The sequence below is a fragment of the Malania oleifera genome, chromosome 2 (assembly GCF_029873635.1).
Source record: "Malania oleifera isolate guangnan ecotype guangnan chromosome 2, ASM2987363v1, whole genome shotgun sequence".
Lineage (NCBI taxonomy): Eukaryota > Viridiplantae > Streptophyta > Magnoliopsida > Santalales > Ximeniaceae > Malania > Malania oleifera.
In genome coordinates this window covers 127019392-127091480 of record NC_080418.1, presented here as the reverse complement: position 1 = coordinate 127091480, position 72089 = coordinate 127019392, and the positions used below count along the sequence as shown (strand labels likewise).

General features: G+C 36.6%; 1 protein-coding gene across 1 annotated transcript; it reads left to right on the top strand.

The window, feature by feature from the left end:
* Positions 1-27600: 27600 nt before the first annotated feature.
* LOC131147883 (T-complex protein 1 subunit eta) lies at positions 27601-53189 on the top strand. Its single transcript, XM_058097521.1, has 14 exons — positions 27601-27818; positions 27915-28175; positions 31748-31873; positions 31985-32188; positions 33645-33814; positions 33902-34037; positions 36434-36550; positions 42666-42785; positions 42872-42970; positions 43063-43152; positions 50312-50399; positions 50828-50916; positions 51043-51117; positions 52659-53189. Exons 1-14 carry the CDS (start codon positions 27804-27806, stop codon positions 52758-52760), a joined length of 1692 nt encoding a protein of 563 aa, XP_057953504.1. The 5' UTR covers positions 27601-27803; the 3' UTR covers positions 52761-53189.
* The last annotated feature ends 18900 nt before the right edge of the window (positions 53190-72089 follow it).

The following is a 72089-nucleotide window of genomic DNA, read 5'->3' as shown; positions in this document are numbered from 1 at the left end:
TAAGAATGTGTTTGGTAATAGTTAACAAATTTTGAGGACGAAATTCTTTTAAGGGGAGAGGAATGTAGTAACCCACAGGAAAAAAAATAATTAAAAAAATAATAATAATAATTAAAATTAAAATAATTAAAATAATTAACTAAATTAACAAGTAAAATGAATAGTATGATGAAAAAAAACACATTGAAATAAGATACATATATATATACTTCAGGAAGCTTCTTTGACTATTTCAATCCAATCTGAATTGGATTTCCTCGCATCCAATATGAATTGGATTTCCGCTAGTGCTCTCAGTTTCTCTCTCAATCTCGTCCTCTTCTCGTCTCCTCTCTCCCACTCTCCTCAATCTCGTCTCTAATATTCAGCCAATCGGAAATTCGAAAATACCATTGGGCTCCGTTCGCTGCCACCGACACTTCTACTAAAGTGGATCTATCATGGGAGCGGTGTAGGCATATCTCCTTGGGTAAAGCCAATTTCAAACTTGCCTTAATTTCTCTTAAACTATAAGTTCAATTAATGAACAGAAATTGCCAGGAGATTCATGGGGAGATTCTCTACAATCTAACTGAAGCGGGTTTTCGAATTGGAGTTTCGGGGTACCAATCCTAAATTGGGGGTAAATTTAATAATTTATTCTTTATTAGGCTATTTAGGGTATTCAGAGTCTAGGGAAATTTTAAGGAAAAATTACTCTAGGGATTGTGATGAGTAATGTAGTGAAATTTTAATTTCGGGGTTTTAGGGATTTTGAACACTGTAGGGCGTAGGCCGGGGTGTTAGCGGGCTTTTCAGGAATCGGGTAAGGGGATTAAGTTAAGTCAGTAATTTTATGAAATTTGAATCAATTTAATTGTTATGTTTATATAAATATATTTGTTTATTTATTCATTTGGGAATTTAGAGGCTATTTTGAAAACCAAGCGTTCGAAATGGATTTAACAAACCTAGGATATATGGTATGGTATTTTTGAATAAAATGAACGGTGGAAAGCTTGTTTGTTTATATGGATATGTTAAAATGTGGAAAATCGTGTAGTAGATGATTTAATTGGTATGGATTATTGTATATTTGGATTTGAGATGTTGAAATACTTAATTGTTTGAGAAATACTGGAAATGCTTGAGAAAATACTAGAACTGTTTATGAAATGCAAGATTTTGAAATAACAGCCAGTGGTCGGGTATTGTTTGATTGGCCAAGGGTCAGGATTATTATTTGATGGCCGAGGGCTGGGGTTTTATTTAAACGACTGTGAGCTGGATTGTATTTGTGGCCGGGGGCCAGGTTTTTGGAATAACAGGAAATATATGTGAAATAATATTTTAAATGGTGATTTCTATTATCTAAATTGCATAATATGCTTTAGGAAACCTGAGAACCTGTGTATTGTGAGCACGGTACCGTTGTTAGGGATTTGTTATGTAGCTGTGTGCGCCTATACCTGTGTTGAGAGGTGTAGGGTGGCCTTGTCTGATTTGCCTACGTGAGGTGAATGCACCCCCTGGGTGAGGGCAATCGGACTAGCAGTTGGAGCTGCGTATACCCGCAGAGTATGTCAGCAGAGAGTATAGATGACTATTGTCTGGATGGATCCCCCAGGACATTAGTTCAGCCTTCGGCCCACACAACCCGTGCCACGAGGGAAGTAAATGGCGTGTTTGTCACAATGAGTGTCTTATATGCATATCTGTTAATTTATGTGAATACAAATACTTAATAAGATATTTTTGAGGGCTTGCTAAGAAAGACGAGTGCTCTAGTAGTAGTAACGGTATTAGAGCAAAGGGAAGTTACTTGTATGGGCGGGTAATCTTCCCTATCCTCGGCTAATTTTGTGTGTGAGTGTAAAATAAGAATGTTTTCATAAATGTATTTATCTACTTAGTGAACTGGTTATTTTCTGTACACTCAATGCATGATAACCACACACTGACATTAACTTAGTTTTTCCTTTACTGAGCTGTACCTCACTCCTACTTTAGAAACTATCTTTTCAGGAAATCCTAGAGATCAGGTCTAGCAGGCTAGAGGAGCGAGGCTAGAGGTGTAAATTTATGTAGGTAAAGTGTAGATAGAGATTTTATTTTTGTTTAGTTTTATGGGATGTAATTACGTGAAAATGGATATATTTGTGTATAAAAATAGTTAGAACTCTGGTAATGTAATTTAAGGATTTGGTATTTCATTTCCACTATATATATGTATTTTATATATGATGAACAAGGTATTAAGTACACAGATGTCACTAAAGTAGCACTCCAGGCCCACGTAGCAGGTCGAGGTCGTTACATGCTCGTTTAAGTGCTTCTCAGCTTCCATTTCTCATCTGTCATCCGTGCTTAGAAAAGTAAACTTGTTCATACATTTAGTACACAAATGAGATACTGTGGTTTGTCATAATCAAAAATAGGAGATGGACTCAAAAAGTCAACAATGTGTGTTCTCCATGCATGCATGCATGAATGTAAGTAGGTATTGCTTTCAAAGATCGAATGGTTTTCACGAATTGTTCCTTGATCACGACCACCTGAAAAGGAATAAATAAGAATAGTTTGGAGGACCCGGGGTGTACCCCGGGAGATCACTCCAATGCCTATGTTAGGAACTGTGGGAGGCTCTAGGTTGCAACAATAAATGTGAATGAGTGAGAATGAGCTTTACCTCTCCCTGTGACCCACCTTTTATAATAATGAAGGCAAACCCTCCTTCAGCTTGAAATTCATGAGGTACCTTTATATCTAATGGGTTACAAGCAACTCATGGGTTACAAGTAACTCATGGGCGGTTTATGCAAGCCATCAATTGCAGTCACCATAACCGCACTAAGGATTATTGATTATTTAGTGGGAGTAATGCAAGACATCAATCGTAGCTCTCTTGCAACCGTATTGTTAGCCTTGGTGGCTACACCATCATGTTTTATTGTGTTTTTATGATATTAATCTACTTGTTGTTCTTAGTGTTTTCCATCTTTGCAGATTATGTTGAGTATAGGTACAAGTGACACATTCACGAAGTACTAGATCGAAGGCAAAGATTGGACCGAGTTGTCAATCAAAGTAGGAAAGATCAAAAGGTCACGTACTCGGAAGAACCCAAGCACAAACAAAGGAAGCTTAATTGCAGCATTATTTGTAATAAGGGTTATGTATCTAGTAGGAACTTTTTGTAACTCTTGCGGGTGTGTTTCTTGCATGATTTCTGAGCAAGAGTTGAGCACTGCATATGCATAGTAGGACACTTGAGTTTATAGGATTGTAATAAAGTCACAAACTTACCTTCATGGTTTTCAAAGTTAAATTCAAAGAGTTTGTCAAAAACAATCCTAAACTCAGAATATATTTTCAAAGGGACAAGTTTTTAACATCCTAGTTTTAAGAACATTTTTATACTTGGTCTTAGTTTTTCCAAAGCATGGTTAATGTCCTTAAGCTTTAAGAAAGTTAAGTATATTTTTGTAAAATGACATTCTAAGTATATAAGATATCAAATGATCTTTTAATTGTGTTTTCATAAATCAAGATATCTTATATTTGAGGAAAAGCTCACTTGGACAAGTTTTAATCTTCATTACAATTTATATATTTTATAGAATTTTGTCCAAGAATGTTTTAAATCATTAAAAGGCTTTTTGTCAAAGAAAAAATAGAGTAATCGTCGACTAACGTAGTGCAGCCTTGAGTCTTGGACACCCTTCCGTATTTTAGACATAACTTTTTCTAGAAGAGTCTAAAAGGGACGATCTTGATGACTATGCAAAGCTAAGAAAAAATTCAACAACTTTTATGTGGGTGACTTTTTCTGATTTAGAGTTACAGTTGACCAAAATAAGGGAACGGTCGACCAGCGATTCCAGTAGCCATTTTTCCTCATAGACCAAGTGAATTGTCGATCAGTGCAAGGCAATGGTCAACCATTGGGGACTGGTTGACCATAGAAAGTGAGTGGTTGACTAGAGGCCTCGAGCCCAGAGTCCCAACGGGCAAAAATGGCTATTTTTGTTTGGGGAATTCTCCCAACGGCTTGTTAACGGCTAGTTGGGTTTTTGGGCTATTTATACAAGTTCCTAAACTTGTTTAACATGGTTTTTGATTATTGTTGATCATATTTGGGAAAAATATCCTCAAATCCAAAACCAAGCACTTTGCACTTGCATTCTAGTCATTCATTCACAAAGTGCTCAATCTCTCTTTGTAACGTTTTTCAAAATTTACATCATTTTTTTTCTTTTTTCTTTTTTATATATATAATCATACCTATGCAGCGGAAACATAAGTCATACAACCATATATACTATACAAAACCAGAACTCGGTACATTCAGACCATAGCCATATACAATAACTCCGTCAAGTATCATCTACCCCAAAAATACAAAACCTTGTCACAAACTTACCCTACCACCAGGGTAACCAAGTAAACTCTCTATCTGCGAGCCTGATCTACTCGCCTAACTGGCTCACCTGAAAAGTGGTAAAGTAAAGGGGTGAGACGACGCTTAGTAAGTGGAAATATGTTATTACTAGTGTGTGGCGACCGAGTCGTATAACTATAATAATGATATTTGAAACTGCATGACCTGGAAAACTTGTAAAACACATATATCACATATATAGTAGCTTAAAGTATTCATATTATCTGAACTTTCTATCATTCACACTGCTAATATCATACTACATACAACAAAAGCTGTAAAACTGTATACATATACATATACATATACATATACATAACTGTGTTCTTTCCTTAGGACTCTGTCTGTCATGATTTGACCCCTCATGACAGGGTTGTACGGCTCGTAGGCGGGACTTAACTCTGGTTGGCCCTCCAAATAAGTCATCATACTTTACACTACCTCAGTTCGGCCAAACTACATCCACTCCTAAGCTCGGGACTGGCTGCTACCTCGTCAAACTGGCCCCCTCAACCCAGTGAACTGGGGAACTGCATCCTCTCCGAGAACAGTTTGACAGTACCCACACACTATCTGAGATATGTGGTTGTACTCTATTCTATATATAGCAACAATATCGTGCTCTATAAACTGTATTTGTTTATAATCTTTCCACAGGGATCTGATACCATATATATATATATATATATATATATATTCTTTATACTGTTTTCATTATGTTTCCAAAATAACCATAACACTGTAATTTTGTACTGTAAATACTATAATATCTAAATAACTGTAACATCTTGATGCTAAACTGTATTATCTGTCTGTATACTCTGTCTGTATAATCTATCTGTATACTCTGAGTGTTATGGCATTTAGGAAAACATAGCCTTCTATATACACTGTATATACTGATCTGAATAAACCTCTGTATACTGTTATATATATCTGTCTGTGTAGTTGTCTGAATCAAAAACTGTATATGTATACATATTCTGTCTGTATAAAATCTGTAGATATCTAACTATATCTGCATAACTTGATATACTGAAAAACTGTATAAAACTCCATATTAGATAATATCTACTCAGGCCACACATACTTTAAAAATTCATATTCTGTATAATAACTGGTATACATGCATATATATATATATATATATATAAAATTTCTAATAACGTAAGTAAATCTCCTAGCATGGCATATTTCCCTTATCTAGTTTCTGAAAAGCCCTCACTGAACTCTAGCCCTACACCTGCAGGGTTCTCCACACAACACCCTGAAAATGACATCCCCCAAAACAAAACATCAGTATTTTCCTGCATACAACATTTCCTATAACTGTAGGGAAAACATATTCTAAATAAAACACCTTACCCTAAATTTGGGATGAATTTCAAATCACTTCCACCGACGATCCGCTCCGGTAGACTTGCAGAAAACTTTCTCAAAAGCGTCGTGGTGACTTCAGATCATCAATCTGGCAAGATACGGGACCAGAATCGAAGAGAGAAGGGGAGAGGGGCTTAGAGAGAGAAATATAGGGTTTCCTACGCAAAAATCGCGTAAAAATATGGGTTTAGAAGTACTTATAGGCCCGGATTCACCGACGAGTCGTGTAGAAAGTTCGTCGACGAACCTAGACCCTTCGTCAACAAGTTTCAAACCGCCCAAAACCCCTCTCAGTATCTTCTCGTCGACGAGACATGGTTTCGTCGACGAGGCCCTGTGCAAATCTTCTGGGTTATTACATCCAAAGTGCAACATAGTCGACGAACGCGAAGCGTTCATCGATGAAGCCTGTTGCCTCCTTCTATATCTATTTCCATTTCCCTTCCTCTTTATTATTTAAATACAATTATTCTTCAGGTCATTACATTCTCCCCTCCTTATAAAATTTCGTCCTCGAAATTTACTATTCATATAACTCATCATTCTTTAAAGGCAAAACGGTCTACTTATTTTATTACCTACCCTCACTTATGGAGAAGGGATACCGTGGTTACATTGGTAGTTCTGGGAGATTACAACTATAAAATAAAATTCCCCCAAAACTAAAATACTACCTATCCTATATATTACATTACAATTCCACTGTGTTAAACAAAATAAAATTGCTATTACCTATCCACTCATACTTTACCTGTTTACCACTAAACCTCTTGAAATAATCATGGATATTTCCATTTGATTTCATCCTCAAGTTCCCATGAAGGTTCTTCAACAACATGGTTCCTCCACAAAACTTTCACTAGCTGGATTTCTTTCGTGCGCAGTTCCTGTGTCTTTCTGTCTAAAATTTGTACTAGCGCTTCTTCATAAGCTAATGAATCTTTAATCTCTATCTCTGCATAATTGATTATGTTGGATGGGTTAGGAACGTATTTCCTTAACATAGCGACATGAAATATGTCATGTATTATAGACAGAGCTGGCGGCAAAGCTAGCCTATAGGCAACTAGTCCTACTTTCTATAGTATCTCAAAATGACCAATATACATAGGGCTCAACTTGCCATTCTTTTCAAATCTCATAACTCCTTTCAGAGGAGCTATCCTCAAGAATACCTGATTCCCCACATCAAATTTTAGTTTTCGGTGGTGAGTATCTGCGTAACTTTTATGCCAACTCTGCGCTATACTGATTCTTTCTTTAATTAGTCAGACCTTGTCGGATGCCTGCTGTATTATTTCTGGACCTAAAACTCGCCTTTCGCCTACTTCATTCCAAAAAAGAGGAGATCAACACCTCTTACCATACAGTGCTTCATAAGGTGTCATGTCAATACTAGCCTGATAGCTATTATTATAAGCAAATTCGACTAATAACATAAATTGAATCCAACTGCCTCCAAAATCAAGCACACAAGCACGAAGCATATCCTCTAGTGTCTGAATTGTCCTTTTGGTCTGTCCATCTGTCTAGGGATGGAAAGCAGTTCCGAATGCTAACTATGTACCCATAGCCTCCTAAAAACTCGTCCAAAATCGTGAAGTAAACCGAGGATCTCGGTCGGAGACTATGGATACCAGCACACCATGGATGTGAACTATCTCCTGAATATATATATTTCTGTCTATATGTCCATGGAATAACTGACTTTAATCGAAATAAAATGAGTGATTTTCATCAAACGATCAACAACCACCCAAATTGCATTCAATCCCTGTCGCGCTGGTGGTAATCCCGTAACAAAATCCATTGAAACGTGATCCCATTTCCACTCTGGAATAAACAATGGTTGCAACTGCCCTGCTGGTCTCTGATGCTCAGCTTTAACCTGCTGGCATGTCAAATACTGCTGTACAAATTCATCTATCTCTCTCTTTATTCCACTCCACCAGAAGTACTCCCGTAGATCCCAATACATTTTAGTGCTACCTGGATGTACGGTTTATAGGGATCTGTGAGCCTCCTCTAATATAGTTCTCTTGATCTCGGTATTTGCATAAACACAAAGCCTAGTACAGAACCGCAGGGCTCTGTTATCTGATATACTGGGTTCATCACCCAGACCATCTCGCACCCTAACCATTACCTCTGCCAACTCTGCATCATCACCCTGAGTTGCTTTAATCCTATCGTATAACGTAGGCTAAACCACTAGACTGGCAATGACTACCTGAGGACCCCCCTCTATCAATTATATGTTGAGCCTCTCCAAATCCATCAAAATTGAGTGCTGAATCTCCATAGCTGCCAGTACGGGTCCCCCTGATTTCCTACTCAAAGCATCTGCCACTACATTTGCCTTCCCTAGATGGTAACTAATCGTTCAATCATAGTTTTTAATAAGCTCTAACCACCTTCTTTGCCTTATATTCAGCTCTTTTCGGGTGAAGAAATATTTCAGCCTCTTGTGATCCGTAAAAATCTCGCACTTTCCACCATATAGGTAATGCTTCTAGATCTTGAGAGCGTACACCATTGCAACTAGTTCAAAATCATGAACAGGATAATTTTTCTCATACTCTTTAAACTGTCTAGACGCATATGCAATAACCCTGTCGTGTTGCATTACTACGCACCCAAGTCCCTTTAGGGACGCATCACTATATATCACAAATTCGTCCTCCCTTGATGGGATAGCTAATATCGAAGCTGAAACTAACCGCTGCTTTACATCTTGAAAACTCTGCTCGCAATCATCGGTCCAATCAAACTTTATATTTTTCCTCGTAAGTCGTGTTAATGGACCTGAAAACCTAGAGAAACCATCTACAAAGCGCCAGTAATAGCCGGCCAATCCCAAAAAACTCTTGACTTCCTAAACATTTCCTGGTCTTTCCCAATTCAGTACCGCTTCTATTTTACTTAGATCAACTGATATATTCGTCTCGGAGATCACAAGGCTAAGAAAAGTAATCTACCTTAACCAGAACTCACTTTCTTGAATTTTGCTTATAATTTTCTTTCTCTCAATATCTACAATACCAGTTTCAAATGATGTTCATGCTCCTCAAGACTCCTCGAGTAAACCAATATGTCATCAATAAATACAACTACAAATTGGTCCAAATACGGATGGAACACACGATTCATTAAATCCATGAATACTTCTAGTGTGTCATTCAACCCAAATGGCATCACCAAGAACTCGTAATGCCCATATCGGGTTCGAAATGCGGTCTTGGAAATATCCTTTGCTCTAACTTTCACCTGATGGTAATCCAACCGCAGGTCAATTTTAGAGTAAACCTGGGTCCCCTGAAGTTGATCAAATAAATCATCAATCCTAGGGAGAGGATATTTATTCTTAACTTTTAGTTTGTTTATCTCCCTATAATCAATGCACAATCTCATGGTTCCATCTTTCTTTTTCACGAACAAAAATGGCGCTCCCTAGGTCGACACACTGGGCCTGATAAACCTTTTGTCCAGCAATTCCTGTAACTGAACTTTTAATTCTTTCAACTCGACTGTAGCCATACGGTACGATGCTTTAGATATCGGTGCAGATCCCGGAAACAGATCTACGGTAAACTCAATTTCACGGTTAGGTGGCAAACTAGACAATTCTTATGGAAAGACATCTGGGAATTCCCTCACTACTAGTATGTCAGCTTGTCTCAATTCTTCGTTTAGCAATTATTTTATGTATGCAACATACCCCTGGCAGCCATCCTGTAGCAATCTCCTCACCCGAATAGCCGACAACAACTATGGTGAGGCACGTACACGTGAACCCACGAATCTGTATTCTTGCTCATTCGAGAGTCTGAAAATTACTTCTTTTTGGTGGCAATCTATGCTAGCATAATGAGTAGCTAGCTAGTACATTCCTAATATCACATCAAACCCCTGCATATCTAAGACCACAAGATTAGCTAATAGCACTCTCTCCTAAATACTTACTGAAAAATTTTGAAGCACTTTCCTGCATTTTACCACAGATTCCATCGGCGTACCCATAAATAATTCTACATCTAATAGCTGTGTTTCTACCCCAGTTATTCTGACATACCCCATCGATATAAAAGAGTGGGTGGCACATGTATCAAACAAAACAATAATTTTATATGGTAAAGCGGTAAGGGTACCTGTGACCACGTCTCCAGTTGTCTCAGCGCCTCCCGACATCAACGCATAAACCCTCGCCGACGCGGTAATTCTTTGCTGACCTCTGTGGGGCGCCTGGTATCCTCCTCGAAATGGCCTGGGAGTCAGTACATAATCTTGTGGCATCTGACAGGATCGACCCATAAGACCGGGCCTCCCACAGCGATAACAAACATTCTCCCCCAATCAGCACTCATCAGGGTGTCTCCGTCCATATCTAGGACAAATGGCCCTATCAACCAATTCTACGAAATTCTGGATCCTCAGTACCGCCACTTGCCTATAAATATCTCGCCTCAAGTTTCTCTCAAACATTTTGGCCTTCTTCACTTCATCGAGGACAATATATGGGTAGAAACGCAAGAGCTCAATAAATCTCACCGCATACTATTGGACTGTCATCGACCCCTAGGAAAGACTCAAAAACTCCTGTACCCGAGCCTCTCTAACTGAGGCAAGATAGTACCTATCGAAGAACATCTCCCTAAATCGAGCCTAGGTCATTGGCACTGGTATAGCCCTCTGCTCCTCCAATAGCCTGGTAGCTGTCCACCATCTCTCAACCTCCCCTTCCAGTTTATATGTAGCATATAAGACCCTCTGCTCATCGATGCAGTGAAGTACTATCAGGATCTTCCCTACCTCTTGCACCCAGTTCTCAGCAATTGCAGGGTCAGCCGCTCTAGAAAAGGCTGGCAGATTCATCTTCATAAATTTCTCTATGGTACATCCCTGAACTGGAGATGGACTTCCCTGCTCTCTAGAGCTCCGCGCTATCTCAGCCATAACTTGCGAAGCTACACTACGTAGCACATCATCTGAATCTCCACCTCCCGCGCCAGAAGGACCAGCTCCATCATCCCCACTGGCGTGAGTGCTACAGCCTCCTATGTCCATCCTGTAAATATGTAGAACACCGTTTCAGAATCCTATTTCCTATACAGACCTAACTTATTCAACAAAAACTTCAAATCTTTTATTAACCATCCCTCCTGGTCCTAATCCCAAAATCCAATCCTACAACCTAAACACACGACTCATTGATAGTTTACTATGGTTTTCCTGAAATCGTCACTCCAGGAAAAACACATAACCCACCACGAAATCCTGTATCTAGATCACAGAACAAAACTTCAAATTCTTTTTCTTATATTCGGATATTGTTTCCCGTTGCACTCTAGACTCTACAGAACCTAACAAACTAGGCTCTGATACCAAAATGTAACGCCCTCAAAATTTACATCATTTTTTTTCTTTTCTTTTTATATATATAATCATACCTATGCAACAGAAACATAAGTCATACAACCATATATACTATACAATACTAGAATTCATTACATTCAGACCATAGCCATATACAATAACTCCCTCTAGTATCATCTACCCCAAAAATACAAAACCCTGTCACAAACTTACCCTACCACCAAGGTAACCAAGTCAACTCTCTATCCGTGAGCCTGATCTGCTCACCTAGCTGGCTCACTTGAAAAGTGGTAAAGTAAAGGGGTGAGACGACACTCAGTAAGTGGAAATATGCTATTACTAGTGTGCGGGGACCAAGTCATATAACTATAATAATGATATTTGAAACTGCATGATTTGGAAAACCTGTAAAACACATATATCACATATATAGTAGCTTAAAATATTCGTATCATCTAAACTTTCTATCATTCATACTGTTAATATCATACTACATACAACAAAAGCTGTAAAATTGTATACATATACATATACATAACTGTGCTATTTCCCTAAGACTCTGTATGTCATTATTTGACCCCTCATGACAAGGTTATGCGGCCCGTAGGCGGGACTTAACTCTAGTCAGCCCTCCAGGTAAGTCATCATACTCTACACTACCTCAGCCCGGCCAAACTACATCCACTCCTAAGCTCGGGACTGGCTGCAACCTCGTCAAACTGGCCCCCTCAACCCAGTGAACTGGGGAGCTGCATCCTCTCCGAGCACAGTTTGACGGTACCCACACACTATCGGAGATATGTGATTGCACTCTATTTTGTATATAGCAATGGTACCGTGCTCTATAAATTGAATCTGTCTATAATCTCTCCACAGGGATCTGATACTATATATATATATATATATATATATATATATATTCTTTATATTATTTTCATTATGTTTCCAAAATAACCATAACACTGTAATTTTGTACTGTAAATACTATAATATATGAATAACTGTAGCATCTTGATGCTAAACTGTATTATTTGTTTGTATAATCTATCTGTATACTCTGAGTATTATGGCATTTAGGAAAACATAGCTTTCTATATACATTGTATATACTGATTTGAATAAACCTCTGTATACTGTTATATATATCTGTCTGTGTAATCGTCTGAATCAAAAACTGTATATGTATACATATTCTGTCTATATAAAATCTGTAGATATCTAACTATATATGCATAACTTGATATACTGAAAAACTATATAAAACTACATATCAGATAATATCTACTCAGGCCACACATACTTTAAAAATTCATATTTTGTATAATAACTACTATACATGCATATATATATATATATATATATATATATATATATAAAATTTCTGATAATGTAAGTAAATCTCCTAGCATAGCATATTTCCCTTACCTAGTTTCTGAAAAGCCCTCACTAAACTCTAGCCCTACACCTGCAGGGTTCTCTACTTAACACCCTGAAAACGACATCCCCCAGAACAAAACATCAGTATTTTTCTACATACAACATTTCCTATAACTACAAGGAAAGCATATTCTGAATAAAACACCTTACCCAGAATTTGAGATGAATTTCAAATCACTTCCACCGACGATCCGCTTCGGCAGACTTGCAGAGAACTTTCCCAGGAGCGTCATGGTGACTTTAGATTGTCGATCTGGCAAGAGACGGGGCCAAGATCGAAGAGAGAAGGGGAGAGGGGCCTAGAGAGAGAAATAGAGGGTTTCCTGTGCAAAATTTGCGTAAAAATCTGCGTTTAGAAGTACTTATAGGCCCGAATTCGTCGACGAGACACGTCATTTCATCGACGAGTCCTGTAAAAAGTTCGTCAACGAACCTACACCCTTCGTCGACGAGTTTCAGACCGCCCAAAACCCCTTTCGGTATCTTCTCATTGACGAGACATGGTTTCATCGACAAGGTCTCCGCATGCGCTCGTCGACGAACTCCTTGTGTTCGTCGACGAGGCTTTGTGTAAATCTTCTGGGTTATTACATCCAAAGTGCAACGTCGTTGACCAATGCGAAGCGTTCGTCGACAAAGCTTGCTGCCTCCTTCTGTTTCTATTTCCGTTTCCATTTCCCTCCCTCTTTATTATTTAAATACCATTATTCTTTGGGTAATTACACTCTTACTTATTCATCTTGGTTAAATCATTCCTTAAGAGAGTAGTGTGAGGTTTGAATTGTATTTCTTATTTTCTCATTTGAGGAGCATTGATTTGTAATCTTCCATCATTTGAGGAGCATTAATTTTTAATCCTCCATCTCTTTGTCAAGTTCTTTGTGAACCAGTTTGGTGAAGGTTCTTTGTGAACTGAAGTAAGGCTCTTTATGAGTGCGTAGGGATTTGTTCCCAAGTGTAAGGTTGTGTACCCGAGTTGTAAGGCTTGCTCCACTGGGGAAGGAGCGTCTATAGTAGATTGTGGAATCCCTGACAACCACTCAGAAGCAGTCTCCTCGCCTGAATAGCTGAAACTAACTGAGGCGGGGATTGCACTCACGACCCTATAAACCTAAATTCTGGTCTTCCTGGAGGTCTGAATATTACTTCTTTCAAACGACAGTCTATGCTGGCGTAATTGGTTGCCAACGAGTCTATACCAAAAATTACATCAAACCCGTGCATATCCAATACTATCAAATCAGTTAGCAAGACTTTCCCCTAAATATCAACTAGACAGCCTCAGAACACTCTGCTACACCTTACTACAGACCCTGTCGGTGCAGTGACTAACATTTCGGTATCTAACAATTGTGTTTCTTGCCCACATAATCTAATGCACTCTATAGACATGAACGAATGTGTGGCTCCTGAATCAAACAATACAATAACTTTAAATGAAAACATGTTAATCATACCTGTCACAGCATCGTTGGCTGTCTTTGCATCCCCAGGCATCAAAGCATAGATCCTTGCTGGAGCTACATTTCTCTGTTGGCCTCCACAGGGCGCCTGATAGCCTCCCCTGTACGGTCTGGGAGCAAGAGCGATATCTGGTGGTGTAGAGCAGTCTCGCACCAGATGTTCCTGTCTACTGTAGCGATAGCAGACAACTCTCCCCACTCAACACTCTCCCAGGTGTCTCTTTCCACAAGTCTGACAGACAAGAAAATTCTGCATCGCCTTAACCTCACGACTTCCAGTCTTCTGCCTCTGTCCTCTGCTATAGTTTTCTCTCCTCCACTGATCCTGCCTAAATCCCTGTTGGAAGCCTGAAGGCGCAAATCTCTTCTTATGTCCCTGCTCCTTTACATCCATGCACTCACTAGCCTCGGCCAAGGCTGCTCTGTCAACTAAGTCGGCAAAGTCCTGTATCTTCAACACTACCACCTGCTTGTATATGCCTCACCTCAATCCTCTTTCAAACAGTCTCGCCTTCTTTACTTCATCAGGAATAATATACGGAGCAAAGTAGGAAAGCTCTATAAACCGCACCGCATATTGCTGGACTGATTGCTGTCCCTGCTTCAGATTCAGGAACTCTTCCACTTTAACTTCCCTGACAGTGGCTGGGAAATATTTGTCAAAGAATAATTCTTTAAATCGGTCCCATGTCACAATTATCGGCGTTGTCCTCTACTGCTCCAAAAGTTTCATCGCAGCCCACCACCTCTCAGCCTCCTATATCAGTTTATAGGTGGCAAAGAGAACCCTTTGATCCTTCGAACATTGTAATACCGCCAAAACTTTCTCGATCTCCTGCCCCCAATTCTTGACAGCTGCAGGATTAACTCCTCCTGAAAATACCAGAGGATTCATCTTGGTAAATTTCTCTATCGTGCACCCATGACCTGCAGACGAGCCTCCCTGCTCTCTGAAGCTCCTAACAATCTCAGTCATAACATGTTGAGCCACACTACATAATACCACATCAGAATCAGCCCCGCCTGCACTCGAGCGCTTTGCTCCATTACTACCGCTCACATGGGCACTACCTCCTCCCGGGTCCATCCTGAAAAACAATAAACATGACTTAGAGACCCTATCCTTATAATTTATATGCCTAACATAGTTCCCTATCTTAACATGCTCATCTTATTTTTAGATCCAGTCCTACATTCTAGGAACACAACCCGGCAATAGTTTACTATGGTTTTCCTGAAATTGTCACCCTAGGAAAAACACAAAAACCACCACGAATGTCCTGCCTCTAGACTGTAGAACAAAATCTTAAATCTTTTTCCTATACTTTGGTATTGTTTCCGCTACACTCTAAAGTCTACAGAACCTAGCAACCTAGACTCTGATACCAAACTGTAACGACCTGCTTATTTTACCAAAAAAAAATTTCCATAATAATATCCCATATAATAATCCTCGCAAATCATAATCAACCTGGACCCATGGGTACCAGGGATATACCTCAAATACAACACATATACCTAAATAGCGGGAAATGTAAAATCATATACTTATCAAATTACTAGTTAACACAATACCAAAGTTTACTACAACCGTCATATGAATACATACAACCCAAAATATCCAAAAAAGTCCTGGGGTCGCCACCCAAAAATCTGTCTGACCTAGCAAAAAACTTACCCTTCATATAGGGTAGAACAATCGAACTCTAGCGCTGCGGAGCTTTATCCGCTCTCCTATCTGGGGCTCCTAAAATGTTTATATAACTGGGGTGAGACACCTCTCAATACGGGATATAAACTAATATCAGTGTGTGGCAACATGAATATTTTTGTGTTATACATATAATAGTACAAAAATTATACCTGATAAAACTATCTGTATCATATCTGGAAAAACATACTTATCATAACATGGTATAAAATACTGAATTTTTATACATGTAAATCATCTCATATAACTGTACATGGAAAACCCCCTAAATGGATAGTTGGTTGGTGTCATGCAATGGCTAGCCAACCATGCTAAATCAACACAAGTTTGTAAGTATGATGGGTCTGCCCCTCCTGGTTTGGACACCAGAGGGACGCCTGCGCTACAAAAAACCACATTGACTGCCAATCTCCCACTGCCCCTTACGTCAAGCAGTAGAACTAACATAAACACGATTGTGATCATATAGCTATGGTACCGTGCTTCGTGAAAGCTTAAACCCAACCAACCAGGTTTTGATAACATATAATATATTTTCAAGTAATGATACATAGTTATTTCATAATAATAATATCTATCATGTTAATATCTTCATACAACTTTGCATAACATATCATAAAAAATTTACTGCCCTTATGCCGACATTTTGTATTTTATAATCACGGCCCTTACGCCAGCATATCGTATAAAATTCTCGGCCCTTACACCGACATATCATATAAATTCCTTAGTTTGAAAAATCCCTGTATCATTTTAACATTTTCCTGAAAGCAGTAATAACATACTTATTTCGTAAACATAATATTTCATCATCATAATTTCCATGGTAAATATTACTTATGGCACACAAAAGAGATAATGATCTTATTTATGATATTATACATGAAATCCATATTTCAGATCAACATCATTATTTCCAATATAATTCTATAATATACATATTTATCTGAAATTAAATGCTGTAAAATAATAAATACATTTTCATGAAATCCTAACTTAGTTTATCTCCTTACCTGACTTCAAGAAAGCCCCTAAAATGACTAGTCCTACACCCGCAGGATTCCTCGTTCAACACCTTGAAAACAACATTGCCCCGAACGAAACTTTTGTATTTCTTCGAGTACTACATTTTCTACAATTGTAGGAAAGCCAAATACTAAATAAAAAGTCTTACCCTGAATTTGGGATGGAGTCTAAGTTAACCCCACCAACGATCCACTCCAACAGACTTGGAGAGAAACTTCCCAAGAGTGTTATGGCGGCCTCGGATCGTCGAACCGGCAAGAGACCGGCCCAAAATCTTAGAGAGAAGGGAGAAGGGACAAACATGAGAGAGAGAAAACCTGTTTTGGCTGAAAAATTTGCGCTAAATCCGAGTTTAAGGCTAGTTATACTTCTTCCTTTGTCGACGAGCCACGTCACTTCGTCGATGAGGCCACGAAGAGAGTTCGTCGACGAATGCTTCTTTTTCGTCAACGAAATTCAGAACTAAAAATTGCCTCTCGGTAACTCCTCGTGGACGAGACATATGTCCCTGTCGACGATCGCATCAAGTGTATTCGTCGACGAACGTGTTGAGTTTGTCGACGAGACCCTGTTTGAATTCTAAATTACAATTTACCTTTCCCTCTCCTTTCCCTTATTATTTAATTATTATAATTTCTTCGGGTCTCCACAGATGTCATGTATTACCTTCACATGATTGGGTTGTGCAACTCGTAAACGGGACATAGCAATGGCTGGCCTACCACGCTAAGTCAAAACTGACTCGTCTGTAAGCACACTTGGCCACCCCAACCTGATCCAGACTGCCAAAAGGGGTATACTACTCTTCAATGGCCTAATCGTCTACCATACACCAACACTCTATCTGAGATGTGTGGTGGCACTAATATGAAATAATAGCTACGGTACCATGCTCCAAATCTAAACTAATCCATCAGGGTTTTGCTACCATATAATACATAATATAACTGTAGCATATCTGGTTTTCATATTTCAGCTTAAAAACTATTATATCATAATTTCTGAATAAACTGTCATATTATAATTTTTGAATAAACTGTTATATCATATTTTCTGAATAAACTGTTATATCATAATTGATCACGACATAAAGCTGGTTGAATTGTCACGGCACTAGGTCGGCTGAGTTATCACGTCATTGGGTCGGCTAAACTGTCACAGCACTAGGCCAGCTGAACTATCACGGCACTGAGCCAGCTAAACTGTTATGGCACTGGGCCGGCTGAGCTATCACATTATACTGAACAATATCGTACTTTCTATAATGTTTAAAACATTTTCTAAAAAATCATTATCAAACCATACTTGTCCTATGTAATCATAAAATAATCTGGTCTGCTTATATATACTGTAAAATATTCATACTCATGCCACACAAGTGAGTATTACTCTATAATATACTATCTGCCTAGGAGAAACATATTTTGCTAAATAATAATATTAAATCAACTTCTAGGGTTTACTCAACTCAAACACCTGATTTCCAAAAAATACACATTAATTTATAAACACCATTTCCATATACCCGATTATTCAGAAAATCATACATATAATTTCTATAATCAAATACTGCATTTTAACTGGTAAATTTTCTAAAAATACCGGACATAATCTATCCCTTTACCTATTTACCGAAGATATATCTGCAGGGATCCCGAAACGATGTCTGCAGCGTTCTGAGCACAAAACTCTGTATTCATATACTTTAGTTTAATTGATTCAATTTTGGAATAACAGCTATTATAACATTCCTAGGCTCACATATTCCCGTTAATCAGTTTGATTTTGGAATAACCACCAACCTGATATCCATATACTTATATTTTTCAAGTTAATCGGTTAATCTTTAAAAACAACTAACATAGTTTATCTCTCTTACCTTATCCCAGGAGTGGTGCCTACGATGCCCAAACCACAAAATCTCCTCAATTAAAATGTCAGTGGCTGAAATTGGAACCCAGAGATATTTTTCGTTCTTCAATCAGCGCAGGTTTCGTCAAGAAATTGAGGAGAGAGAAAGAGTCAAGGAGAGAGAGAGAGAGAGAGAGAGAGAGAGAGAGAGAGAGAGAGAGAATGACATGAGAGAAGGGGGGTTTGCTTCTTAGGAAAATCAATTCCTAAAGGATCTTCCGCATCCTTCAGGAATATATATATATATATATATATATATATATACATATTTATAGTATGTTATACTATATTATATTAATATATTATTATATTATATTATATTATTTAATTATTAATTAATTAAATATTTATTTAATTTAATTTTTTTTATTTAGAATCACACTTACTCGCATATTATTTTTGGGGTCGTTACACATGACCCCTTAATTGCCGTCCGTTTTGTGTTTTCTGTCAACACTCCGTATTAAGCCACACAGCGATTTGTGCACGCCTTACTTCCCACTGTTCGATCCAAGCTTCCGTACGCGGCCAGGATCAAGCCACATTATCAATCCTTGGCCGCATACACCCATCCACCCGCTGGTTGACGCGTGGTGCCTTATTCTCCTTTTCGTTCAAACGCTTCACGTGGAGCCTTCTCAGTCATTCGATCATCATTTCCCATGGACGTCCACAGTTCGTCGATGCCCATGATCCAGATCCACCCTCATCACCCCTCCTGCAGTGAGACACGTGGCCTAACCCATTGACCAGTTGACCCCCTTTGACCCGAACCGGTTCACATTAACCGCTGACTTTTTGAACCGGTTTCTTTTCTTTCATTTATATCATGTATTATATTAAATAAACCTTTAATAATTCACAAAAATTTAGAAAAATCACAAAAAAAATTCTAAAAAATCACAGAAGATTCATAAAAAAATAAAAGAAAATTCTAAAAATATTTTTGACTCATTTTTCATTATTTTTCTTAAACTATTTTTTGGTATCATATTATTTAATTGTTCAAAAATTTGGGAAAATATGGAAAAATCATAAAAATCAGAAATTTTCTAGAAAAATTCTAAAAAAAAAAAGCTTTTGAGGCCATAAAATAGTTTTTGTACTTGGAAAAATCACAAAAAACCCAGAAAAATCATAGACCAATTTTTAAAAAATGTTTTTGAGATCCAGAAAATTGTTTTGCAGTTTTTTCATCCCAAATGAGTTCAAAAACCTCCCAGAAATTTCAAAAGAAGATATATATCATTTAATACTCAGAAAAGCCCTATAAAATTTTCAAATATTTGAGAGTTTATTTTTGTAACATATTTTCTCAATTTTCGTTCCTTATGATTTTAAAGAAAGGGTATGAGTTTTTTAAAGTTTCCCATACCCTAATTTTGAGGGAATAATTATACAGTATTTACATGATTTATTTATTTGCATTAGTGTAGTGAAATTGTTCTAAAAGAGTAAATAAAGACTATTAAGTTTAATTTGATATAATTTTCTAATTAATTAGGTACCGTTCATAGAACGGGTGTATAGGGGGTGCTCGTACCTTCCCCTCACATAATCGAACTCTCAATCCCTGCTTTGGTAACACTGACCAATTTTGCCCTTAATCAGATAGTAATCAAGTATTCTAACCACACTTCAAAAGGTTAGTGGCGACTCCACCCTCCATTTTTCTCAAAAATTAAAAACAATTTTTATTTCGCCCACCCCGAGATACCCTCGCTTAGCAAGAACGTCGTGACATATATATATATATGTGTGTGTGTGTGTGTGTGTGTGTGTGTATGTATAGAGTATTATGTAAGTAATATATGTATATGCATGCATGCATGCGTATATGCATCTAGTACGGCTGTAAATGATGTATGCATAAGTGTGAATATATATGAATATACATTGGTAGTATTTATGCACGTATTTGAGTGTATACAATGTATATATGTATATATATTTGTATGTTTGTGTATGCATATTAATATATATGTGTATGTATTCATAAATAGGTATTTATTGTTTAGGCATTTATGAGGGTTTATTATGTTTTTATTAAAATTAGTATATATATATATGTGTGTGTGTGTGTGTGTGTGTGTGTGTGTGTGTGTGTGTGGGTGGGGGGGGGGGGTGGGTTTATTATGTGTTTATTAAAATTAGTATATATATGTGTGTGGGGGGGGGGAGTGGGTGGGCGGGGGTATGTGTATTTTAGTATGTATGTTAATTTAAGGGTATATGTGATACCCTGTGGAAGAAAGACTTAAAAAGGATTTGATGTTACTACCCATATCAACAAGGTGCACATTTCTTTTCGGGAGCCTTCCCATAAGAGTTCCACAGTTAAGCGTGCTTGGTTTGGAGTAATCTTGGGATGGGTGACTTTCTGGGAAGTTTTCTTAGGAAGTGTGTGAGTAAGGACAAAATACACTGAAAAGGATACGTGTTGGTCTATGGGGCCAGTCATTAGTCTGATAAGGCCCGCCCCCTATTGTCTGGTCCAGGTGGAGGAGGAGAGACGCAGTGCTCCCTAACAGACCCAAGTTGGGGTGTTACAAAATGGTATCAGAGAAATTACCCAACCGGAAGTGTGATAAGATTCATATCGCTTGGGTTTGAAAATATGAGTTCACAATGAGGACGTTGCGTTCTGTAAGTGGGGGAGAATGTGATGTCCTGTGGAAGAAAGACTTAAAAAGGATTTGATGTTACTACCTATATCAACAAAGTGCACCTTTCTTTTCAGGAGCCTTCCCATAAGAATTCCACAATTAAGTGTGCTTGGTTTGGAGAAATCTTGGGATTGGTGACCTTTTGGGAAGTTTTTTCAGGAAGTGTGTGAGTGAGAACAAAACATACTGAAAATGATACGTGTTGGTCTGTGGGGCCAGTCATTAGTTTGATAAGGCTTGCCCCCTATTATCTGGTCTAGGTGGAGGAGGATAGACGCAGTGCTCCCTAGTAGACCCAGGTTGGGGTGTTACAATATATTAGAATGTTTTTTGTGTTAATGAATATTACAGTGTATGTTAGTGTGTATTATTGTTATTCAATTTTTTCATTATTAAAAAATCCCAAAAATGGAAAAAATGTGAAAAAATCTCAAAAATTTTGGATTTTCTCTTTTAGTTCCTAAAACTATAATTTGAGTATGTTTATATTAGTGTGTATATGAGTATGTATGAGTACGTATGTTAATTTAAGGGTATATTAGAATGTTTATGTGTAATTAAATACTACTATGTATATTAGTGTTTATTATTGTTATTCAATTTTGTCATTATTAAAAAATCCGAAAAAATGGAAAAAATCTCAAATTTTTTGAATTTTGACTCTTGATTTCCAAAAATCTAATTATGAATTATGATGAGATAAGAGAAAAATTTTACTTTATAGTATTTCTTCCCCTTACCCATAGGTATGATAGAGATTTTTAACTTTCTAAAATCGTATGATTTGAGAAAAATTATGGTATCAACCAACAAAAATTAGATTGAACAAATCATGATTATTTGTTTATTCAGTAATAGATTCTTTGCTTAAAAAAATATTTTCAAAAATCTCAAAAAATATGTGTTTTTTTCTAGTGGTTTTCTTAATTTTAATAAACCGACAATGAAGTTTCTAATTTTTGAAAACTCATGCATTTCATCAAATCATGCTTTCCAAAATCAACATCTTTGTAGAAATCTCCTATTTTCATTCATTTTCAAAAATTGCTAATAGAAACCTGGTCCTCTTTTTCAAAACTTTGGTTTTTAGATTGGTAGTACAAACCTAATGTTTTCAAAGCAGTTGTTTTCTATCATCATGATTATCATCAAGCCCCTTTTAGAGTGATACTACAAGCTTCTTGAAATCGTGTTGGAGTGCTCTTGGACCATAACTCCAATTTTTGATGACTAAAAAGGGTATTTTCTTTTATTTTGAATTCATGCATGCATAATTGCAGTAATTGTTTTGTGAACAGATGTCAATAAGAGTGTTGGTTGGATAACCATCACTGAGATGATTAGTCAATCACTTTCTCTACGCACAAATGCACTCTTGAATTCAAATATTTGGTTTTTGCAAACTTTTTTGAAGTTTTTCTTTTATTTTCCTTTTGTTTTCAAAAAAATAAGATGACGACTTTGTGTCTTGTGAATTTTATATATCTTTGACTATTTGGACCCCCTTTTCTTCAATCTCTTATTGTTTGAGAATCGTAATTCCCTCTGTAAGTAACCTAGATAGAATTTGGTGTCCACAATCTTCTTCATTAAAACTAACTTTTTTCCCCTTTAAATACTATAACGACTTGAAATTTTATACCATTTTTTTTAATAATATAGACAGTAAATTACCTTACTTTGATACCCTTGTAATGACTACTGGAAAATATCTATGCATCGGAAAATACAAAACTGTACAACTATATACACAATACCAGAATTTAGTATCACCCCAAAACATACATACATAATTACACATCATCCCAGCAACTTCTACAAAAAAACTCCTGAATGTTACTAAAAAATACAACCCCCTGATAACACTTACCCTACAAACAGGGTAGTGTAGACGACCTATCTACTTGCGAGTCTGATCTGCTCGTCTAGTTAGATCACCTGAAAAATATTAATTCACTAGGATGAAACAACGCTCAATAAAAAAAGATATGTTGTTACTAGTGTGTGGCAACTGAGTTCACATAAATAATTTACTGATAAATAACTCAACTGAGATATCATATAAAATATAATACTGTGTAACTCGCCCCTATATGGCTTAAAATACATCTGTAATATCTAAGTTTTCTATTTAATCATACTGCTCGTATTATAATATATTTGTTGTTATTTTATAAATTTGTATATATATATATATATATATATATATATATATATAAATAACTATGAAAACTATCCTGGAAGTCTATATGTCATAATTTAACCCCTTATGACAGGGTTGTATGACCCGTAGGCGGGACTTAACTCTAATTGGCCTACCAGGTAAGTCAACTAAAACTTTATCAATCATCAGACTGGCCTCCTCAACTCAGATTACTAGGGAGCCTGCAATCCCTCCAGGCACGGTAACTGATCTCTCCCTCGTCAAACCGGTCACCTCAACCCAGATTTTTAGGGAGCCTACAATCCCTCAAAGGCATGGTTGACGGAAATCCACACACCATCTGAGATATGTGGTTGCACTCTGATATGAAATAACAAAGGTATCGTGCTCTGCTGACTAAATCTGACCGAAATAATTCATCAAGGTCTGATACTATATAATACTAATATATATAATTTTCTTATTGTTTCATCATGATTCAAAAATAACCATAACACTGTAAATCTGATTTGTAAATACTGTAATATCTGACTGAAATAACTGTATATCTGATATGTATTATCTGACTGAATAAACTGTAATATCTGAGTGTTATGAATTTGAAATTCTGGAAATCATGGTATAATGTAAATACTCTAAAATATCTATCTGTAAAATATCTGTCTGTATAATATTTGTCTGCATATACACTGTAATTTATAATTCTGTAAAATATGGTAAAATATATTTTTGTGACAAAAATACTGTAAATCATGGTATTCTGAAAAACTATATAAACTCTGTACTGAACAAATATCTACTCAGGCCACACAATTAATAAACTTATGTTCTGAAATCTGTAAAACTGTATAATTTATACCCTGTATCTTAATAAACAAATACTATAATTTATTGATAAAATTTCTAAATTTTCTAGCGTAACATATTTCCCGTACCTAGCTACTAAGCTCCTCTGCTAATTACTAACTCACGCCCATGGCGTCCATCATACCAAAATCTTGAAATTACATACATACATATTTTCCTGTTAATTAACTAAATTTTTAGAATAATTTTCATACTCACATTTCCTGAATTTATAACTATTTATCATTTACCTGGGTTCTAGAGGAAAAACACTTACTGATTCCCTAACCTGCCTGTAGCATAAGTCCTAAAACCCTGAATTCACAATACCCACATAAATCATCCCAAACACTAATATAACATCATCTACTACTAAATCCGAGTTCATAAAAACCTACAAACCAAATAACCCTTAAATAATCCACTTACCTTGATTTTGGGATGGTTCCCAAACTTCTCAAATCGAAATTCTGCTCCGGTTAAGTTGTAAAAAATCTCCCTAAGATCTTCGTGGTAGATTGTCGAACCAGAGAGAAACGGAGCCGGAAATCTAGAGAGAAGTGAGAGAGAGAGAGAATTAGTTGAATTTTTTGCCCAAAATTCGATTTTGCGTATATATATAACCTACTGCCACGTGACTTCGTCGACGAGACACATGGACTCGTCGAAGAAGGAAGTTAATTGACAAGGATAATGAGTTCGTCAACGAACCAAAGGGTCTGCATGTCCCCCTTTTGGTATCTCTTCGTCGACGATGCATTGAACTTCGTCCACGAACCGTATAAGGGAGTTTGTCAACGAAGCTAGGACATTCGTTAATGAACCCTGCTTTACCTCCTTAAATTTTCCTTTTTCCTCTTTATTTAATTACCATTATTTTTTTCGGGTCTTTACAAATACTATTCTTATTTTAGAGAGAGAGAGAGAGAGAGAGAGGTGTTATAGCACGAGGAGGAGTTCAACCATGGTCTCCTCCCTAAACAAAGTGTGGTAATCACTATTCTCACATACTTGTTTTTGGTGTGAAATACATTGAGATAAAATGAATATTGTTATTTTATTTTAGTTTTAGTTAAAAATTATATAAAATGAATGACTTAAGTAGCTTTTAGAAGCCTAATTTTCGGGCATTGAGTTTGAATTTGTGTGAAATTTAATAAATTTTTATATTAATATTTGTCCAAATCTACATAAATATAAAATCAAGGTCTAAAATCTATAGTTTCAAAGACAAAATAGAATATCCTGTCAACAAGTTCTAAAACAATAGAAAACCATATGGTCATTTTAGCAAATTCTATATATTAAAGTATTTGGACAAATGGTTCCTAAACAAATGAAAATTATTAAATTTGACTTCAAAAAATTGGGCAAAAGATAATGACCACTCTAAACTTTGGAAAAAGGACACTCACCTCATTTGATGTTTCAAAAATTATAAAAATCTCCCCTAAATTTAAAAAGATTTATAAATTTTTCTTAACCATTGACTTTTGAGACATTTTTACTCTTAAAAAAAATTATTTTGTCACTCTTCATTATTTAGGACTGCAGTATGTTCCGAGGGTTGGACTGTTCGCCAACCTCAAAAGTGTTGAGTGTCTTTTATTCTACGTTTTTCTAAAAATACATAAAAATCGATTAAAAATAAAAAAATTAATAACTTAAACAAACACATTTCCATTTTGACATATACCTCATAAATTGTTGGGCAAAAATACAGCCCGCGGAGGAAGAGTTTTTTCCTGTTTTATCTTTTTTTTTTTAAATATATTAAATAATACATTTTTTGGGAAAATATTTTTCGGAATAACCCTGACGTAATCTCGCTACTTGGAGTAGCGAGATTTGCCACGTGTCATTTCCACAAAAAAATATTATTTAATATATATTTTTTTAAAAAATGATAAATTGGAAAATAAAAAATATTAAAAGAATTTATTTTCCGATTTATTACGTAGAATAATTTATTTCCTGATTTATCATTTTTTTAAAAAATATATTAAAAGAATTTATTGCATAATAAATTGAAAATTTGAACTTTATTTAAATTACCAATTTTAATTGAACCTTAAAATTAATATATATATATTGACACAACAAAAAAATATTCATTCAATATAAGATCTTTTATCAATATCAATATCAATTAAGAAAAATACTTATTATTAACACTACAAAGTTATGGGTAGTAATTTCAATATTTATTCAATACAAGATTTTTTTGTGATAAACTGCTTCTTCACTTTACAAAAATGAATATAAAAAAACAAAAATAATACCATAGTTTAAATTTTGATTATTGAGATTAATTAGGTGGTTTGGCGTCACTTGAGATGTTCCAAAAGACCCATACATATTAAAATTATGAGTAATAAAAAATAAAAAAATAAAAAAATTAGGGGATATTTTAATTCAAGTAAATTATCAATTTTTGGGAATTTTTTTTAAAAATTAAAGAACCAAAGCAATGCATACAAGGTAAGAATTACAGATAATTATATGAATATTTTAGAAAATTTTAAAATAGTGTTATATATATATATATATATATAGTATATAATAATTTTATAAATGATTTTGTATTTCAAAATTTGAATAAATCTTCATAACTTTTTATTATTATTTCTTAAAATAAGAAAATTTTAAATGTAAAAATAATTTTTATTATCTCCTGTAAAAAATAATAAATATAAAAAGGGGAGAGACGCAAGTGTTTTCTTAAAATAAAATTTATTTTGGATCGTCATAAATACTGCCTTGCCCGCAGTCAACGGCTAGTTTCAAATAATTATTATATATATTAATTTTCCAATCGCAGGACGGGTATAGAAAGTTTCTCAAAACGTTCCTGATTTATAAATACTAATTACTCAAAACTAATAATAAATGCTAAATTTATTACGCAGAAAAATTTATTTTCTAATTTATCATTTTTTTAAAAAAGATATTAAAAAAATTTATTTTCAAATTTATTATTTTTTTTAAAAATATATTAAATAATATTTTTTTTGAAATGACATGTGCCAAATCTCGTTATTTCAAATTGAATATTTTCTCAAAAAAGGTATTATTTAATATAAAAAAAAAGGATAAAACGGGAAAAAATTCCGCGGAGGAAGGTGGGCGAGGACTGTTATTCTTACGTGGCAAGGACTGATAAGCCAATCAGGTGCTTTGCAAAATGGATCTGTAGCAGACAATCAAAACTCCACGCTGCCACTCCAAGCCGCCAGAACTATCGAAAACCCACAAACGCAAAACTCGAATATACGGAGACGCGCACTGTGAAAGAAACCCTAGCCCCCCCGACCACTCTCTGCCCCACCGCCGGCTTCTCAATCGCCGGGTTCTGACTACACGCAAAAACCCTTTCTCTCACTCTCTAACAAACCTTCAATTCTCAATGGCAGCCATGCTGGTACCTTTTTGCTGTCTCTGCTCTCTCTCTCTCTCTCTCTCTCTCTCTCTCTCTCTCTCTCTCTCTCTCTCTTACAGTGCTTCTTTGTGTTAACAGCAACCTCAGATCATACTGCTGAAGGAAGGGACGGACACGTCCCAGGGGAAGCCGCAGCTGGTGAGCAACATCAATGCGTGCACGGTGGTGGCGGATGCCGTCCGGACCACGCTGGGGCCGAGGGGAATGGACAAGTTGATTCACGACGATAAAGGCAACACTACCATTTCCAACGATGGCGCCACTATCATGAAGCTTCTGGACATTGTGCACCCTGCCGCCAAGATCCTCGTTGACATTGCCAAGTCCCAGGACTCCGAGGTACTTCACTTCCGTCCTTGTGTGTTAAGCTTCAACTGCTTGTCACCTTCTGTTTGTTTACTGAGAAAGTAGAAATGAAACTTAACTATGACAAATGCTATTGTGTCCTAAGTGGTCTGTTAATCAGGGATTTATGATTGAGATTTATCTTTCCTGACATTTTCTGGGCACCCACACGAAGCATAAATATAATGTTAGTTTTTTTCCCCTGAGAGAAGAGTATAATGTTAGTAATTTATCACATACTGGATACTTAAAGATTCATTGGTTTGTTCTCTTTCCACAAAATCCAAAGGATTGCAAAACAAGCATATCTTTAGAACATCTTACCTTGTTTAGTCACAAGACCCCTAAAGATGGCAATCAATTAAAGGCAAGTATGCCTAGTCATTTTGACAATGAGTAAACATTGATCACTCTTCCCATCTGAAAAAATCCGTACGCAACATAAAAATGTCTAGACTAAGTGCCTTGTTAGTTCCTCTCAATGGCAGTTACCCGTGAGTACTAATTTTTGTTGAGAAGCAAAGTCTAGGTGAATGATTTAATTTTGAACGGAACTGTTGTTAACTAATTGCATTCCCCATTAAGAAATATGAGAAGAGGATTTCATCAAATGCGACACTACGATTTTGCAGGGAAAAATATAAGAACTATGCCCTCTTCAAACTCTAATATTAAGTCTTGGACTGATCAAAGTCTTTGTTCGTATATTTGTCATCCTAGATGTAATTGACTTTCTTCCCTTTGAGATTTTGAAAAAAGAAAGAAAGAAAGAAAGAAAAAAGATCCTTGAGAGCGAATTTCCTCTATAAAATAAAAAGTTGAGATTGGAGCATTTGGAAGATTCAAGATTTCTTAGAGATGAGGATATGAAGAAAAATAAGGAACATCCCTTTCCTAGTTGCCCTCCAGAGAACCACTGAAGAGCCATCTCCAAATTTATATTGAATTAGTAGAGAAAATGTGAAACATGAGAGTGAACCCTTTTTAACATCCTACTCATTTTAATAAAGACCATTTATATTCTTTATACCTCTGATATAATATACTTTTCTCTGATAAAAAAAATCTATTCTTTCTACCTTGTGGTGGAGGGAGTTTGTTTGTTAAAAAAAACCCATAACTATTTTTCTATTAAAGAAATGTTTTCAGGCACCAAATTTTGTAGTCAATCCCTCTCACAAATAGACCTGCATGTTATCTCCCAACCTAATGTTTAGCTTTTCTACTAGTGCTTTATGAGGTCACAATCTAATCTTGTTGTCACGCCAACATGAATCCTAAAAGGAGACATGATATAAAAGAAATATTGGAAAGACAAGCATTGAAAAGAGTAATATGACTTGCAAAGAAATATGAGCTGTCGTCCAACCTGTAGCCTCTTACCCACACACACACCTCAAATCAGATCTACATTTTTCCTTTTTTTAACTTTTAAATACCACATCTGGGATTAACCCTGGAAGGAAGTGCTAAGTGGGACAAGGGCCAAGAGAAATTAAAAACTCTGCTCCTCAATCCATCTCTTCTCTGGATGAACCCTGCCATGCTACTTTTACCCATTTTAGTATTATTTTTTTCCCCACTGAGATTCAGTTATGGGAGGATTAGTGTTTTAAAAGGTGTTTTCAAGATGCGCCTCAGGGAGTTTTTGGGCCAAAATGCATCAAGGCACTTTTCTAAATGCATGAATCCTGAAGGCAATCACTTTTCTCTGATAGGAGCACTCAAGAGCAAAACGTGTGCCTTTGACGCCTTGCCAAAGGAAGCGTGCGCATAGTGGGAACATACACATAGGTATGTTTTCTGATGAGAAGGCATTAGCAAAAGAATGGATTAGGGCTTGAAGGGACCTCATTCATTTATTCTGCAGCAAAAAGTGAAGAGACGAGCTGTAGTTTCTCTGATCCCTCTTCGCCTTTGATCCAATACCCACATTCTCACCCTTTGATGGATTGTTGCATGTAGGAATCATCATAGATGACCTCTCTTGACCTTCCTCTCCCTCTGACGAGCTTCTCCAATTAAGGACTGACCCTCTCTTATCTGCTCTTGAAAATTCCATAATACTTGATTTTCTCCAGGATGATGTGTGTGAGAACCGTTAAAGAGAGTTGAGAGATGGGCTGAGGTGCTAACCGCTGGAATTTTGGTCTTGAGAAATTTCTTTGGGTCTCTTTGACATTCAAAATCAATGTGCTGCATTCTTATTGGCTGGAAGATAACCCATTGGTAATTGTGTTTCCTTGGAAAGACACGTGGCTGTGGCTGTGTCTTTCCCATTTATGGGCAGAGACAGCTTGAGTTATATGAAATGGAAGTCGTAGATTTTTATATAAACAATTTCGTAATTTATTTAATAAAAATATATTATTTTTAAGAAGTAAATTTTATTTTTATATATTTTTAAAAATAAAAATTAAATTCCCAAAAGGCTTACACCTCAATGCGAATGCCTCGCCTCATTCAGGGTAAAACACCATGTCTTTTAAAGCATTGGGGAAGATGATTTTTTTGGGGGGGGGGGGGGAGGTTTCTTTGGAGTCTTTCATCCCTCATCTTTTCTGACTGTCATGCTTACATGATGCCCTGATAAACACTTTTTATTCTTTGGGAGGGAAGCTCTCTTTCTTGGGATTTTGATTTCTTCAGAAATCTTGATGAGAGGGAGGTTGATGATATGACCATTTTGTTCAGTGTTGGAATCTTTTATTCCTCATGTGAGAAATGATCCAAGGATTTGGATAGGCAAAGATTTTTGGCCCCTTTTCTACTAAATCCTTTTTCTCTCAGCTCTTGAAATCCCAGAACCCTTCTTCTTTCACCTTGAATAACTGGAAGGCAAAGATTTCTTTCATGCTCAGGGCTTTCATGTGTCTATGGCTCTTTATAGGCTTAATACCAACAGTATGTTGCAACTGTGGAGACCTTTTAAGGCTATCAGCCCAGATATCTGTTTTTGGTTTTGAGTTTAATGAGCACATACTTTCAAGTTGTTTCTTCATTGTTGGGTGGCTAAGAGACTTTGTTATTTTATTTTCAGTTTTTGGCGAGGCTTTGTTGCTACCTTGGACTGTTGATATCTTCTTGTTGGTACAGTATAGAGGTTTTGGGAGGAGTAAGGAAGGGTTGGCCTTACTGAGATGCATTCTCTCTCCCCTTTTTTGTATTTTGTGGATTGAAAGGGATGCGGGATTTTCAATGGAAAAACAACCCCCTCATGTCTTTTATGGGATTCAGTTGTTTTCCTTGCTTTGTTTGGGGCTTTGGCTTTTTTCAAGGAGTTGCACTGTTTGATCTTTAGAGGGATTGAGGGGTGGGGCTTACTGTGGTTTTTTTTTTCCCATGTCTTTTGTTAGGAGGATAGATTATCCTCTGATCTTTGCATTTTCTTCACCTTTATTTTCATGCATTTCTTTTTATTTTTTATTTTTTTATGTAGCTGTTTGTTTTGCTTAGGAGAACATTTTTATTGTGCTTATTGCATGGTTGATTGTCTGCGTTGACATGGCAGTATTAACTTTTTGAGTAACATGGTAACAAAATTGTCTGTTGTTTTGGTTGTGTAGGTTGGTGATGGAACCACTACTGTAGTTTTGCTTGCAGCTGAGTTTTTAAAGGAGGCCAAGCCCTTCATTGAGGATGGGGTCCACTCTCAAAATCTTATACGAAGTTATAGAACTGCATCCAATTTGGTATTTGCTGGCTTTTTTTTTTTTACCTCTTTTGTTTCTAATTTTTAAAGTGCATGTTTGGATGGCATACCTGTCTGTCTCTGATCACGATGTTGCAAATTAATGGCATAGGCAATTGAGAAGGTAAAAGAATTAGCTGTTAGTATAGAAGGGAAAAGTCTCGAAGAGAAGAAAAGTTTGTTGGCTAAATGTGCTGCTACAACACTCTCCTCAAAGCTTATTGGAGGGGAAAAGGAGTTCTTTGCATCAATGGTTGTGGATGCTGTCATTGCAATAGGGAATGGTGACAGGCTAAATTTGATTGGAATAAAGAAGGTGAATGTCGTTGGCTTAGAGCCTTGATTGTATCTTTGTTTTCTTGTTACAATTATTTGTAGAGATTGACGTTTCTTATCTACTTGTGTGGATATTGAATATTTTTGATGTGCCTGTAATGATATCAAAATTTGACTTTGCAATTTTCTCTTTCCTACTTTTCTTGTAAGAAGCATTAAAACTTCCTGAAGCTGTCTTTTGATAGTATTGTAGTTAATTATACTTGTGACCTAAGATATTGGTGAGGTTTATATTCTAGATATCCAATAAAGTCCGATAGCATTGATAATAAAGCCATATAATGTGTTAAAATCCACAATAAGAATTTAGCTTTTTTTTTTTTGGGGGGGGGTGGGTTGGAGTAGAGTTTGTAGAAAAAAAAAGAGTTCTCTTCCACCTGAAAAAGAGGAAATGAACATTGATTATAAATCCATATAATGTATTAAAATCCATAATAATAATTTACTTTTTTTTGGGGGGGGGGGGAGAGGGAGTTGGGGATATAGAAAAAAAAATTAGTTTTTATTTGCGATGAAAAAAGGAAATGAAATATCCTGGATGTCTTTTTCCACTTGAGAGATTGTTTCTTTGTTCTAACTTCTTGATGTTTTGGTCGATGGAAATTCTTTATCTGACCATTAACAATGCGTTTCTTTAAAATTTTTTGAAATGGCACTTCAAGAGTTTCATTCTTGATGCTAGTTATCTTCTCTTGTTATCTTATTGTAGGTTATATTTTATCAGGTTTCAGTTTCTTCTTGGATGTATGCTCCCCTTTTTCCCAAATTAAATTGTTGCAGTGCTTCAATGTTGAATCAATAAAGCACTGGATTTGCTAAAACCTGCATCTTTGCTCAGTGAGAGAATTCCTTTGAGACCCATGTAAGAGAAGAAATATCAACTGTGGGCTAATGAGATGGTTGATAATTGAATGGTACATGCCTGATGTAGCATGGGGATGAAAATGGAATGGCCTATGCCTGACTGTAAAAACTGAGGGAATGAAAATTAAAATAACATGAAAATGTGTTAATAATTTGTTCTTTGTTTATTTTACAGTCAGTTTTTTGCTTGCTATCTGTGTGTGTGCGTGTGTGCGTGCGTGCGTGTGATTCGTAACCATTCACTTATTCTCATGTCTGTATCTATGAATAATGTGTGCCTATGTATGTTCTTAACTACTAGTTACCATGCACCCACGCTCACATTCATGCTCACAATGGCACGTATATAGATATGCTTGAACATTCATACATGTACATCTGTTTATACTTCTTATGAAGCAGTCACAATACTATCCTGTGCCATCCTTTCCTATTTCCCTCTTGATTTTCTTTTCCCTGGGGGGTAAGGGGGGGTGGAGATGTAGCTGGTGGTTGGGGATCCATCTTGAAGTTTGAATTGGATGGAACTATATGTTAGAGGCTGATTTAATTGAAATTTTGTTTGCCTATAGGTTCCTGGAGGCACCATGCGGGATTCCTTTCTCGTAAATGGTGTTGCCTTCAAGAAGACATTTTCATATGCAGGTTTTGAGCAGCAACCAAAGAAATTTCTCAATCCTAAGATACTGCTACTAAATGTAGAATTGGAGCTAAAATCAGAAAAGGAAAATGCTGAGATAAGGTGAGTATATTTTTGTCTTCTTTTAATTTATTGGTTTGATAATAGATGATGTGCTTTAATACCCTGTTCTTTTTTTGTCTGTTGCAGACTTTCAGATCCCATACAGTATCAGTCAATTGTTGATGCAGAATGGAATATTATTTATGACAAGTTGGATAAATGTGTGCAAAGTGGGGCCAAAATTGTTCTTTCACGGTTGGCTATTGGTGATCTAGCCACACAGGTTCTGAATTTTTGTTAATTTTTCTTTTGTTTTCTTTTCTGTCAAACATTAGTTCTTTTATTTGTATTTTTTTTTTAATTTTTTCAATAAATTTCAAACAAAAGAACAAGATTACTGGCCTCTTTTATCAAACAGAAGAAAACACCCTTTTGGGTCTGTTCAACAACCATTTTGTTCCCCGATTCTGTTTTCAAAATTGGAGGAAACAAGGATGGTGCTGAAAGCAGCTTTGGTAGTTCAATATTGGAGAATAGTTGGATAACTGGTTAAAGAACTCCAAATATGGCAGTATTTTCGGCATTTCAATTTTTTCTTGGTCATTTTTAGAAATTATAGAGATTTCCAGGGAAAAATGTAAGCATACTCTTTTTTATTTTTATTTTTTCTGATCATTTATTATTTTTCTCCTCATTCATTTGAAATTTCTTGACCTTTGGTGTGCATGTGTTTAGAGAGAGATATGTATATCGATTTTGCTTGCAGTTTGGTTTGCATGATAGGTGTATGTATATTGTGGATTTGGATTTGTAGCTAATCTAAATTAAACTATGGTTTGTCAAAAAATGGATGCAGAACCAAGCCAAACTTCTGGGGAACTGAACCAAATTAACCTAGACAAAGTTTTGGTTGGCTGTGTTTCTGTTTTTTTAGCATGTTATGCCCACTTGTATATTAATTATTAGGCTGTAGAACAGAATAAAAAGAACTTTTAAATGGAAGACTTGTTCAAACCAGCAATTTAGTAAAAATACAACCAGTCTCCCTGTCTGGCATAAAGTCATTAAAAGTAAATTTGGATCGCATGGTAATTGTTGGGATGCTAATTTTAGGAGTTAGATGTTTTTAGGAAGCTCGTGTAGTGTTTCTCAGATCTACCCCTCTTTGTTCCTCATAGTAATTTTGTCTTAGGTAAAAGGGTCTCTATATTGTTTTCGGGAGGACATCTTTGTGGGTAATGTTGCTTTGTTGAATTCTTTTCCTTGTCTTTATTGTTTGAGTTTGGGACATAATGAGGCTATTTTCTTCTTTTTGATTTCTGGGATTAAGAGGGCTAGCCTTGGATCAATAGTAACGTTGTTGCTTTGTGGCCGGTTGTTCAGGGGTTTGAGGCCAAGGAAACAGTCTCTCTGCATAAAAGCGGTGCTAAGGCCGTGTACACTGTGACCCTGCCCCCCACCCACCCACGCACCCACCCTTGTAAAGTGCGGAGCCTTGTGACCGTATTATGTTTTCTTCTTCTTCTTCTTCTTCTTTCTGTTCTTTTTTTTTTCCCCTGGTTTCTTGGGACTTCCATTTCCGAAGAACTCTTAATGATAGGGAGGTAGAGTTGTCTTCCTTCTTGTTGTTATTGGGGAACTGTTGTCCTTCCTTTCGGGTGAATAGTTATTCTTCGTCTTTAGACTCTTTGCAGGTTTATTATTGCAAATCCTTTTTTTGGCTATTTGATTAATGCTAATTTTTCCTTTCAGCTCTATAAAATTATTTGGAAGGAAAAAAGTTCCCTCAAAGATCAAGGCTTTTATTTGGTTGGTTGTTCTTAATAGATAACAGCAACAATCTGTTGCAGAGTAGGAGAACTTCAATGGCATTTTCTCTCGTCATCTGTTTTCCATGTCTTGATAGTTCTGAGACAGTGTCTCATTTGTTCCTGCACTGCTTGTTTGCTTGGAATATATTGAACAAGCTCTTTGGTCTTTTGGGAGAAAATTGTTTTTTCCAGAGTCAGTGGAGGATTGCTAGCCAATTTATTTTCTGGTTTTGGAAAAAGGAAGGATGCACATGATTTGTGGACTTTGTGCGGTTTTTGTAGTTTTGTGGGGTTTATGGCTTGAACAAAATGCTTGTATATTTATGGGGAAAAAGCTGAACTCATCTTTGTCATTGGAGAAGATCGATTATTTTGCCTCACTATAGTGTTCTTCTGCTGGTTGTTTTAAAGGAATGAGGTTTTCTGATGTTCGAATGGATCGGTGCTTTGTAGTCTGATTGTTGCTTTTTGATTTGTTCCCCCCCCCCCCCTTTTTTTTTTTTGCTTTTGTTGAGGAGGATTTCTTTTTCTCTGGAATATTCTTCCTATCCTAATATATTCATCTTCTTTGCTATCCCCCCAATAAAAATGCAACCTGTCTCCAATATACAAGCTTTGACCAACAAGTGAGGTTATAGCAATAAAAACAAAAAAGAAACACAAAAGTCTACTGTAGTATTACTCAAGTACATTCTGGGAGCTATCTCTAAGAATTACTAAGAATTAAATCCAGACAAATAATGTATATGCATATGCCCATCAACCCCTAACTCAAGCCTGAACTGACTTAGTATTATTATTATAGTGGAATTAAAAATAAAATATCAAAGAATGGCTAATAAATCATATGATTTTTGTTTTTGAACAGTATTTTGCAGATCGAGATATTTTTTGTGCTGGTCGTGTAGCTGAAGAGGATTTACAGCGGGTGGCTGCTGCGACTGGTGGAATGGTGCAAACATCTGTGAATAACATTATTGATGAGGTTTCTACCTTTCAGTTTTCACATTACTTCATCACAATTATTCTTCTGTTTGGGAAATGCAGAAGCTGTTATCAGAAAAATATTTGTCATGGTTCTTTGCTTTGTGTTAAAATAAACTGCTTTTCTATCGCTTGATTTGTCAAATTACATCATTGCTTGTGTTGCTGTTGTCTTATTGGGAAATTCTCAGACTAATTTGTTTGGTTATTTGTGTTTTGGCTGGCAATCTGTGATGGGCCCGTGGCCACCAGGATGAGCTGGTGTCCAGGATAGTTTTGTGGCTAATGAAAGGGGCTGAAGGGAGATGATTCCTCCCACCAAAAAATTGGGGTAAATTACACTGTCCTCTGTTGAGGGGACCTCCCTTGAGAAGTCAAAAGGAAAAAATACAAGCACCTCCCCTGTCAATAAAGACATCTAGAGACACTATACAGTATTTGTTCAGAGAATTTTACCCTTGCAGAACGATGCTATTTTGTCATTTTCTCCTATTTTTTCTTCCTTTGTCTTTTCTCTTTTCTTCTTCTTGAAAGGTGCTAATCAAGCAAGCTTCAACATTATCAAACCCAAGTGTGATCTAAAAAAGACGAAATTCATTGAAAGAAATCTCAAAGTCCTCATATTTAAGCTTTTGTTGATTCCCTTTTTTCTCATCTTCTCTCTCTCTCTCTCTCTCTCTCTCTCTCTCTCTCTCTGTTTTTAAGAGTCTTTTGCTTCAGTGCCTCTTTTAAATTCACTCTTTCCCTAGTAAAGCCCTCTTTTGGGGTTCTATGTGTGTGTCTATTGTCAGCCTTTAGCCATGAGTGGGGATGATTCCTCACAGATGTTGTTGACAACACTGTTTTTGTTTTTGTTTTTGTACAGTGAATAAACAAGTCATGAAAATAAGTTTGTTTACACTGATATTTTTCTTTTTCTGCTGTCAGTTTTCAGATTTAAAAAAAAAAAATTGAAAGCCATATTTATGATTTTCAAATGTTTTGGCAACCCACAATACTTTAACATCCATTAACTTTTGCGTGTCAAACCATTCAATTTATACATAATTTTTAATTAAAATAAAAATAAAATGGCCATGTGAATTTCAAAATAATTAAAATAAAAATACTTATAAAAATTTGGAAAAAAATAAGTCATTTGAAAAATACTTTTAACTATTTTTTATTGCCATTTATAATAAGGTTGTTCTTGTAGCACTAAAAAATGAGTTTGAGATGTACTAATTTAATATAATGAATTTAATAATTTCTATTTTATTATAATATTTTGAATTTATATTATTTTTATTTTAATCATATTTTTTAGTTGTTATGTGATTCAATGACGAAAATGAGCATTTGTTCATTGAATTTTTAACTGGTTTTTAGTTTTAAAAATATTAACTAGGTTGTTGGTTTTTGGCTTTTAGTTATTGTTTTTGATTTTTAGTTTCCATTTTTTTTTTTGTTTTTTGTTGTCATATTTTGACAGTGATACCAAAACAGCTCCTAAGCAGTGGTATGAAATGAGCATCCAGCGAGTTTTGTAAGGGGTTAATGATGATTATTTGGAACAAGGTGCAGACAGTGGGTTGTGGGTTTCAGCTTTGTGTCTCTGTGCAAAGGTGATTCAGAGTGGGTGCAGAATATTTGTGGGAGAAAGGCTGCAAACTGTGGTACTTTGTGACGTGGGCAAGAAGCATGACATAGGGAAGATCTCCCTGATGGAGAATAATTAAGAAGAATTGGGTCAAGGGATTATTGAGTTAAGTTAGTAGTTTATTATTATTTTAGTTTGATTAGTATAGAATTATGTGTATTTGGTGGCTTGTTTGTTATATTTGTGTATCCTAGGGATATGTTTGTAATGTAATGTTGTTTATGGGTATATGTAATTTCGATGTGAAGAGGCTTTCTTATAAACAGTGTGTGAAAGTCATGTTGTAGGCAGCAGTAGTTGAATTTGAATTGAAGTGAATGTGAATTCCCCCCTTGTATCTCCCTCCTTTATTCCCTCTTATTCCCTTCTCCTCTCCTGCATTCTTTCATGGCTGCAGATCCTTGATGCTGCCCCTGCATCATTTGGTTTCAGAGCCCAACCACGATCTCGATTGTTCCATTTCAATTCACCCAAAATCCCTTCACTCTTTTCCTTGTCTCTTCTCTCTCTCTCTCTCTCTCATTTCTGAATTTTATTGCTTGTTTAACATCAAGATGTTCTGTAAGTTCAGAAGTTGCAAGAAGGTCCCCCAAAGGAAAAAAAATGAAGCATTCATAGTTCTAAACTTTTCGAAAATTCCGGTCATGTCCCCCTTCTCCGAACATCCATTTCCTCGAAAAGTTTCACAACACTTCCCACACCAACAGAAACAGACACCGCCAAAAGGCCTACCAGCAAAAATTTCATCACTGTCCTATTGGGTGTGTGGTCCCAGTCCCATGCACTAGCAAAAGATTCCCTAGCCATTGGCTCTTTGAAAACCCTAACCTCCTGTGCTTTCTTCATCACACCACCAACACCATTGTACTCCACATTTTTTAATCTCCCTTCTCTCCAAATATCATTGCCAGAAAGTTGCTGCCAACGACTCGTGTCCTCACGTGTGGGTGATGTGTGAGAAAAGTTGCTGGAGTCCCTTGCAACTGCCAGTTTCATGAGAAATTGCCTTCAACAACGATATTTTGGGTTTCTTCCATGATATTTTATCTGCAGCATGATATCTTGTTTGTGCACCTTCTATTTTGCAAGAAAGCTGATAATTTGCTACAAAAAGTGAGACATTGTCGCTGCCAGCACCAAAAATCAGGTTTATTGCTGCATTTTCTGAATTTTCAAAATGAATTTGTTTCATTTCAGCATGACACTTGAGATCAAAGGTGAACTGAAATTAGGTCTTGAAAATTGGGAGCCAAATTTAGGGTTTTGTATGACTAGATTGAGAATTATAGGCAATTGTGTTAAGGGCTTCTGGTGATATGTAGTTTCAATGTCTATGAATAAATCCAGCAATATGGTGACAAATTATTGGAAAAAGTAATGTCATTTAGCATACCTTGGGCACATTGTCAAGCTTTTCCACACTTTTTTTCAATTGTGGAGGAAATGTTTGCAAAATCGTCAATTGATGGATGATGCCCTATAAGTCTGGTATCTACAAATGGAATCGCTTGTACGTAATTTCATCTAGAATTGAACCTAGAGCCTCATGAGATGTCTTGGATTGATAACACTACTGTGCATGTTTATGAAATATGTTTGGTTCCTATCAAATGGGTGCTTATTTGATATTTGGTGTGATATTGTACCTATGATGATTGGCCATGCACTCCTTGGTTCTCCTTGGTTGGATGATTTGGGTGTGACTTAAGGACTTGAGGACACATATGTCTTCCACTATAATGATGAAAAGATCATCCTGAAGCCTGCGCCACCAACCAAACAAGACAAAGAATCTATTATAGTTACTCAACTTGAAGACTCTACAAGCAAGGAAATAAGTGTGTTTGAAGATATCCAAAGTCTTTCAAACATTCCTATTGCAGAGTTTGTCGTCCCTGATGAGTTCATTGATGTCAACTCTCAATTCAAGTTTATGGTGTTGCTAATGGCACATGGTTTCTTGTATCACTCAAGCGTTGACTTTTGAAGAGTCGAAGTTTTTTTTTTTTTGTCCAACATTCCAAAATTTGAGGCTGAATTTTTTCTAAGTAGGGGAGATTTGATGTAGGACAAGAAGCAAGACCTTGGGAAGATCCTTGGTTAGTAGTTTATTATGTGTTGAATTTAATTGGTATAATATTATGTGTATTTGGGGGTTTGTTTGTAATATTTGTGTATTCTAGGGGTAAGTTTGTAATGTAATGTAGTTTTAGGGGTATATGTGTAATTTCATGTAAAGAGGCTTTCTAATAAATAGTGCGTGAAAGCTATGCTGTAGGCAGTTGTTGATTTTGAATTGAAGTGAATGTGAGTTTCCCCCTTGTATCTCCTCTCTCCTGTCTTCCCTCTTCTTCCTCCCTTCTCCTCTCCCACATTCTTTCATGGCTACAGATCCTTGATGCTGCGCCTGCATCCCTTTGTATGTAGATATTTGGGTGATAACTCAACATGATTGGTTGTTATTTGTGGTGGAGGATTGGGTTTGATTGATGATTGGAGGTAGCGAGGTGGTGATGAATTTTAATTCCCTTCTTTTTCAGTTCAACAATTCTTGTTCTTTGGTTTGCCAGACAAAGAATAAAAATAAAAATAAAAGATAAAGTTTAACATGGAAATAAATGAAAGGACATTCTCTTGAAACCCACTCCTCACCCAACATCAAGATGAAACAATTGTAATATTTCCATGATTTCAGGGGTGCGGAGTGCCTTTATCTTATTCACAGTGTCCTTTGTTCTAATTAGAAATGTTAACCTGCCGCTTGGAAAGTCTAAATAGTTGCCTTCTAGTCAAACCAAATTCTGGGATTTATTGTGCAAAGGTCAGCTTTGGGAAAAGGCACGTCATTGAAGCCAGGTTAATGTCTTTGCTCTTAATCAGTGTTTTAAAAGGTGATATTAGGACGCACCGTCAATGCTTTTTCTACTCATGCACCAAGGCACAATTATAAATGCGAAAATCCCCAAAGGCGCACGCCTTCTTGCGCTGGGCGTATGCTTCGACCCAAAAAGCACGCCTTTTACGCCTTTATTAGAGATGCATATGCTTTATAGATTGTGTACAGAATGTAAATATTAGGGTTATTGGTTGTTTGTTTGTTGAAATTATTCAAATTACGAAGCCTCCATTAATGAACGATCCTTTCACAATCTTCAACAACGTTTCGAATGATCAATCAACTCCAAATCTTCCTACTCTAGCAACTTTATCTTCTTGGGTGATCTTTCTCCCTGTCAAGGACCTGACAGACCCTCAACACTTACTTCAGACCTCCAAATCTCCAGCGTTTTCTCTCATCTTCGTGACCTCTATTTCATTCCGTGAGTAGCAACTGTTTGAGGGCCTATCTTCCAATGCATGACATCTATCTCATCACATTTGGAGATTGTTTGGTAGAAAGAGATCATGGGATCCGAGAAGCAAGCGAGGGGGGAGAGAGAGAGAGATGCTGAGAGACGAGAGTCAAGAGAGACACTGGAGAGATGCGGGACTGGGATCTGCTGTGGAGTATATATATGCATATATGTTAGGGACATGTGGTTCTTTTTTGCCAAGAAAAGCACACATATGCTGAGATCTGAACTTGAAATTCCGACTTTAGCCCCACTTTAAGTTATTTAGGTTTTAAAACTATATAATAAATTTTGTTAAAATAAAATTATATAAAGTTTAACATTTATAATTTGTTTATGTATATTTTTAATAAAAAATTAAATTCCCAAAAGGCTTACCCTCAATGCCTTGAAGCTTATGCCTCGCCTTATGCCTTTTCCTTTTAAAACACTGCTCTTGATTCCATAGGTAGATGTTTCTTCTTTGGTTCCTAAATTGTCTGTATGTGACTTTTTCCTTGAGATATATGTACGGATTGGCATTGGGCGTGGTGGATGATGGGTTATATAGAGATGAGGTAAGTGTGCATGGTTGTCAACTGATTGTGATGGAAGGGAAGGGAGAGTTGCAGAACCTGAAAAAGGAGTAAAAATAATGAAAAAGAGAAAAGTTCAAATATATTCCAAAGACCTTTAAAGGGCAGAAAGAGTCCACTTATCTTGTACTCAGCTATTTTATAATGTCTTTTATTATCGTCAGCTCATGGAGGGGTAGAAGGGGATGCGATAGAATGCACCAGAGAAGGTCATTGTAATTTTCTTAACATCAAAGGAGGTCTTGATTGTATTCCCAAATCTCTGTTTAGGTAACTCTATTTTACACAAAAAATTGAGTTTCCACATAGAGAAATTAGGGGGAAAAAAGACTTGTATATGTTCTATAGATAGTTGAAAGGTGAGGAATAACTGAGCAGCTAACAGCCTTTTTGCGTTTCTAATTGTCACATTGAATCATTGCTTGTGTTGTTTCTTTTTAGAAAATTCTGACACTATCCTGAGAAATGTTTTGGTGGTTAGTGCTTGCCTTTATGCACTTTCTTTCAATCACTTCATCTGAATATTAACGTGCTTTGTTTTGTTGCAAGGTTCTTGGGTCTTGTGAAATTTTTGAAGAAAAGCAGGTTGGAAATGAACGGTTTAATATATTCAGTGGATGCCCATCTGGTCATACTGCTACTATTGTTCTTCGTGGTGGAGCTGATCAGGTGTGTGATTGTTTGCAATGTTAGAAGGCAACTTTTTCATCATTTATTTCATGTTGACTTGAAGTTTTTTTGGGTATTATTTTCAGTTCATTGAGGAAGCTGAGCGGAGTTTACATGATGCAATTATGATTGTTAGAAGGGCATTAAAGAATTCTACCGTTGTTGCTGGTGGTGGTGCTATAGATGTATGAGTTTGTTGAAACTTTATATGATCATGTTATATAATTTTGAGGAGACTTTTATGCTTCATGATTTAAAGCATTATTTCTGGTTGTAGATGGAAATAAGCCGATACTTGAGGCAGCACGCACGTACAATTGCTGGAAAATCTCAGCTGTTTATAAATTCATATGCAAAAGCTCTTGAGGTAGGTTTTGTTGTGCAATCTTATTTAGCATTCCATGAAATGGTTTGTAGGTTCCTCAAAACTTACCTGTGTTAGTGTTTCTTACAATAGGGGTCTGTGGTTAAATTCTGTGTTTCTGCTAGTTAAATAGACGTTTACTATGGACGATGTAATGGTTGCTGTCCTTTTCTACCATAATTTTTAGGTCATGTTGGAAATGTTGATCATATTGATGATTTGTTAGAGCTTTTGATCTTTCAAAACCATGTGGTCAGGAGTGGAGCTTGACAATAGCCTTTCAAACCCTTAGGACTTGAAATCCATTTTTAAAACTATTAATTTATTATGTGTAAAATGATCAAAAGCCTTCCACTGCCCCTAGTAGTTGGTACAATGACTCAGTTACAGGTTGGATGGTTGCTCAAATTAGCTTGGTGGAACTCGTGTTACCTGGAGTTTATGGAAAGGATGAAGTCAATTTGATAAAATACATGCCGACTGTTTTATTGGCTAAGCAGTCTCTCTTGACCACTTTGGAGCAGCCTAGGAAGCAGTGATACCGATATGGGACATGGATATGACACGATACTGACACCGAATGCGAAATTTAAAAAAAAAAAAATGAGGATTCAATGCGGCAGTGATTAATTTAATTAACATCAAAATATATTTAGGCATAGTTTCCTTTTAGATGACAAATATTAAGGTAATTTTAATGCAAAATGAAATATAGCCATCGTTCATGCACAAAAACTATAGTTACACAATCATTAACTGCATTTATATTAGAGTATCTTTTTGGTCCAACAGCAAAAATTCAAGGAACATGGAGATAAATGAAGTATCATTATTCATCAACAATGAAAAATCGTCCAGAGGGACAGTGAGGCCGAGAGCCGGGAGTTGTCAATACTGCCAATCTGCGACATTAATTTTTTTTTCTTAAAATACAAATCTTATTTAATGCACTGAGTGATGCCTGATATTGGGCGATGATTGTGGCTCGTCAGAAAAATTAGAAAAAAAAGGTTATTAGTGGCAAACTAGCAAGCCTGGAGCAATGGACTCACCAGTTGAGTCGGCTGGGCTCAAGCCTTGAATTGGAGAAGCAAGGAAGCCAAGATTCTTCGTTTGGCAAGTAACGGACTCTTGTTGTCATTACTCTGGTAGAGCAAGAGTATTCTGGGGCTGGCAGGTCCAGTGGTGCTCTGCAAGCCTGGGGCAATGGGCCTAGGCTCCAAAGTCCAAACACATGAATGCCGGAAGAACCTCTAGACTCTCTTGTCTCTCGCCTTGTTGAATTCTTTTTGGGGGTTTGTTAACAGAATTAAAGGGCCAACAAAAATGCGGTGTTTTGCTGCAAGGAGTGTCTTGGACGTGTCCTTCCCTTGTCATGGCATGTTGGGAAGTGTCTCAGTTGTCTCTGATGAAAATAAAAATAAATTAATTAACCTCTGACATGTGTTGGTGTTAGACACGTTTTGGATACAGTCACTTCAGGCTCCCTGAAGTGTCAATGCTTCCTTGGAGCAGCTGAATTGCCTTTATTGCAGAGAAAGTCGATCCAAGCTTTCTTCCTGTAGCACTTCCAGTTTCTAATTCCTGGTTCTGAATTATTCATGAAACTTTTAATTAGTAAACCTGCTTTAGAACTGATACTACTAGTTTGAATAATGTATTTGTGGAATCTTGAGGCCTGAGGGGGGTTCTCTCTTTCATTTTTTTGGCTTGTTTAATAATCAATTTAAATGTAGCATAGAGGTTCCATTAGTCTTAAATCTAGCTCTTGGATTTTGGATTAGGTACAGTTAGGGTTTTCTGAACTTGCAGACAATATTTCTGAAATAGGAGTTGGATTTTGGATTTGGTCAGGTTACAGTTTTCTCTTTTTGGAGACAATTACTGCTGAAAAAGCAGCAGAATCATGTTCCAAGTAAGAAAGGACGTCCTGCAGGTTCAATTATGTTATTCAAAGACTGTTGAAACTTCTATTGAAATGTAGAAATTTCCCTCAAAATTTTAAAAAATAATAAAAAGCTGAACTTTTGGTACTTATCAATATTAAAAAAAAAATATTTCATGCATATTATTTCTTGGATAAAAATAAAAAAGATAAATAACTTTAAAAAATGATAATAATCAAACAAAGTACTGAAAAAACCAACTTTTGTATCTTGAAAACACAATGAAACATGAGTACCTCCTTATCTGATGAGTATTCGGCCCTTTGTTCTGAATGGTAGAATGCTATACTCCAAGAATGAAGAATGGTTTTTGGGAAGTCAACATAAGACCTAAAGTCCTACTTTCTCCTTTTTTTTTTTTAGCTTTGAACTGACATAGATGAGAAATGGAAGGCAATTGTGTAAAAATATAAGCAGTAAATAAAAAATGGCGTTTTAAACTCGGGTCTGTCAGGATACGGTAGGTCTAGAATTGTGTGAATCATTGATTCAGATCTTTTCATTAGATTCACGAGGTGAATCAATAGATTTGACAACAATTTAGTTGTTTTTAGTTTCTCTGGAAGAGTGTTTTGCCAGATTTATCCTCTCCTTACGTTTTCATCAGACTTGTTTTGGGGAAATGGGATCGTATTCGGTTTTGGGAAGACATTTGGGTGGGTGATGCTGCACTTTGTACTTTCTTTCCTCATTTGTATAGGCTGTCATCTTTGCATAATGGTTTTATTTCTTCATTTTGTATTTCATTGGGGGATGCAATTTTTGGAACTTTATTTTCGTAGATCCCTTACTGATAGGGAGGTGTTGGAGCTTTCTTCTTTGTTGTATTTGTTGGAAGATAGTTGTCCTTCCTTGAGGAGTGACCATTAGTTGTGGATCCTTGAAAATTTTGGGGAGTACTCTTGCAAATATTTTTTTGAATTCTTGATCCCAAAAAATGTCTTTCCTGTTTCATTGTACCATTTGAAGGCCAAGTCTCCTCTAAGATTATGGCTTTATTTGTTTAGTTGTTCTTAATAGACTCAACACTAACAATCTGCTGTAGAGTAGGAGGCAGCTGTATGCCTATTATGTTTTGAAAGTTTTGAGTCTGCTTCTCACATGTTCCATCATTGTTCTTTTTCGTGGAGGGTATGGAATAAATTAATTGGAGTTTTTGGAGAGTTTTGGGTTTGTCCCGAGTCGGTGGAGTTTTTATCTATTTCATTTGAAGGTTTTGGAAGGAGTAAACATGGTTCAGCTTTGTGGAGTTGTGTTCTTTGCTGTCTTGTGGGACATTTTTCGTTGGAGAGGAATGCATGTATTTTTTCAAGGAAGAGGATGTCTTGCTCATGATCCTGGGATGGGATTCAATATTTGTCTTTGTTGTGTTCTTTTGCAGCTGTACTTTTGTTTTTTTTCCTGGATAAGAAAAAATATATGAAGCATTAGCCAAAAAGGCAAATCTTCGCAGCTGGTTGTTTTAAAGAGTTATATTTTTCTGTTTTTCAGCGTGATTGGGTGGCAGTACTGTTTGATGTTTTTGTTGTTATGACTTTCTGCTTTTCTTCTCTTCTAAGGAGGATTTCTTATGCTCCTTGTGTTTTCTCTTCCCTTCAATGAAATTTTTTCTCATTTTCAATAAAATTTTTTGCTTTTTCTATAAAAAAAAAAGACTTTGGTATTGATTACTCATGAGTAGCCTGGTGGTTCAATGGCTCATTTCTTAGCCTTCAAGGCAATTCCCATATTTGAATCTCTTCAAGGGAGGTGGATTGAATGTTTTATTTATTTATATTTTTTCAGCGTGGTGGTTTCTTTAATTATATTTTTTCAGCGTGAAGTTTTTTTTAATTTATCTATGAAAAATTCCAAAAAAGAATAAAAGCAAAGGATGGGAGCATATGAATTTGTGATACATTTGTAATATTAAAATTTCAAGGTTGAAGATACTTCCTGTTAAAATATTTGTATGTGCTGGCCAACTTCTCTATGTTGCTGTTCATTCTATTGAAAAGGTGATTAGTGATGATGGTATGCTTGTCAACTCTTGCTATGGGATTCTCTCTCTCTCTCTCTCTCTCTCTTGCATGTGTGCACATGCACGTGCAAAACGTCCCCTGGTCTCATGAAAAAGTGCCCCAAGAGAAGATGATAGGAGGGTCATGAAACCATTTGGTCCAGATCAAAGGAAAGACCTTCAGACCAAAATGGGACAAATTTGGAGGAGCCTATCTGTTTGTTCTTAGATAAAATCAATCTTGAAAATAGGTGGGTGATGCTTCCTGCAGTTGCTGCAAATTGGCTTTCTGATGGGTTGTTGATTTGGGTTGGTTGGGAAGGGATTTTCAAAGCTTTTGTATGGGAAGCATGCAATATTGGATGTTGATTTTTAATGAAGGTGGGGAAGTTTCTGGAGTTAGGGCTTGGGTGTAAAGGAAAGAGGTATTCGATGTTCACTCCTGGTGGCTCAAAAGGTGATGGGTAACGAAGCCTTGTGAAGGAATTGCACACATTGGCTAAGGATCTCTATCCTGCTGTTGGGGGAGAAGGTGAAGAAAATCAGTGAGCTCATTGATTGTGGAGTTAGGTAGTGGGGGCAGAGAAGAGAGGTGAAGGAAAAGGAAGTAAATGTGGTGATGTGTCATGATGTTGGGTGTTATGGCAGGGAAAAGTCTGATTTGTGCATTGTGGTGGTGAGTTGCAATTGAGCATTGGTTGGCATTTCACATAATTGTTAAGAATTTATGATATATGATACAATATAAGATATGTTAATGTTTTCTTTTGAATATGTACTGCATAAAGTGTCTCAATTGAGAAAGAAATTACAGTACATCTAGTGTATCTTGTGATACAGAGTGCAATATGGTATTCACCATGTTGTAGGAAAGAAACTTGTGGGTGCTGACCCTTTTGTTCTCTCTCTCTCTCTTTCTCTCTCTCTAAGAATGAGCTTCAAAAAGCTACTTGTGGGACCTTGAGGATTGTATGCTACTGTGATTTGGCTGTGGAAACTGTTTTGTGTTCCATATAGGCTAAGATATCTTTTCCCCTTCCCACTAGATAGCTTTCCCTTTCTCTCTTTTTACAGCCTTGTGGATGGACAGAAGAAGGGAAAGTTACAGAATGGGGCGATGAAGGTTTGCGAAGTAGGCAGCAAGCAGAAAGCAACAGTTTCTTAGTATAGTATTGCAGAATGATTTCCTGTTTTTAATATTAATATTATCATTTTAGATAAGCTTGTCAAGACTTGTCACTTATTGACACACAATTGATGTGGGCTTTACCTCTTACCAGAGCCCACATTTTTTTTGTGTAGGGAGTCTTATTGGACATATTTTTATAGAATCATTAGCTGCAGTGTTGTGGTTGTGGTGGTGGTGGTAGTGGTAACAACGGTGATGGTAATTATTAGATTACTACTTCACTTAAAAGCTTAAGTTGTTAGGTTGGGAGCCAACAATGTAACTCCCGCATGTGCGGCCCAACAGCACATGGAGAGGTAAACATATATAACTAACACTTGTACGAGAAAAAAAAAAGGGGAGGGGGGAGCCCGGTGCACAAAGCTCCCGCATATGGGGGGTCTGGGGAAGGGGTGGACCATGATGGGCCTATAGTACACGGCCTTGCCCGTTACGAAGAATACAATAATATTTAAACACTACACAATAAGCGTTGGCAACAAGACTAGAATCTAGGACCTCATGGTAATCTGCTTCGGTACCATGTCAGATTACCGCTTTACCTAAAAGTTTAAGCTGTTAGGTTGTGTGCCAACAATGTATATCAAGTTTTAAGAGCAACCAGATGCTATTAGGGGTGTAATTGTTTGGTTTTGACCAATACTAAACTGAATCAAAAAACATGGTTTTTGAAAATGATGGACCGAAACTGAACCGGAACCGATGCTTATCCTACCAAATAAGTTACATTCAACAGTGGTTTTCGGACCAATTCCCAAACAACATGGTGACAAAGTTTTAATTTTAAGTTCACAGCTGATACAATGTTAACACTAATGCTGTCATGGAGAAAAAAATAACCTAATTTGTGGGCCCAAAAAGAATAATTAGCAGACCTATGCGAAGGAAAGCGCAAGGGCTGCTGCTGGGGCAATGTTTATTTATAAGCAGCTGAGAGCAGGAAGACTTCTTGCATTTCCGATGTGGGACGAAACAAGGGGAGCAATTGCAAGCAGCTGAGAGTTGAACTTGAACCTCCTTGTACCACAGTGAGAACTTGAAAGCTACGAGAGCCTCCCCACCTTTTATAAAAGCCCATCTGTTCCCCCAAGTGCAGTTATTATCTAATTGATATTATAAAAATCAAAATTTTCAATGAAAAAGTATTAGAAAATTATGAGTAAATTATGATGAAAGAAATATATTGATAAAAATACAAGCAGAGTCCTGACATCAATGTTATTATCAGAATTCATATTTTTTTATATATATATATATATATATATATTATATTCAGATTTTGGTATTTTGGTTCTGTTTTGGGTTAAAAACTGGAACGGAAACCTAAACCGAAAGTTTTCATTTCTAGGAACCGCAACTGAAATTGAAAATCGAAAAACTGAACCAAAACTTATGTTGGTCTGGTTTTGGGTTGATTTTTGGTTTTTCAGTAATTTTTTTACACCTCTAGATGCTACTGTTTCTGTGGAGAATCTGGAGATAGGCAGCGGTGATCATGGTGGCAAAGATTGCACTAACCATTGGATGGGCAGCATGGTGGATGTCTCCAAACCCCTCGTTAAGCACACTTTTAAGGGATTGCCTTGCCTACTTTTGAGTGCAGCATTGCCTGACCTTGATAAGCATTCCAACACCGTGGTGTGAGCTTCATGAATTTACTCTATAGTTGATTTCTTTTTGACATGCTCTACTCATAACAGTTGTAGGGGGAATCTAGCAAACTGTCGTAACTCCTAATTGCTGGTCCTATAGGTTTGTATGCAGGCCTCACTGTAAGAAATCTTGCTTCATATTCCAGGCTGCCATTGCCGATTTCATCTGGATTTTTTTTTTGGTTTTAAATTTCTAGCTTTGTTGCATGGTTTTATTTTGAGCAACACCTTATTGCATCTCATAATGGCTCTCTTTTCATGTTAAAACCATTCATTTGTTTGCTTTTCAGGCCATTTTATTTTATTTTGTTAAATTTATGACCTTTATAATGAGTATTCTGTTTTTGAAGTAATTGTTTTTCTTGACATGTTTAAGGTTATCCCACGTCAACTGTGTGATAATGCTGGATTCGACGCAACTGATGTGCTCAACAAATTAAGACAGAAACATGCACTGCCATCTGGTTAGTTCATCATCATCAGTTTAGGAATGGGTCCCACAACTTCATTCGTTCTGCTCATGTGTTACTGGAATATATTCTACCAAATGTTCTAAGTGTAGATTCTCATTTCCCAGCATTCAGTTATTGACAAGGGGCTCGTGGCCCCACCTCGTTTAGCTGTTGCATGTTAGATGATTGGTTGGCAGTGTATTTTAGTGGTTTCATGTGGGTGAGTTTATAGCTTTGACCAACATGCTTGGGTAATCTTTGAAATTTCATTGCAATGGGGATAGATCATTCTAATTGTTGGTCGTCGATGAGAAATTCCTAGTAACTAGTAAGCGTGAGTCATCATCTCACATTGACTATGTCCCTGCCCTTTGTACACGCTGCCGGCTGCTTTTACCTTGTTAGGTATTATTTTATTGATGTAGCAAGCTGTCAAACAGGTGAGGGTGCACTCTATGGAGTGGATATCAACACTGGCGGTATTGCTGATTCCTTCGCCAACTTTGTCTGGGAGCCAGCAGTTGTGAAGGTGTTTTGTCTGTTTTCACCGTCTTTTTTTATTTATTTAAATGTAGATTGCTTTCATTTATTGCTTCTGCTGTTTAGATGTTCTAGAAAGTTTGAGCACTGCATTTTTTTGTTTTTGTTGTTGCAGATTAATGCTATAAATGCTGCTACTGAGGCAGCTTGCCTCATTTTAAGTGTAGATGAGACAGTCAAAAACCCTAAGGTAATGGTGACTCTTTTGAGCATTTGGCATTCAGAAAATATTCTTTGTTCAATGAGTCTGAATAATCCACTATCATATAATGACATGATATTTCTGAAAATAAACTTGGTATTTGTTCTTTTTTCCATGTAAGCTGCCCTAATAGAATTTTGATATTGCCAAATAATACATGCAAGCGTATCTCTTGATACACTATTGCAGACATAAATTAATATGAGATGTTTAGACAAATTTTGAAATAAAAGAAAGAAATACAACCTACCGTGGAACATAGAAGTGAGTAAAATGTACTGGTATGTTTAGGAACTGTTCTGCTTCTTTTTTTCCTAAATTGGTTTGCATTGTTTCTGTTTTCTTTTATTTAAAAAAAATGTGAAAACTTGTCTTAGTTAACATTATTGTTTCCAAAATCTTTTGAAAGAACGTGGTGGTTTTGAAAGCTGCTTGGCCCTGGTGGTTATGGTGGCTTTGCCAATGAGGATGCTAGTGGCAGGTTGTTATTGTCGACAGTGCTTTGGTGTTGAAGTGGCAGCTATGCTGTTAGTGGTGACAGTAGATTAGAGCACTTCCCTCATATGTGGTGTTTGGAATGGTTGAATTCCCCTTAAAGTAGTCATTTTGAAATGTTTCTGAAGTACTTGGAAGTATATTTGGTTCTTAACTTTTCATTATTTTGGAACTGCGTTTGTAAAATAGGAAAAAATTTATAAAACATGATTTTTGTTGCTGTTCTGCAAAAAATTGGAAGCAGCGAATTGAATCTAAATACACCATTCCAAATCCCTAAACTAGAAAAAATTCATTTCAATTAGATTTATGTTCAATTTTAGTGCTTGGGATTAGAAAAAAATGAACAATAGAATTGAATTGCAAATAGAATCTACAAGAATTTTATTTCAAGTCATTAAATCTAAAAAAAATTTAGTTCTGTGAGAATTTGATAATGAAATTGTTCTGTTTCCTGATCTCTCCTTTCCCAAACTGCTTCTCATTTGCTCTGTAGGCTCCTGTCTCTCTTGGCAAAATTTTTAGAACTGTGTTGACTCACCAATCACCACACTTGTCCTATGCTCCTTTCCTCCCCAAAAACCCTCCCAACATATCATGATGTTATTTGTGTGGGCGAAAAATGTTATATGGGTCCTTGAGATGGTGATATTGGTGAGATGCGTTACAGTTAGGCATTAAATTTACGCACACACACGCATATCTTGCTCGGAGAAGTTCCATTATAGTTTTAATAATTGAGCCTGAGTCTCTATGTAAATGAATATATACAATGTTTTCAAAGTTGTTATGTTAATAGTTATAGTACTGTGTATACTGATTGGCCTTAACTCCAAATTTCCTCAGTCAATATGTAGTTCATTGCGGCTATTCTAGCACATCCAATGATATGCTACCTTATAATTTCAGCTTGATGTATTCTTCTCTTTTTCATTTTTTTTTTTTTTTTCAAATGTGGATGAGTGAGAGAGCAAGCATCCGCGTAGGTTTGTGTTCAGATCATTTTATGTTTCCTGTTGATTTTGTTGTTGCAGTCGGAGAGTGCACAGGGCGAAGCAGCTGCAAGTGCTATGGCTGGTAGGGGTCGGGGTGGAGCTGCTTTCCGTGGTCGAGGACGAGGGATGCGGAGGCGATGAGCCTGTCAGATTTATGAATCTAGGAAAGCTTTATTGGAATCAGCACATTTGTCAAGGTTGGGTTTTCACAATGCCATTCTTATTTCAGTTTGCAACATGTTCGAGTTGTGCTTCTGTTTGATTCTATCCTACCTCGTGAGCTCCTTTATCAACATGTGAATCTCGAGTGACTTTTTGACAGTTTCCAACTGAAGTTGATAGGTGGCTCTCTGTAGTCGAGATGTTCCGTTTTTAGTTGGCAATAGTTGGGGTAATGTTTTTTGTAGTTTAGAGTCTCATTGGAGAATAAAAGTTCTGATGAGATGAAGTCCACTTTGATCCGTCTTTCTTCTCTTTTCTTTTACCTGGCTTTTCTATAATTTCGGCGATGGACATTACGTTGAAAAACGATGCATGCATAGAATGTTATGGCAGTTTTGATATTTTTTTTTAATTTATTTTTTTGATTTTGTGTTGTGCTTGAGATATGGAGATCATTTGGTGCTCTGTTTCGTGATATGGTTCTTTGATTGGCCTGAGAAGTCAGTAGTAACAAAGTCGGTGTCCCATTCTAAGAATGGGCCATTGTAATTTGCCCAACTAACTATTAACTATGTGCAGAAGCTTTTAACTGATGTTGTATGGCTTAAGCTGCAAGGAGTTTTGCCCATGTAGAATTCGACTTCTTTTTTCTTACCAATTTAATCCCTCTCTTAGTTCATTTGATTGTAGCCCTTCAAAATTCAAATGTTCCATTTTAAAGCGTGCGCTTTCCTGTTGGAGAGTAGAACGTTTGTGTTTTGGTTGGAAATTCAGAATGGATTTGGCTGGAACAGAGAATATTTCCTCCAAGGAATCACTTGGGGTTGGGATGCTTGCTTATGTCATGCCTAGTGATGCTATTAGGATTGTTTTAGTTCATATATTAGGATTAGTGAGAACATAAAGTGTGCATACCAAAGTTATCATTTGAATAAGATTATCAAAATATTCTACACTATTAATGGTGCCATTATCAGATAAAAATGTAAAATTTTTAATAATTTCTTTTATAAGTGATCATATTTTTATTATTAAAAAGAACTAATTAATTATTTGTCATCATTGTCATGTTATTATTGCTATAAAGTTCTTTATTTTTTATTTTTTGAAAAGAGTACTTGTATTAAAGAAGTATCAATACCAAAGTACTTTGGATTAAAAAAGCGGTGAAAGTTATAAAATGATATTTGACGACATATAAAAAAAGCGTTGATTGCACAAGTAATATTCACTTTTATTTCAAGTATTTGTGAATATAGTTCTTTTTTGGCAAGAGGCAAGAATCTTATTAAGCCAGGAAGGGAATGTATCAGAGTAATTACAAGAGATAGGAGCTCGCAACAAGGCAGAGACATGGATTAGATGATGATTACAGAAGAGCCCTAAAACCCTTGGTGTGTGTTGCTTGTCCAGAGACTGCTCGGTGCTTAGCTTAGCTTAGCTCCTTGATGGAGAATTACCCACTTGAAACTTGAGAGAGCCAGCTCGTTGCAGAATCCCGACCTCGCAAATATTACCTCACTATAAAATTATTCAAAAATTTTAATCAACACTTTTAATAAACGTTTTAAATATTCTGTAATTATTATTTTTCAATTAAAAATTTAATTAATATTTATTATATAAAATTTTACAACAATAAGGTTGTTCCTTTGAGGGCGGGCCTTGGATTAATAGTAAGGTTGGTTGCTTTTGAGTCATGGATTGGTCACGAATTTGAGTTGTTCACACCATATCTTGTTTTGGTGTCAATTGACCCAAAACATGAAGTCGAATCCTAAATTCTCTCGCTTTCTTCACTCATTCTTGATATTTCTTCTTGTTTTTATCCATTTTTGGTTGTTCTGCGTGATCTCAGGGTAGTTCGAAATGGTTAGAAACATTTTGAAACCTTTTCACTCTACTTATTTTTGCCACTTTGAGAAATTTCCACTCATTTTTAGTTATTTTAAACCATCCCGAGTATGTAAAAAATGGTTGGGGACAATAGCAGAGGTTTTTGGACTTTTTGGCACAAAAATCAAGAAAATTCATGTCTTTTCAAGGTTTTTATTATTTTCTTGCCATTTTTGACATTTGGATTTTTCTAGAATTTTTGAATAATTCTTGTGGTCGTGCTAGTTTTTACTTCCATTTTGATAAATGTATTTTTTTAAAAAGTAATTAATTATAAAAATTAATCAAATATAAAAAAAATAAAATAATACAATTAAAATGAATAACGATAATAATAAAAGTAGAAAAAAAATGGAAACGGGAAAGAAAATGAAAAAAAGGTTAAAAATAATAATAAAGTGAATGAACAAAAGAATAATTAATAAAAATAATAAGAAAATAAAAATTGGCAAAGGCAAGAGCGCACGTGCGCATGCGCATGTTCAAGCAAAACAACACTATTCCATTAAACGAACTCGCCCATGTTGCCCGCCCATTTATCCTTCTGCTCTCGTCATAAATCCCTAGTGCACCATCGCATCCCCTTGGCACATCTTTTGCACAAAAATAAATAAAAAAATAAATAAAAATCCATTGACTCCCCTCTCTTTTGTCCCATCTTGGTGGGCACATGGTAGGGGTGAACAAAAATTACCGAAAAATCGAAAACTAGACTGAAATCATAAATGGTTCGATTTTTTGGTTTTCGGTTTCGGTTTCGGTTTACAAAAATAAAAAAATTCTGTTTTGGTGTCGATATCGGTTTTTATGTAGAACCGAACCGAAAAACCAAAAAACTGAGTAATATAAGAGAGAGAGAGAGAGATATATATATATATATATATATATATTGGGTTTTAACTTTTAAGTTTTAACTTTTTTATTATTTATTTTCACTTTTCACAATTAACTTTTCAATCAATTTCAGCCGCCTTCGGGCTTCACCCTTCCCAGTTCCCAAAGGCCAAATTCCAGTTCCCAAGTTTCCCCTCCCGCCTCCTCCTCTTCCTTCTTCCACAAGCCTCGCCGCCTCGGTTCCTCACTTCCTCTACTCTGTTCGGCTGTTCCTCACGAGTCACGACTCACGACTCACGAGTCATCTTTGATCTCTCTACACTCTACAGCGACCAGCGTACGCAGCGGCCAGCGACCAGCGTGCCTCCCGCTTTCGCCTCCTCCTCCTCCTTCCTCATTTTTCTTCCTCTCTTCTCAGCTCTCTATGACTCAGTTCCGTCATGCGTCCGTCATCACTCCGGCCAAGACTCACTCGTCCGGCTTTGCCTCCTTCTCGGCTCCTGTGGTCCCATCCGGCCGTCCCTAGTCTTCACTCCCGGCCACCCCTCATCCGGTTCTACCTCACTTTCAGAGTTCAAAGCTGAGAAATAAAGGTTATTTTTTTTTGTAAAAAAAATCGGTTTAAAACCAAAAAATCACAACTGAACCGCCACATTTTCAGTTTTCAATTGGAGCATATTTTCGGTTCGGTTTCGGTTCGAAAATCCCAAAACAGACAAATTCGGTTCGATTTTGGTTTTGGCCAAAACCGAACCGCACCGAACCGTGTACAGTCCTAGCGCATGGCCACCCATTAGCCCCATATATATATATATATATATAAATATAATAATCTTGGCGCTCCAGCCACTATCACGCCACTTTGGACACTATGGTGCGATACCAAAATTAGGGGGTGAAAACCACCCGCCCATTGACGCACTCAATTTTTATTATTTTTTAATTCATTTTTATCTTCTCTTTTTTCCCCCTTTCTCTTTTACGTATAAGTGGAGGTGTGTTTTTTTTTTTTTTTTGGGGTGAGGGAGAGGTATATATGTGTGTGTGTGTGTTATATATATATAAATGTTGAGGAAGGCCGTAATTCATGGCAACAATCTTGCCTAACATCACGGTCAGGAAAATTGGTGATTGATATTACGTGAATTTCCTATTTAAGAGAAGTCAACTAATTATCTAAATATGGACATGAGCGTGTATATTAATTACATTCAATTTTATGTTCCCTACTTACATGTATAAATAGGGGTGGTATAGAGCTTGTAAAAACATATAAATTGCAATGCATTCTTTGCTTTTTTTTTTTTTTTGTTGGTTCTTTATTTTATTATTATTATTATTTTATAACCCGAGGACTCCTGCCATCATCGCGCCACTTTGAACACTAGGGTGCGGGCACCAAACCAGAGGGGGGGGGTGAAAGCCGCCCGCCCATTGACGCACCCCTGCTAATTCAAAGAGGTAAACTCTTAAGAGGGAATTAAACCAGTGATCTTGGGATCACCAAAGTCACAAGTTGCCCTTACCACTTAAACCAACTCGACTGGGCAAGTGAGTTTCTTTATGCTCTAGTTTTATCATGGTATCAGAGCAAATTGATCCTTGAGAGGTAAAACTTTTGTTTGAGGATAATTCTCTTCGATTCCATTCCTCTGTTTTTGAATACCATAAAATAGACGTTGTATTTCTTATATCTTCTCGCATCAATGTTACTGTCATTGAATGTGGGTTTTATTTGTCAGAATTCCACCTCTCTTGATTGTAGGATTATTCTTATGCTCTCTATTTTTCACTTGGTTTGATCAATCAGTTCAATTTGATTTCTATTTTCATTGAGCATTTTGCCGAACAATTGGAGTGCACAACCTTCATATTGCCTTTCTGTTCAAAGTTGAAGAAGATGGGTTTTAGGTTGTTTTTCCTAGGCTAAAGCCCACTCTACACACACAGTCACTCCATTCCATTTCTCTTTGGGCCGCACATTTTATTTTAGCCAATAGACTATGATTTGAGCCCAGCATGTGCCATAGAACAGACCCGCGCCCTAGGTCTGACCCGGTCCCCATTTTTTTTTTAAAAGTTCACTTCTCATGGCTAAAAAGGCAATCAAGGTGGAAAAAGTATGATGATCCTAATAATCACTTATGCCTCCAACAATCAGACCACGTTGGACTGCTTTTGGTTTCTCCACCGCTCACGGAGGACAATTATTCCACATGGAGCCGTGCGATGATTTTTGCTTTCCAAGCAAAAAAACAAAATCTGCTTCATTGATGGCACACTTCCTTCACCATCTTCCGAATACTCGGAACACTCACAATGGAGATGATGCAATGTTATGGTGATTTCTTGGCTTCTCAATTCTATTTCAAAAGAGATTTCTAATAGTGTGATCTATTGTGAAACTGCCCACGCCATATGAGACGATTTGAAAGATCGATGCTCCCAAGTCAATGGCCCCCTCTTATACAAGCTTCAACAAGATATTAATAATCTTGTTCAAGGATCTTTATCAATTAGTGTGTACTTTGCCAAATTAAAGAGTTTGTAGGATGAGTTATATGTAGTTCAAGTGATGTCTACTTGCACCTGTAGCACACACAAGGAGACTCGCACACAAAAATAAATAGATCATCTCTTGAAGTTTTTGATGGGGCTCAATAATTCCTACATTGCGATCCGTGGCTAGATATTTCTGATTGATTCACTTCCTACTCTCAACCGCACCTATGCCCTCATGCTTCAAAGAAGAACGCCATCGCAGAATTTTGTCTCCGCCATCCGTTGAAGGTATTGCTCTGGCTTGCACAAATTATCAACCACGAAAAGAAGGACACCTCTATTAACTTTATCATGATCCCAAGAGAGGGGAGGGGGGTGAATTGGTATTTTTAAATTCTATCCCTTAGGTATTCCTCCTAACAGCAGTATATTCAGAATCCTATGGTCAATCTAGTGCAAGTAATATCATAAATTAAATAAAACAGTTTAATCAATTACACAAGCACTAGAAAGCAGTAAAGAGAAGGGTGACACACAGATATGTTATCGAGGTTCGGCCAACTGCCTACATCCCCGCCTTGGCTAATCAGTACAAGGATTATCACAATAACTTGCTCACTTAAACGAGTGGAGCGGCACCTATACAAACTAGGTCAAATTAACACAGGGCTGACCTCAACCTTTACACCAATCCTTATCGGACTGGATTACCGCCCCCTCAGGCCATGCTTGGAATCTCTCAGATATGCAATCAAAAAGGTACAATATAAGGGTGTTTTCACGTAAAACAGATTTGTACCCTAAATGCGCACAATCACAAACACCACCGATGATTTAAAATGTAAGCTCAGTGTGGTCTAGATAGTTTAACTCTCAAAGGTATTTTCTATCAGTGTAGTATGTACGTGAGAGTGTCAACAAGCAATCTTTGTATTTCAAGATGTTCTCAGTCAAGGTGCTCAAACAAAGATATCATGCAAGATTCAAATATCCCAAATAGTAGAATATGTCAATCACGTGAATAGTGTATATGCTTGGTTTGCAAGATATATGTAATCTTTGTATTTTAGCAAATGATATAGACTTGAATGGATATTGCCACAAAGATTAATATAACACACACAAATATCTTTTCACAAATATATCAATATGAATAACACAAGATATTTGAGTACGTTTAAAAATATTTTTGCAAGCCTAAAACAAATACAAACTTCTTAAGTTATTGCAATGAGAATGCAACACTCGAAAGTTTAACAAGTCTTCTTAGGATAGGCTTATTAGAAAAGCCTCCTAAGAATACTTAAGTTATGCTCTCATAAGAAAATCGATTCAAAGCACTTCAAACAATGAGAGCAACCCCCTAAACAATAGCACTCAATACATTTACAAATGATACAGAAGGATAAAGAAGGTAAGTTTGAGTGGATTTTACAAGAGTATGAGAAGTAGGATGTATTTAGCTTGGGAGAGAATTTTTGAGTATGTTTGCTAATCGATGCTTAATTCTCCCAAATGAAAGAGAATATATAGATACACTCGAATTTTTGACCGTTGGGGACCTATTAGAGATTGTTAGAAAAGTTTAATGATGTTTAAAATATTTTAACCCTGTTTAAAAATTTTAACTGTGGTAAAAAAAAAAATTCGGGCAACCCGAGAGGTTCGGTCGACCAGATCAGTTTTGGTCAACCAGGACTTATATGGTTTGGTCGACCAGAGGAATTTTGAACTCATTGCTCGGTTGACCAGGAGAGGGCGATTTTTCAATTTTTCGAGGTTCGATCGACCAGGCCATTTTGAACTGGATGGTTCGGTCGACCAGATCGCTGGGATTTTTCCCGAGGACCCTCGGTCGACCAGGTAGTTGGAAAATAAAAATGGCTCGGTCGACTAGATGGTCAAAATGTTGACCCAGGGAGATTTTGGTCGACCGGGGCTTTTTGAACTACCTGGTTCGGTCGACCAGGGCCTTGGTCAACTATTGACCCAGGCCTGGTTCGGTCGACTAGGGCAAAATGAACTGCTTGGTTCGGTCGACCGAAAGTGCACAAAGTGTGCATTTCAGTCCCGTTTTAAAACACACAAATCCTAATGAAGTGCTTAACAAACATAGGTGCAAATGTGTGAGTCATATGGTCATTTATGATTATGAAAACACCGAAAAAGTCTGGTGTCGGTCGACTGAAGGGTAAAACCCTAAGGTCTTTCTACGGTCATTTTTAGTTCATATTTGGTTTGAGCTTTACAAAATAAATCATGCATGTGTTGTGTGTGCTTATTACAAACCAAATATCCTAATTACTATTACAGACTAATTTGACCACTAAATATATATTACAATTGAAATACACAAACTAGTCTTCAAGCTTTAAGCTTTCATATGCCATTAGTGTGTCTGCTAATATAGACCTGCACATGAACTAGATGTTTGTTAAATACAAGAGTATTTGTTATTACCAAAACCGGGTGTGACCTATAAGGTCAACAACCTCGGTCCACTTAGGAAGTCTCTCAAATGTTTTCACTGCAGTAAAGATGACCATACTGTGGATTGATGCTATCGCATCCATGGCTTCCCTCCAGGACCTCGTAACTCTAAAGCTCAATCAGAGTCCGAAGAATAGTGCTCATAAAGCTTCTTCCAATCCATTTGCCAGCAGTATTCCTTTCACCCTTGAACAGTGCCAGCAGCTTCTAGCCATTCTTAAAAACTTCGTTTCCCCTCCATTCATGGCACACCAAGTAGGTAGTGTTAAATCTTCATTGTCAGGTAAGTCTAATAATGATCTTTTATGGATTCGTGACAATGGTGCAACCGATCATATGGTCTGCTCACCCACTACTCTAACCTAATCTTTCCCAGTACATTGTCATGCCGTTCAATTACTGGATGGCTCTTATGCGACTATTACTCATATTGGATCAGTTCATTTTTCTTCCAATCTTATTTTAGACAATGTCCTTTGCGTCTCAACTTTTCATTTCAAATTAATTTTTGTCTGTAAATTATGCAATACCGTCCATTGTCTCATTATTTTTTCTTCTGATTTTTGTTTCATTCATGACCTACGCTTGATGAAGTTGATTGGGATGGGAACTGAGCGGGATTGTAGCGCCCCAAACCCAGTGGGGCTCGGAGTGCTATTCTCCACACATATATCTCTGATACCATAATTATAGTATTAGCGACCCAAACCCGAAAGGGGGTCTTGGGAGTTCTTGTTCATAACTCAATATAAAACATGCAACAGAAGATAATTAAACCTAAAAAATACTTTACTAGAGTTCTAAACCATCCCAGTTATGCATATATATCTCCATGTTATATATTACATCCCAAAATAAACCAAAACATGATAAACAAGTGTCTTGCTTACACTTACAATAACTAAAAAATCTAAGCCCACCCCGTTGCATGTTAGGCTCGATTCCCTGTAAGACCTGAAATATGATATGGATATTGGGGTGAGACACTTCTCAGTAAGATGGATTATATTATCATCAGTGTGTGGCTAACATGAGTTTGAGTGTGAACATAATACATTCATATATTAACTGTAAGTGAAATGGCATTTGAAAACTATACTCACACCTATATTACTGAAAATACATACATTTTCCTTGATAACATACTTTCGGCTCAATATAGCCCAATTTTCATAAATTACATATATGAATAGAGAACCTTCCTTATTGGGCCATCATATAACATCATGAATAACCCCCATGATTGGGTTGTGCGGTCCGAAGACTGGACCTAGCAATCTGGCCGGCCGACCACTACTAGGTCAACATAACATGCTCTGAAGTATGATTTGCCTACCTCAACTTGGTCCAGACCCAGGAGGGTGTGTCACTCTTCTCAAGCCAAATCGACTGTCTATGGCCTACACTTCCACTACAATGTGGCCGCACTAATTCTTTCACTAGCTGCGGTACCGAGCTTCCATAAGATCTAGTCCCTTAGGGTTCATAAACCATATATATAAGTTACATAGTAAAAATAGTAACATGATCTCATTTTCACAATTCAGTATAAACCATCATATTCATAATTCTGTATAAAACTCGTCATATCATAACTCGGTATAAAATCTTCATGTCATATCTCGGTATAAAACCGTCATATCATAACTCGGTATAAAACCATCATATTCATAATTCTGTATAGAACCTGTCATATCATAACTTAGTATAAAAACCGTCATATCATAACTCGGTATAAAAATCGTCATTTCATAAATTCACATTATTCTTAACAATTTCTAAGATTAGTATAAAACCATAACTTTTACTGTATAATACCATAAAAACCATTAGGTTTAATTATGCAATAATAATAAACATTCTCATGCCACACGATTTGAGTGATATATCATAATATAATAAACTGCTTGGGGAAAATATATTTTACTAAAAATAAAGGTATGATCATCTCTAGGGTTTAATTTAACTCAATACATAGGTTTTTTCAGGAAAAGGAGATGATCACCTCACTCACTTTAATTTTCCCCAAATATGTATATAGTATAAAAGCAATCATTTTCATACACCTAATTCAATCAGAAAATCATACATAGTATTCGTGTATTTGTATACTTCGGTTTAATTGGTTTACAATTCAAAAATAATTGACATAATTTAATCTCCTTACCTGTTCCTGAAAAACTGCCTACAACTTTGGAGAACAAAAACCTAGCCTCTTAACTGGCCGAGGATGAGGACGGGCAAGTCGGGATGAGAGAGAGAGAGAGAGAGGACCGGAGAGCACGTGTGGAGTGCCTTTGGGCTAGAGAGAGGGAGAGAGACTCAGTTTAGGGAAAGGGTGAAAGAGAGAAAAACCCTAGGGGAGAGAGAGAGAGAGTGAGTTAAAATGAAATAAAAAATGTAAGTTTCTACTTATAGGCCCTTGGCCCGTAGGAAACCGTTGACGGTTTTTTTGAGATTTCTGAAACCGTCGACGATTTGCTCTTACCAAATTGTTGTCTTGCTGAAATCATCAATGGTTTTTCGTAGATTCCTCAAACCGTCGACGGTTTGGTCCTGTCCCAAACCGTTTTTCTTCCTTTTTTTTTTCTTGGTTCGGGTTCCTATATCCTCCCCTCCTTATAAAAATTTCATCCTCAAAATTGTTAACTGACACTTATACTAACATCTAAAAATCACTGAAATGTTTACATGACTCTAGAAAGATCCGGTGGCTACCCACATAGCAGTCTTGTCTCAAGTTTATTAATTACCCTCACTTATGGCGGAGGAATACCGTGGTTACATATAAGCTTCCGGGAGATTACATGTAGCACAACTGTAGCAAATCAAAACTCTCTCCCAAAACCACTTTTAACCGAAAACCAAAAACAAACAATTTAAAACTAAACAACCCTTGCTCCAAACAAGTCCATTATCAAAAACCAAACACTTACCTGAACCATCACCCTTACCTGACTAGCGTTGGGCGTCGTTGAATAATTGTGGGTAGCTTTATCGTATTTCCTCCTCCAACTCCCATGAAACTTCCTTAACTGCATGATTACGCTAGAGTACTTTCACTAATGGAATCTTTTTGCTACGTAGTTCTTGCTCCTTATGGTCTAGAATCTGAATTGGCACTTCATCATATGATAATGTGTCTCTGATTTCCAAAGACTCATAGTTTATCATGTGCGTAGGATATAGGATGTACTTTTTCAACATAGATACGTGAAATACGTCATGGATCGTAGACAATGCCGGGGGTAAAGCTATCCTATAAGCAATCGAACCAACCCTTTCTAGTATCTCGAATGACTCGATATACCTAGGACATAGCTTACCCTTCTTTCCAAATCTCAAATTCCATTCATTGGAGCAATCCTTAGAAATGTCTTATCTCCTACCTTAAACTCTAGCTCTCGTCGGCGATTATCAAATAACTCTTTTGTCGACTCTGAGCTATTTTAATTCTTTCTCGGATGAATTTGATTTTATCAGAAGTTTGCTGTATAATTTATAGCTACAAAATTCATTGTTCACCAACCTCATCCCAACACAACGGAGATTGGGACCTCCAACCATATAATGCTTCATACGGTGCCATCTCAATACTGTTATGATAGCTATTGTTGTAAGCGAATTCAACCAGTGGTAGATACTAAATCCAACTTCCCCCAAAATCCAGCACACAAGCCCACAACATATCCTCGAGTATCTGAATTGTTCTCTCTGATTGTCCATCCTTTTATGGGTGAAACACTGTGCTTAAGGTCAGTTGAGATCCTAAAGCTTTCTGCAAACTCTTCCAAAACTGGGAGGTGAACCATGGGTCCTGGTCTGAAATGATGGACACATGTACGCCATGTAGTCTAACTCTATCTTGAACATATAACTTTCTCAGTCTATTTATGGAGTATTTAACTTTTAATCGGAACAAAATGGGCAGTATTTGTCAGTCTGTTAACAACTACTCAAATGACGTTTTGCCCATGAAGTGCCGGTGATAACCCCGTGATGAAGTCCATGTAAATGTGCTCCCACTTCCACTTAGGAATGTGAAGTGGTTGGAATGGTCCTACTTGTTTGTGATGCTCAGCCTTCATTTGTTGACATGTCAGGCATTGTTCCATGAATCGGACAATTTCTCCCTTCATATTATTCCACCATAAATATTCCCATAAATACCGGTACATCTTGGTGCTCCTTGGATGTACTGTATAAAGAGAGCGATGTGCCTCTTCCAGAATGGTTTTTTAATCTCAACATCATTGGGGAGATATAACCTGGTGTAAAACCTCAAAACCCCATCGTCTAAGATGTTAAAATCCGCCCTCAGTCCACTCTATACTTTATCCACAATTTTCACCAACTCTGCATCTTTCATTTGAGCAACCTTAATCCTCTCCAGCAAGGTCAGTTGGATTACCAGACTAGCAATAAACGCCTGGTGATTTCCTTCCACTATTTCCATACCAAATCTTTCCAGATCCATCATGATTTGATGTTGAGTTACAACTGTTGATACTGATGCACTAACTGACTTCCGACTCAATGCATCAGCTACCACGTTAGCTATCCTTAGGTGGTAATTGATGGTACAATCATAGTCCTTTATTAGCTTTAGCCATATCCTCTATCTCATATTCAGTTCCTTCTGCGTGAAGAAGTACTTGAGGCTTTTATGGTCCGTAAAGATCTCGCATCTTTCACCATACAGGTAGTGCCTCTAGATTTTCAACACATACACTACTACCGCCAATTCCATATTATGCGTGGGATAGTTCTTCTCATATTCCTTGAGTTGATTAGAAGCATATGTGATGACCTTCCCCTGTTGCATTAAACACACCCAAACCCTTTCTGAGACGCATCATTGTAAATCATGAACACATCATCTCCTGATGGAATGGTCTGAATCGGAGCAGTGACGAGTTTTTGTTTCAATTCTTGGAAACTCTGTTCACAATCGTCAGTCCACTCACACTTCACATTCTTCCTCGTCAACCGTGCCAGAGGACCTGATAGTTTAGAAAACCCTTCCACGAACCGACGATAATACCCTGCCAGACCTGAGAAACTCCTGGCCTCGTGAACATTCTTTGGTCTTGGCCAATCCACCACCGCCTCTATCTTACTTAGGTCCACTGAAATACCGCCTCTGGATATTATATGTTCCAAAAATGCAACTTGTTCCAACCAGAATTCACATTTCTTGAATTTAGCATAAAACTCCCTTTCTCTAAGCACCTGAAGTACCAACCTTAAATGAGTTTCTTGCTCCTCAGGACTCCTCGAATAAACCAAAATGTCTTCAATGAACACCACCACAAACTGATCCATATACTTATTGACTCACTTTAAAAATGAGCAGTTCGGAAGCTATCCCAAGTATAGCAGTTTAGTCATGTAATAATTAGCTCAAGGGCCAGATCGTATCCTCAAGAAATGCAGTTTAATTCCAGACTTCATGTAATCCCAAAGAAAATAAGAAAAGAAATTTTTACTAAACACAGTTTAGATTTGGTTTATGAGATTTTTGAGATTTTTGTAATGAAACTTAAACCCTAACTAAAAGATTAACACGTACAAAATAATTAAATAAAAACCCGACTTAACACAGAATAATGAAAGAAATAGACCTGCAAACATTCAACCAAATAAACACTAACTATGCTAAACAATAAATGTTCACTAAATAAAGATACTAGTTTTAATACAAAGATTAGACAAAATTAAGTTCAAACAGAATTAACGAATGCAAATACTAATTTCATCAATAACATACCCAAGAAATTATTTGAATCTAAGAAAAGTGTTTAAATAAAATACAAATTAAAGTGAATAATCCCAAACAAACTAAAGGCAATAATTAATTCAAGCAAGAAACAAAAAAAGCAAACTAAAGATTAATACCACTAAAGAAAATAAATTTAACATAAAAAGACTTCAATAAATAAAATTTAATTAAAATATATTGTATATGACAAAAAAAAGGAACTTCAAACTAGAAAAATAAAGTAAGAAAACTAAGAGTAAAGTAGGAGAGATGAGAGAGAGAGAGAGAGAGAGAGAGAGAGAGAGAGAGAGATAGCAAAAAGAGTTGGGAGAATGAGCCTAGAGAGAGCCCCCCTACTATGCTCCTGCTGCTGCTGCTGTTTGAATCCCCCCAACTCACTGCAACGCTCCAATCCAATAAAGAAGAAGAGAAAGACTAAAAAAAAAAATCTAATGAAAACCCTATTCTAGTCTAAAAACCCTAAAGTAAACTAGCCCCCCCTTTAAATTAAATTGCCCTCCTTTTCAGTTCAGCCACTAGGCACGACTTTTCAATTTCAGCGTGGCACTAGCACGTAGTCACATCAAAAGGGCCTCTCTTCATCTTCTTTTCAAAGCCCAACTTGGTCTTCTCATTCCAACACGAGCCAGCTTCACGTTATGGCCATGTGCTTGCGGTTTTCATGCATACATGGTCTAGCTCTTCTTTCCTTGTTGGCAACCCACAAGCCAGCTCCTAGATCCATGAAGCTTTGAACACGGCCTATCTACACCTCTTAATCTAAAGCCCAGGCAGGCCTCCTTCAATGATGGATTGCAATTCATCCTTCCATGTGCAACACCCAACTTCACGCACGGCTTCAAACACACTACCTTGGTTTGGAATCCAGCTCATGTACACGTCTTATGTATACGCTGGTACATTTTTTAATTTTTGGCTTCCGAAAATTATCTTTGACGCGTAATCTCATTTAATGCTCATGTACACGATACCTCTTCATGCTTATGACCTGCGTACATTCTAATTTCGGGTCTAATTTCTAGATTTTTTCCTGCAATAATAAAATACAAAAATCTATAAATTATTTGAAATAAGATTAAATATTACAAATTGGGTGCAATGCTAAAATATTAAACATACTTAGGCATTTTTATTAAAAATATAATCTCGAATGTAAAATTTTGAACACCTAAATATGCAGTTTTGACGCGTAATCACACCCCTTAACTAACGTTTTGCTAGTATCTAACAAATAACGTGAATGAAATCTAGGACGGTACCCACAAACACTAATTCCAATGAATATTAAATGAATGCACATGCGACCCAAATTTACCATTTCACATACGGGGATATCACTAGATTACATACAAGCTCATTCATACATAATTCACACAACTCCGAAACAAGTCATTCATGCAAGTTTCATCATTATATAGCCATTAAGAACAGTATACTCACATAGATTCAACAAACAATACAATTCAGAGTTAATGTAACCATATAAATTCAAGTATAAATAGGAAAAATTTCAAGGTACATGTAATGTGTATGACTCGATATACCCAGGATACCAATGGACATCTACAGAACGGTCGTTTTGACTCGGCCTAACTAGTATACCCTCAAAAAACACTAAAAAGGGATGGGTTTACTCATCATATTTGAGGAGGAGTGTCATGATCAAACATCCCACATAGTGCAAGGAAAAAACACTAAATGTATGGAGTGAACTAGTTTAAAAAGGATCCAGCCTATTTGTGAGGTGTCAGGTCCTTCACCCTAACATCTTCCTACCTACTCGCCATATCCAATCAAGACCACCCTAGATCAACTTATTCACAAACCAGGCGTGAAGACATTTGAGGCATTAGGCGGTTGAAGAGTCTTCATATGTGGAGAACATGTGTCGTGTCCTTGACTTTTTATTATAATTGTGTAAAGCAGGTATTAATCTTTCACCCCATTTTGGTACATTTCTATTTCTTTTTTTCTTTCTTCTGTTCATTCTTCAATTTATTTTTTTTCATGGTCAGTTAGGTCAATCATTACACTTTTTTTATTGTCTTCATACCACCCATGCAAATTAAATTCGAACAATAGTCTATGAACTAAGTCTATTTCTAGGGGTGACTCAGCCTTCACATCTTGAGTAAGCTACAAGACCTAGGTTTGTATCTCCCCACTGGATGTCACCTCTATGCTAGCAAGTCAAAAACCTAGACTAGTGTACAAAGAATATCTAGAAAAAAAGGAAAAGTTGAGTTTCATGAACTCTGAGCTGACATAAAAAACTCAAAAGAACGATAAATGGCTCAACAGTACCTCACGAGGTGTCATAGTCACCACAGGTGCTCTCTCAGTGCTCACAAGGAACCCTAAGTGCTACAAGTCACGTGAGTGTGTATTTTTAACCTCATGAGATACCATGTAAATACAGGAGTTTATACAGCCAGATTAACACAAATGAACTGCTGGTCAACCTTCATAGAGTTACAATTTCTAGAGTAGTCATATAAAGAGAAACTACACATAAATAACCCAAGTGTGTAATCATCCATATTCAATATTTTTTTTTCAATGTATTTTCTGATCCCCCCCAACTAAAGTGAAACATTGTCCTCAATGTGAAAGTATAGAGGAGCCGGGAGAGATGATAAGGAGGGAAGTAGAGACATACCTGGGTGGAGAAGTAAGGGAAAATAAAAACAGAAACTAAGGAAAAATGTACCTGAAAATTAACTAAAAATAAAACAAGGTAAAATAAAATGAAAATAAAGGAAAGTGAAACATCACAATTTGTCTGGCGGAGGCTCTGGAGGAATTTCGTTTGGTGGGTGCAATTTTATAAATTGAACTAGCGGGTCTTCAAATTTGAGCTGCCACAATGAATTAGTCTTATTACCTGCATGAAAGTTAGCCTTAAATAGATCAATACTTTCTAAGGTACTAGACAAAACATGTGTAGACTGCCTTCCTTATTTTAATAAGAAAGGATCTTTATTGAGTATATTTTCTAGGAAATTCACGTCTTTAAGAATCGGTCTTAAAGGTTTTAGAGCAGTTGCCTTTGGTTCTTTAGAAGCATCAATATTAAAATTTTTACCTGATTCCATGAAAGTTAAATTCTTACCATTCCGCTCAACCTCTTTATTGGGTGTACCAATCACCTTACCACTGTGAAAATTTGCTTCGACATTGCACTCCTTGACATTTGCTCTAGTAGGGAGTGATGGTTCCACGACTGCCAATCTCTGAGGATAAGGTACCATAGGTTGGTAGTCCTTATTGGTCTCGGGCTCCTCATTAACCGACTTCTTCACTTCTGGACTCACTTCCTCTGATTTTTCTTTAACTTCATCTATCTCAGTTGTAACTTCAGATGCTGGGACAATTGTTTGTCTGTCGATGTGTATCTCAGGTTGGGAAACTTCTTTTCCACTTCTCGCAGTAATAACGACCTCCCCTATCTCAAGAGAAACATTATATATTTGTTGCTGGTGTTCTTGAGGATTAGGCTGAGGTTGTATAGGAAATTTCCTTTTTTCTAAGATATTCAACTACATGCTCATCTTATTAATGGTGTTCCATTATTCATTCATGGCCTGAGTGTACTAATTTTTAGTTGTGACCTGAATCTACATGAATTGCTGAAGAGTATCCTCATAGACTTCTCCGGTAGAGCGTATGCTACATTAGATTGAAATCCTGGAGGTTCATAACTCTGAGAGATCTGCTATGGATGATACTGATGCCGAGGAACAACCAAATGATATATCGACTGATAAGGGGATGCATAGGACTGAGAATGTTGATTCCAAAATTGCTCAGTACTATTCTCCTTTTTCATCATAGCATCCAAAATTCTGGTGAGTGCAACTCGACGTGCCTCATCATCAAAATCATTTTTCAGTTCATACCAGTTTTCACCATGTATTGCTCCCAATGGTTGAGCTACAATTGGTCTTCTGTCAATTCTAGTGTTCCACTGCCGAGCGTAGTCAGCTAAATGATCGAAAAAACCCAATGCCTCATATGGCTCATTGTCGAAGAAATTTCCTGAACACACAGTATGAACGAATTGTTTCAAGTCAAGAGTCAATGTAGTGTAGAAGTAGTTGACTAGGAGTCATGATTTAAATCCATGGTAGGGACACATATTAACCAGATATTTAAATCGCTCCCAACTTTCATGAAATTTCTCGCCAACTCTTTGCTTGAATTGACTGATCTGTTCCTACAAAAATTGAGTTCTTTGCGAGGGAGAAAATTTATGCAGAAATTCACATTCCATATCAGCCCAATTAGAGATAGAATGAGGCACCAAAGAATTAAATCACATCTTTGTTTTATCCTTCAAAGAGGAAGTAAATAAACGAAGTCTAGTAAATTCATCAGTTCTAGGACTAGGAAAAAAAGTATTGCAAGTCAACTCAAACATTGCTAGGTGACGATAAGGACACTCGAATTCCATCCCGTAGAACTGAGGTATCAATGACGTCCTCCCACGCTGAATCATGAAATTAAGTGTGTTATCAGGCAAAGCAGTGTAAGATGGTGCAGTGGTGCATGTAGGCTGCAAAAAATCCATAAGATTGTGTGGTGCAAGTGTAGCCATATTTTCTTCAAAAATCATTTTTTTCTCTTCTTTTTTAATGAGAAAAATAAAAATAATGGGAAAAATACTAGTTTGAAACTAAAACTGACATTCCTCAGCAACGGCGCCAAAAACTAGACTCACTTTAAAAATGAGCAGTTCGAAAGCTATCCCAAGTATAGGAGTTCAGTCGTGTAATAATTAGCCCAAGGGCCAGATCGTCTCCTCAGGGAATGCAGTTTAATTTCAGACTTCATGTAATCCCAAAAAAAATAAGAAAAGAAATTTTTACTGAACACACTTTAGATTCGATTTATGAGATTTTTGCAATGAAACTTAAACCCTAACTAAAAGATTAACACACACAAAATAACTAAATAAAAACCAGACTCAACACAGAATAATAAGAGAAATAGACCTGCAAACATTCAACTAAATAAACACTAACTGTGCTAAACAATAAATGAAGTTCACTGAATAAAGATACCAGTTTTAATACGGAGATAAGATAAAATTAAGTTCTAACAGAATTAATGAAAGCAAATACTAACTTCATCAATAACATACCTAAGAAATTATTTGAATCAAAGAAAAGTGTTTAAATAAAAGACAAATTAAAGTGAATAATCCCAAACAAACTAAAGGCAATAATTAATTCAAGCAAGAAACAAAAAAAAAAAAAAAAAAAAACTGAAGATTAATATCACTAAGGAAAATAAATTTAACATTAAAAGACTTCAATAAAGAAAATTTAATTAAAAGATATTGTATATGACAAAAAACAAGGAACTTTAAACTAGAAAAATAAAGTAAGAAAACTAAGAGTAAAGTAGGAGAGAGAGAGAGAGAGAGAGAGAGAGAGAGAGAGAGAGAGAGAGCAAAAAGAGTTGGGAGAATGAGCCTAGAGAGAGCCTCCTTGCTATGCTTGTGTTGCTACTGCTGTTCGAATTCCCCCAGCTCCCTGCAGCACTCCAACCTAGTATAGAAGAAGAGAGAGACTAAAAAAAAAAAAACTCGAATGAAAACCCTATTCTAGTCTAAAAACCCTAAAGTAAACTAGCCCCCCCTTTAAATTAAATATCCCTCCTTTTCAATTCAACCCCCCAGGCACGACTTTGCAATTTCAGCGCATGACACTAGCACGTAGTCACATCAAAAGGGCCTCTCTTCATCTTCTTTTTATAGCCCAACTTGGTCTTCTTATTCCAACATGGGCTAGCTTCCTGTA

Bases quoted from the DNA above. Each gene is read 5' to 3' on its own strand.
- LOC131147883 (XM_058097521.1), top strand. The intron at 34,038-36,433 runs GTTCTGAATTTT...GTTTTTGAACAG, and splicing joins TTGGTGATCTAGCCACACAG to TATTTTGCAGATCGAGATAT. The intron at 50,400-50,827 runs GTTAGTTCATCA...GCTGTCAAACAG, and splicing joins GAAACATGCACTGCCATCTG to GTGAGGGTGCACTCTATGGA.